General features: G+C 52.5%; 4 protein-coding genes across 4 annotated transcripts; all 4 read left to right on the top strand.

Annotated features, from left to right (window-relative positions):
* Positions 1–6868: 6868 nt before the first annotated feature.
* LOC308037841 (feather beta keratin-like) lies at positions 6869–7189 on the top strand (the record flags this gene model as incomplete). Its single annotated transcript, XM_080339876.1, has 1 exon — positions 6869–7189. One exon carries the CDS (start codon positions 6869–6871, stop codon positions 7187–7189), a length of 321 nt encoding a protein of 106 aa, XP_080196002.1.
* A 22064-nt stretch (positions 7190–29253) lies between these two features.
* LOC308037607 (uncharacterized protein) lies at positions 29254–39044 on the top strand (the record flags this gene model as incomplete). Its single annotated transcript, XM_080339495.1, has 2 exons — positions 29254–29530; positions 38722–39044. The coding sequence occupies 2 exons, from the start codon at positions 29254–29256 to the stop codon at positions 39042–39044; spliced, it is 600 nt and encodes a 199-aa protein (XP_080195621.1).
* Positions 39045–45280: 6236 nt separating this feature from the next.
* Positions 45281–45595, top strand: LOC308037772 (feather keratin-like; the record flags this gene model as incomplete). The annotated part of the gene is made up of 1 exon (XM_080339769.1): positions 45281–45595. One exon carries the CDS (start codon positions 45281–45283, stop codon positions 45593–45595), a length of 315 nt encoding a protein of 104 aa, XP_080195895.1.
* A 23281-nt stretch (positions 45596–68876) lies between these two features.
* On the top strand, positions 68877–69191 carry LOC308037988 (feather keratin-like; the record flags this gene model as incomplete). The annotated part of the gene is made up of 1 exon (XM_080340143.1): positions 68877–69191. The coding sequence occupies one exon, from the start codon at positions 68877–68879 to the stop codon at positions 69189–69191; it is 315 nt and encodes a 104-aa protein (XP_080196269.1).
* Between the last annotated feature and the right edge of the window lie 2206 nt (positions 69192–71397).

Here is a 71397-nt window from a genome sequence, read left to right as displayed (position 1 = left end):
CTCATTGTTCTCTGCAGCTTCCTGAGGAGGGGACGTGGAGAGGGAGGTGCTGAGCTCTTCTCCATCAGATCCAGTGACAGGACACATGGGAATGGTTCAAAGCTGCACGACTGCAGGTTTAAACTTGACATTACAGAACATTTATTTACAGGTGGGTGGTCAAACATAGCAAAAGACTTCCTAGAGAGGTAGTCAATACCCCAAGCTTGTCAGTGTTGTAGAGGCATTTGGACACTGCTCTTAACACCACACTTTAACTTTTACTGAGCCCTGATGTGCTCAGGCAGTGGGACTAGATGGTCACTGCTGGTCCCTTCCAATTGGACTGTTCTAGTCCCATTTTTTCTGCTTCCCCAACCCTTTCCCATGCAAACATCCCCTCAAGGTTCTCAGCTTCACAGCCTCGCGCACCACAGACGCCTCCCATTGCCCCTGCACTACGCCCAGTCCCACTCTGGCCCCACAAACACTGCACACAGAAATGGTCTCACCCCTCGGCGCTTTTGATCTATCCGCACGGGGGGAGTATTGTGAGCTCTTCTGTGTCGCACAATTTGAAAGGAATGTCAAGGTACTTGAAAGCACCCACAGGAGGGCAACAAAGCTGGAGAAAGATCTGGAAGACATGTCCTAAAGGAGCAACTAAAGACAGTCTGTTTGTGTAGTTTGGACAAAAGGAGGCTGAGGGGTGACTTTATTGTTCTCTGCAGCTTCCTGAGGAGGGAACATAGAGAGGGAAGTGCTGAGCTCTTCTCCATCAGATCCAGCTACAGGATACATGGGAATGGATCAAAGCTGCAACACTGGAGGTTTAAGCTAGACATCAAAAAACATTTATTTACAGGGAGGGTGGTCAAACACTGGAACAGGCTTCCTAGAGAGGTGGTCAATATCCTAACCCTGTCAGTGTTTCAGAGGCATTTGGACACTGTTCTTAACACCTCGCTTTAACTTTTACTGAGCCCTGAATTGCTCAGGCAGTGGGACTAGATGATCACTGAAGGTCCCTTCCAACTGCAGTCTCATCTGTTCTGCTTCCCCAACCCTTTCCCACGCAAACATCCCCTCAACGTTCTCAGGTGCACAGCCCCGCGCACCACACACGCCTCCCATTGCCCCTGCACTACGCCCAGTCCCACTCTGGCCCCACAAACACTGCACACAGAAATGGCCTCACCCCTCGGCGCTCACCCCACATTCACCCCCCAAAGCTGTCACTCACCAGCCTCCCCTGCCTGCCGGTCCCGCTCCCCTGGGCCTCTCACCGGCCTCACCAGCTCTCCCAGAGCTCACCAGCCTCAGCCCCCAGTCGCAGCCTCCCCTCCCCACACCAGCCACTGCCTCAGCACTCACTGACCAGCCAGTCAGGGCACAGGTAACAACCTGACCATCAGTGGGCAGCTTACAGTCACTATAGAAGCACCTGGAATGTTCCAGAAGGTGCCTTTCAGGACCCCAAAATCAAGACTTCTGGTACAATAAATAAGATAATCCTCAACAAGTGGCACTAAAACAATGGCTGGAGGGTGAACAAGGGATTGAAAGACTAGAAATGCTGCCGAAAACCAAACCAAAGGCCTCGGACAAGTGTAGTTGGGGGGACTTAGAATGGTAAGATGGAGGGAAAATGTCCTCATTAAATAATATCCCAAAAAAACTACAATCAATAAATACATCAAAAGACTCTGCACTTCTTGCCTGTGCTGCAGGTGTCAGGGCACCCATGTGGGGTCCCTGTCATGGCCCCCCTTGCGGTGCTCCCCAGCACAACCACCTGGCAGTGCCCATGACACGATCTCGACTCACGGTCAGGTTCCAGGGACAAAAACACAGAGTCCTGTACTCTCCGTCCCCTTGCTGCCGGGACCCTGGGCAACACAGGCTGGGTGTGCTGGTCAAGACCCCCTTGCTGTGGGATCCTCAGCAGATACAAGCGTGGGTCCTTGCTGCACTGTCCACCTGGACGCATGCTCCCCATTCCACCTACGCAGGAGTCGCCAGACCACGGTCTCACCTTGCTGTGGGGTCCACAAATGATCCCTTGTGGGGGATCCCCAGGCCACCATCCCCTCTTCTCTGCAGGCCCCACAGTGACCCATGCAGGGGGTCTCTGCACCACCAGTCTCCCTGCTGCAGGGTCCATGGAGCACCAGTGCAGGGGACACCAAGCAACCGTCCCTGTGCTCTGAGGTCACACAGAAAGCCCCTTTGTGAGGTCACCATCCTCCTCAGTGTGGGGTCCCTGAGGCACAGCCTGGGGCACTGAGGACCAGGACCACAAACTGGCCTGTGACCCTGCTCTGCTGGCAAGATGGGGCTCTGGGCTGGGTTAACCTTGGCTGGATGGCAGGTGCCCACCAAGCTGCTCTATCACTCCCCCTCCTCAGCTGCATGAGGGGAGAACATCTGAGGAAAGGCTCCTGAGTCTTTGTAAGGACAGGGAGATCTCCAGAGGCTGCAGTGGGACAATCTGCTCCAGCGTGGGGTTCACAACGGGCTGCAGGGGAATCTCTGCTCCAGCACCAGGAGCACATCCTGCAGCTCCTTCTTCACTGAACTTGCTGTCTGTAGAGATTTTTCTATCACATACATCCATCCCTCTCTCTCTTCCAGTTACAATTTTGCAGTCGTTTTCCCCCTTCTTAAAGATGTTCACACATTTGTGCTACCACCATTGCTGCTTGGCTCAGGTTTCACCAGCAACTAGCCTGATTGGAGCTGGCTGGTGCCACTGAATAGAATCAAATACTTGTTTAAGATACAAAAGACCTTTAAGATCATCAAATCCAAGTGTTAACCAAGCAATACAAAGGTCACCACTAAACCATGTCCCCAAGCACCACATCTTCATATCTTTTAAAAACCTCCAGGGATGATGACTCCACCACTACCCTGGGCAGTCCATTCTAGTGTTCGACAACATTTTCGGTGAATAAATTTCACTAATATACAATGTAAATCTCCCCTGGTGCAACCTAAGGTCATTTTCTTTTGTCCTGATGCTTCTTTCTTGGGTAAATGACAGACACCTACCTCACTACAACCTCCTTTCAGGTAGTTGTAGAGAGCGAGAAAGTCTCCCCTCTGCCTCCCTTTCTCCAGGCTACGCTTACTGAGAGTCCACTCGATCCCCTCATCAGACCATGGAGACAGATATTGAACAGAACTGGCCCCAGCACTGAGCCCTGGGGAACACCACTTGTGAGCAGCCACCAACTGCATTTAACTCCAGTCACCACAGCTATTTGGGCCCAGTCATCCAACCAGTTTTCTTGCCAGTGAAGGATACACCTGTCCAAGCCATCAGCAGCCACTTTCTCCAGTTGAGTCACTGTCAAAGGCTTTAATAAAGTCTAGGTAGACAACATCCACAGCCATTCCCTCATCCACTAAGTGTGTCACCTGGTCAGAGAAGGAGATCAGGCTGGTCAAGCAGGACCTGCCTTTCATCACCCCATCCTGACTGGGCCTGATCGCCCGGTTGTCCTGTACGTGCTGCATGATGTCACTCAACATAACCTGCTCCATGAACTGAAAAACTGAGGCGAAGAAAGCAGTTTCCTCATCCTTTGCCATGTGATTGCCCGCTGTGGCAGAACGCTAACCCCCCTCTCTCCCTCCCTCCCTCAGTATGGAAGGAGTAGGCACATCTCCCTCTCTCTGCTACTTGAGGCTAACAGCTTCTTTTGTTTGGCCCCAGAGACCCCCTGGCCAGGGCCATTAAGAGAAGGGAGCGCCGAGGCGCCAAGGAGCCGCTGGGCACCTGCGGCCAGTGTGAGGGATGTTTGGAGGCTTCAGGGGCACCCACAGCCAGTGTGGGGGTGCAGAGAAGCTTCTAGAATGCCTACAGTCAGATCTGATCATCCAATATAAAAACTGGATTCTCGTCAAGACTCCGCCCATTCACGGGTCTCTCGGAGCACGAGCAAGATGCTGCCGCCGAGAGCCCCTCCGGGATGGAGACTCCGCTTGCCTTGCAGCCACGGGTGTGAGTAAAACTTCTCCTCGCAGGATTGCAAGTATATTTATACCTTCTGTGCACATATGCACGTGTAACTTTCCGTGCACATTTGCATGCGTACTTTAAATTATTTCCTCGCATAATCGCGAGTGTATTTTCCTCCCGTGCTTCCATGTAAGCATGTGTAATAGTCCGTGCACATTTACACATGTAAGTACATTAACTCTCGCAGGATTGCGAGTGTATTATAAACTTACCCTCGCGGAATCGCGAGCGTACACTTCCCGTACTCACTACGAGTACGTATATCTCTTTAAAATAATCCCGCACAGTGTTTAGGCAAGTCTGTACTTCTCCGGGACTCAGGGGCGACTCTGGCATTGTTTTGAGTGAAGCCACGTGCATGCACACTGTGGACCGCCTGTTGTATTGGTTGCTGCCCCTAAATAATTTTCCTCAACTGATATCCGAAACTTTATTTAAGTCACTTTTGGACTGCTAAAACCCTGTTTCTCACCAGTTTAATAAAAGTTGTTTTGGACTCTGTTGTGCCATAAATTAACCTCGGGGTGCTTCTGTGACAAAAGGTCACCACTAAACCATGTCCCAAAGCACCACATCTACACATCTTTTAAGAACCTCCAGGGATGATGACTCCACCACTACCCTGGGCAGTCCATTCCAGAGCTTCACAACACTTTTGGTGAATAGATTTCCCTAATATCCAATGTAAATCTCCCCTGGTGCAGCTTGAGGCCATTTTCTCTTGTCCTGACGCTTCTTCCTTGGGAAAGACACTGACACCTACCTCACTAAAACCTCCTTTCAAGTAGTTGTAGAGAGCGATAAAGTCTCCCCTCTGCCTCCCTTTCTCCAGGCTACACTTACTGAGGGTCCACTCGATCCCCTCATCAGACCATGGAGACAGATATTAAACAGAACTGGCCCCAGCACTGAGCCCTGGGGAACACCACTTGTGAGCAGCCACCAACTGCATTTAACTCCAGTCACCACAGCTATTTCGGCCCAGTCATCCAGCCAGGTTTTTTGCCAGTGAAGGATACACCTGTCCAAGCCATGAGCAGCCACTTTCTCCAGTTGAATCACTGTCAAAGGCTTTAATACGTTCTAAGTAAACAACATGCACAGCCATTCCCTCATCCACTAGAGTGGGTCACATTGTCAGAGAAGGAGATCAGGCTGGTCAAGCAGGACCTGCCTTTTATCTCCCCACCCTGACTGGGCCTGATCGCCTGGTTGTCCTGTACGTGCTGCATGATGTCACCTAACATGATCTGCTCCATGACCTTCCCTGTCACCAAGGTCACACTGACAGCTCTGCAGATCCTCGGATCCTCCTTCTGTCCCTTCTTCTTACATAAGCAGCACATTTGCCAACCTCCAGCCAAGTGGGACCTCCCTGCTGAGCCAGGACTGCAGATAAATGATGCAAAGTGGCTTGGTGAGCGCCTCCACCAGCTCCCTCAGTACCCTTGGCTGGATCATATCAGGCCCCATAGGTCATTGACTGTCTAACTGGTGTAAGAGGTTTCAAACCATTTCCCTTTGGATTCTGGGGGTTTGTTCTGCTCTCTGTCTTCTACATCAGAGGCTTCGTATCATGAGAATTATTGGTCTTATTAGAAAAACTGAGATGAAAAAAGCATTAAAGCATTTTCTTCATATTTTGCCATGTGACTGCCCCCACAACCAGTAAAGGATGGAGATTCTCTTTATCCCTCCTTTTTTCGAAATGTATCTCTAGAATAATTTTATTGTATTTTAGAACAATAACCAGATTATGTAGTAATTATGCTGTCGCAATTCTAATTTTCCCCCTACATGACCACATGACATCCCTGTAGTCCTCCTGAGTTACCTGCCCCTTCCTGTAAAAGTCATATTCTGTCATTATTATCCAGAGATCCAGCTAAAGTTCTCTGTTTAGCCAGGAATGTCCTCTTCCCCACAGCTTCATATTTTTGCACATACAGACTCTCTATGAACATCACAGAATCCTCGTCAGCCTTATCTCAGAAACCACCCCTGTAGCTCTCTTGCTCCAAAACATTCTGAATGTATAACAAATCCACACAGCTACAAGCTTAAAAGCAAGAGGGGCACCAAGACATGCAGAGATCAAACCCAATCAGGAACCCAGGCCTAAAGAGAGATGTTAGCAAAGAGAAGAGAGCCCAAAGACCATCTTAGAGGCAGCTCCTCATGCCTGGCACAGCTCCAGAGCCAGACCAGTCTGCCGGTGCTGCAAGGAAATGGGGCCCCCTCTTCACAACACACCCTCAAACCACACGAGTGCTGTGGGATGACCTCCCTGACGACACCCCATCTCATACGCTTTGGCCCTGTCCTCTGTCTGCCCTGACACACACCATCAACGACAAGTCCTTGGGCTCTAAAGCTCATACTTAAAAGGTACAGACAGGGCCAGGTGGACACGTCGTCAAGACAAGAACAAGAAATTGGAGCATTGCGGGAAGGAAAACACACCCTCCTCATTCCTGGCCAGGCTGTGGCATCAGACAGCTGCTGGCTGCAAAATGCCGCCATGCGCAAAGCCTGTCCCGCCCCTCGGGGACCGGCATAAAAGCCGGCCCAGCGCCTCTCTCCCTCACACACTCTCCTGACGCCTTCTCCTCCCTCCGCGCTCCACAAGGTGAGCCTCAACCCCCTTCCCCTCCTTCTCCTGCCCCGCCTGGCCCCTCTCTTCCAGCACGCTCTGCCCCCAGCCTCAGCAGCCCTCACGCCTCCCCACCGCCACGCTCCCCACAGCCCCACACCAGCCTCCCCACTCCCTCGCCCTCCTGCACCACCGCTCCTCGCACCCTCAGCCCCCTGCGCTTGCTCAACAGCCTCTCGTCCCTTCCAGGGCCCCTCCACACCACACACATGGCCTGCTATGACGCCTGCCGCCCCTGCGGACCCACCCCGCTGGCCAACAGCTGCAACGAGCCCTGTTCCCTGCAGTGCCAGGACTCCCGCGTCCTCATCCAGCCTCCCGCCGTGCTGGTCACCCTGCCAGGACCCATCCTCACCTCCCACCCCCAGAGCACCGCCGTCGGATCCTCCGCATCGGCTGCCGCGGGCAACGAACTCGGTGCCCAGGGAGTTGCCATCAACTCCGGCGCTTTTGGCTACGGCTTCAGGGGCCTGGGCGGCTTCGGAGGCCTGGGCTGCTTCGGTGGCAGAAGGGGTGGATACATCTGCTAAGGGCTCTCGCCACCTCCCCGTGATGCCAACCACACACACTCTGGAAGCCACGGAATGGACTGAGGATACGCACCTCTAGGCCTTTCCTGGCACAGGGACCTGCTGTCCATGGCTCCTCGTCTCCAGGCACCAAACACGGAAGCAGGGAAGTCGCCAGCCTGCGCTGCCTGCGTACCTCCATGAAGGTCCTTCTCCTCTTCTCCCACATCTTTCTTTGCACCTCAGACCTGTGCTGTTTCACTTGGCACTCCTGCCTTTTCACTCTTTTCCCTCAATAAAATTCTCCTTCATCCCAGCTTGAGATGCAGCCTATTGCCTTTTTCTACCATGGCTCATCTAACTTCACTTGAGAAAAACCAGGACTCAGTAGCTCATCAGGGTGAGTGTAAAAGAATAACACGACCTCTCCCAGGAAATATGCCACCACCAACACCAGCGCCCAGTCGCTTCCAGGATGTGACACAAACCAACCCTGGCTCAAACAGAGCCTTCCGCATGAGAACGCTTCCCTGCGCTCATCTTGGACAAGATCTCTCCCATGTGAGCACACACATGAATAACTCTCTTCCCCAGCATGACTCTCCAGCCCTCCCAGCAAACACACTTCATTCACTCCCCTCTGAAATTTCCACATTGATAACATCCTCCATGTGCCCTTTGCCTCCTGGCTAAAACATCCCAGCTCTCTCATTGTCTTGTCAGGTGGAACATGTTCCAGACCCTTTAGCATCTTGGTGAACCTGCACTTCTCCTACACTAATACATCCATGTCCTTCTTCCACTGGGGAGCTCAGACCCGCACACAGGACCCCACATGGGACGTCACCAGTGCTGAGGAGACAGGAACGGTCACCTCCCTCAACCTCCTGCCAACTTTTTTGCCAATGCTGCCATGGAGACTTGGTAGCCTCTTTTGCCTCAGGGGTTGATTGGCAACTCCAAGTCCTATTGTTCTCCACCAGGACTGCAATGTACTTCTCTGCCAAGATACTTTCTATTCAACTGACTCACAGTCATTCCTGCTACTGCCACTGAGTCGTCTCCAGAAACAGGACTTGGCTTTTCCCCCTGCCCAGCTTCATGACATTCCTCTATGTCCAGTGAAAGGAAATCAGGAAGCTTTTTCAGGAATCCGGAGATCAAATCACCTTTCCCCGTGGACTTATGCACATCCAGATACACAACCCCCACTTTTGGAGGGCAGACGTAAGTCCAACTGACTCACCAGCACCACCAGCCCAGTCCTGCACTGGCCCAACCTGCCTCTTGCCTGCCAGGCGCTCCAGCACCATCAACACACACGCACAGAGACCCTTCCTGCCCCACCTCATCTTCCTCACCAACAAACACTGCTCATGCGGTGAACAACCCTCACCACACTCACCTCCACTGAATTCAGCCAGGTCTTGGGAGGCCAGAGATGCTCTCACTCACTGCAAGCCAGCCAACGTTATTCCAGTTTGTAAAAAGGGCGTGAGTGAAGAGCCAGGAATCTGCAGACCTGTTAGTTTGACCACAGTACCTGGAAAATTAGGGAGAAGATCCAACTGAGCACTGCTGGAAGGCATTTAAGGACAATGTAATCATCAGGTACAGCCAACAGGGGTTCACCAAGGGAAAGTCCTGTGTAACTGATTTCCTTCTTTCTAGGATAAGGTCACCTGCCTCGTGGATGAAGGGAAGCTGGTGGACGTAGCTTTTCTGGATTTTAGGAAAGCTTTTGATCTATCCGCATGGGGGGAGTATTGTGAGCTCTTCTGGGTCGTGCAATTTAAGAAGAATGTCATGGTACTTGAAAGCACCCACAGGAGGGCAACAAAGCTGGAGAAAGATCTGGAAGGCATGTCCCAAAGGAGCAACTAAAGACAGTGGGTTTGTCTAGTCTGGAGAGAAGGAGGCTGAGAGGCGACCTCATTGTTCTCTGCAGCTTCCTGAGGAGGGAACATGGAGAGGGAGGTGCTGAGCTCTTCTCGATCAGATCCAGTGACAGGACACATGGGAATGAATCAAAGCTGCAGCACTGCAGCTTTAAACTTGACATTACGGAACATTTATTTACAGGTGGGTGGTCAAACACTGCAACAGGCTTCCTAGAGAGGTGATTGATATCCCAACCCTGTCAGTGTTGCAGAGGCATGTGGACACTGCTCTTAACACCACGCTTCAACTTTTACTGAGCCCTGATGTGCTCAGGCAGTGGGACTAGATGGTCGCTGCTGGTCCCTTCCAACTGGACTGCTCTAGTCCCGTTTATTCTGCTTCCCAAACCCTTTCCCATGCAAACATCCCCTCGAGGTTCTCAGGTGCACAGCCCCGCGCACCACACACGCCTCCCATTGCCCCTGCACTACGCCCAGTCCCACTCTGGCCCCACAAACACTGCACACAGAAATGGCCTCACCCCTCGGCGCTCACCCCACATTCACCCCCCAAAGCCGTCACTCACCAGCCTCCCCTGCCTGCCGGTCCCGCTCCCCTGGGCCTCTCACCGGCCTCACCAGCTCTCCCAGAGCTCACCAGCCTCAGCCCCCAGTCGCAGCCTCCCCTCCCCACACCAGCCACTGCCTCAGCACTCACTGACCAGCCAGTCAGGGCGCAGGTAACAACCTGACCCTCAGCAGACAGCTTACAATCACTATAGAAGCACCTGGAAGGTTTCACAAGGTGCCTTTCAGGACCTCAAAATCAACATTTCTTTTACAATAGATAATCCTAGGCAAATGGCCCCAAAACAACTGCTAAAGGATGAATGACAGAATGAAGGAGTAGAAATACTGCCAAAACCAAACCAAAGGCCTAAAACTAGGGTAGTTCAGGGGACTTGGAAGGGTAAGATGGAGGGAAATTGTACTGGTTAAATAACAGCCCAAAAAAGATGCGATCAGTAAATACATCAACACACCCTGCACTGCTCTACAGGTGTCAGGGCACCCATATGGAGTCCCTGTCATGGGCCCCCTTGCTGTGGTCCCCAGCCCAACCACCTGGCAGTGCCCATGACACCATCTTCACTCATGGTCAGGTTCTAGGGACAAAAACACAGAGTCCTGTATCCTGCGTTCCCTTGCTGCCAGGACCCTGGGCAACACATGCTGGGTGCCCAGGTCACCACCCCCTTGCTGTGGGGTCCTCAGCTGACCCAAGTGTGCGTCCTTGTTGCACTGTCCCCCTGCACACATGGTCCCCATTCCACGTACGCAGGAGTCCTCAGACCACGGTCCCACCTTGCTGCGGGGTCCACAAATGATCCCTTGGGGGGGATCTCCAGGCCACCATCCCCTCTTCTCTGCAGGCCCCACAGTGACCTATGCAGGGGGTCTCTGGACCACCAGCCTCCCTGCTGCAGAGTCCATGGAGCACCAGTGCAGGGGACACCAAGCAACCGTCCCTGTGCTCTGAGGTCACACAGAAAGCCCCTTTGTGAGGTCATCGTCCTCCTCAGTGTGGGGTCCCTGAGGCACAGCCTGGGGCCCTGAGGACCAGGAGCAGGAACAAGCCTGTGACCCTGCTCTGCTGGGTTGATCTTGGCTGGATGGCAGGTGCTCACAAAGCTGCAGTGGGACAATCTGCTCCAGCGTGGGGTTCACAACGGGCTGCAGGCGAATCTCTGCTCCAGCACCAGGAGCACATCCTGCACCTCCTTCTTCACTGAACTTAATTTCTGTAGGGTGTTTTCTCTTTACATACATCCATCCCTCTCTCTCTTCCAGTTACAATTTTGCAGTAGTTTTCCCCCTTCTTAAAGTTGTTCACACATTTGTGCTACCATCATTGCTGACTGGCTCCGGTTTCACCAGCAACCAGTCTGGTTGGAGTTGGCTGGTGCCATTGAATAGAATCAAATGCTTGCTTCAGGTACAAAAGACCTTTAAGATCATCAAATCCAAGTGTTAACCAAGCAATACCAAGGTCACCACTAAACCATGTCCCCAAGCATCACATCCACACATCTTTTAAACACCTCCAGGGATAATGACTCCACTACTACCCTGGGCAGTCCATTCCAGTGTTTCACAACATTTTTGGTGAATAAATTTCCCTAATATCCAATGTAAATCTCCCCTGGTGCAGCTTGAGCACATTCTCTCCTGTCCTGATGCTTCTTCCTTGGGAAAGACACTGACACCTACCTCACTAAAACCGCCTTTCAGGTAGTTGTAGAGAGTGAGATGGTGTCCCCTCTGCCTCCCTTTCTCCAGGCTACGCCTACTGAGGGTCCACTCGATCCCCACATCAGACCATGGAGACAGATACTGAACAGAACTGGCCCCAGCACTGAGCCCTGGGGAACATCACTTGTGAGCAGCCACCAACTGCATTTAACTCCAGTCACCACAGCTATTTGGGCCCAGTCATCCAGCCAGGTTTTTTGCCAGTGAAGAATACACCTGTCCAAGCCATGAGCAGCCACTTTCTCCAGTGGAATCACTGTCAAAGGCTTTAATAAAGTCCAGGTGGACAACATATACAGCCATTCCCTCATCCACCAAGTGGGTTACCTGGTCAGAGAAGGAGATCAGGTTGGCCAAGCAGGACCTGCCTTTCATCACCCCATCCTGACTGGGCCTGATCACCTGGACATCCCATACGTGCTGCATAATGTCACTCAACATGATCTGCTCCATGACCTTCCCTGTCACCAAGGTCACACTGACAGGTCTGCAGATCCACGGATTCTCCTTCTGTCCCTTCTTCTTACATAAGCAGCACATTTGCCAACCTCCAGCCAAGTGGGACCTCCCTGCCGAGCCAGGACTGCAGATAAATGATGCAAAGTGGCTTGGTGAGCGCCTCCGCCAGCTCCCTCAGTACCCTTGGCTGGATCCCATCAGGCCCCATAGGTTTGTGAGTGTTTAATTGGTGTAGGAGGTTTCCAACCATTTCCTCGTGGATTCTGGGGGTTTGTTCTGCTCCCTGTCTTCTACATCAGAGGCTTCGTATCAAGAGAATTATTGGTCTTATTAGAAAAACTGAGATGAAAAAAGCATTAAAGCATTTTCTTCATATTTTACCATGTGACTGCCCCCACAACCAGTAAAGGATGGAGATTCTCTTTATCCCTCCTTTTTTCGAAACTTATCTCTAGAATAATTTTATTTTATAACAATAACCAGATTATGTAGTAATTATGCTGTCGTAATTCTGATTTTCCCCCTGCATGACCACATGACATCCCTGTACTCCTCCTGAGTTACCTGCCCCTTCCTGTAAAAGTCATATTCTGTCATTATTATCCAGAGATCCAGCTAAAGTTCTCTGTTTAGCCTGGAATGTCCTCTTCCCCACAGCTTCATATTTTTGCACATACAGACTCCCTCTGAACATTACAGAATCCTCAACAGCCTTATCTCAGAAACCACCCCTGTAGCTCCCTTGCTCCAAAACATTCTCAACGTATAACAAATCCACACAGCTACAAGATTAAAAGCAAGAGGGGCACCAAGACATGCACAGATCAAACCCAATCAGAAATCCAGGCCTAAAGACAGCCTTAGAGAGATGTTAGCAAAGAAGAGACAGACCAAACACCATGTAAAAGGCAGCTTCTCATGCCTGGCACAGGTCCAGAGCCCAGACCAGGCTGCAAGGGCTGTGAGGAAATGAGGCGCCCTCCACACAATGCAACCGCAAACCACACGAGTGCCATGGGATGACCTCACTGACAACACCCCACCCCTCCTGCGCTTTGGCCGCATTCTCTGCCCGCCCTGACACGCGCCAGCAACGCCAAGTCCTTGGCCTCTAATGCTCACACTTCAAAGGTACCACCAGGGCCAAGTGGACACGTCCTCAAGACAAGCACAAAAAACTGGAGCATTACAGGAAGGAAAACACACCCTCCTCATTCCTGCTGGCCCTCGCCACCACCCCTAATGGACACCAACTACCGCATTGAAGCTACGGCATGGATTGTGGACTCACCTCTGGACCCTTCTTGGCATGTGGACCTGCTCTCCATGGCTCTTCCTCTAAAGGAGCCAGGAAGATCTTGGTGCTCTGGCAAGACCTCCGTCACAGAAGCAACCTCAGCTGACGCTCACCCTACGTGCAGCTTATACTTGTCACCTTCTCCTTGGTGCTCCTGCCTTTTCACTATTCTTTTTTGTCAATAAAGTTCTCTTGCATCCCAGCCTGAGATGTCTCACTTTACTTTCTTCTCTCAAGGCTTTTCCAACCTCACCCAGCACAAAGACAGGGCTCAAGAAGCAAACTGGATAGGGGGGAAAAGGGCATCAAGACCTGTCCCAGGAATTATGTCACCACCTATTTCACCAAGAACACAGACCGGAATCTGTGGGTCTCCCACAACATGATACAAGCCCATCACTGCACCAAAGAAAGACTTTGACACGAGAACACTCTCCTCAACATGCCTCTGGTGAGACCTCCCTATGACAACACACACTTGACCATCCTTCTTCCCCAGCATCACTCTCGGTCTCTACCAGAAGCCGAATCATAGAATCATTTAGCATTTAGACTTTCCTTATGGCTTCACAGGTCCTGCCAAGTCTGTGGTCCAACACAGGCTTCCTACAGGGTCACATTTCCTGTGGGTGCACCCACCTGCTCCAGCACCAGGTCCTTTACAGGCTCCACGTGGTTATCTCCTCCACTGTGGACATCTCCTGGGCTCTGGATCTCCATCAGCTGCAGGGGGACAACCTGCTTCAGCCCAGTTCTTCACCACAGCCTGCAGGGCAATCTCTGCTCCAGAACCTGGAGCACCTCCTGCTCCTCCTTCTTCGCTGATCTTGGTGTCTCTAGAGATTTCTCTCCCACATTTATTCCCTCCTCTCTTACGGTTACTGTTCTCAAGTAGTTTTTTTGCCCTCATAAACATGTTTTCACAGCGGTGCTACCACCATTGCTGGCTGGCTCAGCTTTAGCCAGCAGTGGCTCTGCCTTGGAGCTGGCTGCCCAGTCTTGCAGAATCATAGAATTGGTTGGGTTACTAAAGAACTTTCAGATCATCAAGTCCTGCTGTTAACCTAACAATAATCTACCACTATTAACCTAACACAAGTCTACCACTAACCCCTGTCCTCAAGAACCACATCTACACATCTTCTGCACACCTCCAGAGATGGTGACTCCACCACTGCCCTGGGCAGCCTGTTCCAATGCCCCAAAACCCTTCGGGAAAAGCCATTTTTCCTAATAGCCACACTAAACCTCCTCTGGGGCGACTTCAAGCCACTTTCTCCAGCTCTGTCAATTGAGAGAAGAGATCAATACCCTCTGCTCTACAACCTCCTTTCAGGCAGTTGCAGACAGCGAGAAGGTCTCCCCTCAGCCTCCTGTTCTCCAGATTGAACCCTCCAAGTCCCTCAGCTGCTCCCCATCCCAACTGTGCTCCAGACTTTTCACAAGATTTCTTCCCCTTTTCTCAATTCACTGCAGAACCTCAAGCTCTTTTTTGTCATTAGGGCCCAAAAATGAACCCCAGATTCTGCGTGCAGCCTCACCAGCACCAAATACAGGGGGATGCTCACTGCCCTGCTCCTGCTGGTCACAACTGTGATGAAACAGGCCAGAATGCTGTTGGCCTTCCTGACCACCTGGGCACACGCTGGCTCATGTTCTGCCAGCTGGTCACCAGTAGCCCAGGTCCTTTTCCAACAGGCAGCTTTACAAACTGTCTTCCACCAAGCCTCTGGTGTTCCATGGGGTGGTGGTGATGCAAGTGCAGAATCCAACACTTGGCCTTGTTGAACCTCAGACAACTGGCAGCTTATCATCGATCCAGCCAGCCCAGATCCTTCTCTAGAGCATTCTTACTGTCCAGCACATCAGCATTCCTGCCCAACTTGATGCCATCTGCAAACTTACTAAGGGTGCACTCCATGCCCTTGTGCAGATCACGGAGAAAGATATTACACAGAACTGGCCCCAGTACAGAGCCCCAGGGAACCCCTCTTGTGAGCGGCCACCAACTGCATTTAACTCCAGTCATCACAACTCTTTGAACACAGCCATCCAGACGGTGCTTTAGCCAGTGAAGATTACGCCTGTCCAAGCCATGAGCAGACACTTTCTCCAGGAGAAATTACGTCAAAGACTTTACCAAAATCTTACTACACAGCATACACAGCCATTCCCTCATCCAATAAAGTGGGTAACCTTGTTCTTACCAGGAGATCAGGTTGGTCAAGCAGGACCTGCCTTTCATAAATCCATGCTGACTAGGTCTGATGACCTGCTGGTCCTGTACCTGCCATGTGATGGCACTCAGGATAATCTGTTCCACGACCTTACAAAGCAACAAGGTCCAACTGACACATCTGTAATTCCCCATATCCTCTTTTGGGTCCTTCTTCTAGATGGGTGTCACATTTGCTGACTTCCAGTCAATGGGGACCTCCCCAGACAGTCAGGTCTGATGATACATGCTGCAAAGTGGCTTGGGGAGCATCTCAGCCAGCTCTCTCACAACTCCTGGGGAGAACCCATCGGGCCTCCTAGACCTGTGTGTGTCCAAGTGGTGCAGCAGATCACCAACCATTTCCCCTTGGATTCCTGGGGCTTTGTTCTATGCCCCATCCCTGTCTTCCAGCGCAGGGAGCTGGGTGCACAGAGAACAACTGGTTTTATGCTTAGAGACTGAGACAAAGAAGGCATTAAGGCCTTTCCCTCATCCATTGTAAATGTGTTGCTCCCTGAATCCACTACAAGTTGGAGATTCTCCTTCGCTCTCCTTCTGTTGCAAAAAATATACCGAAAAAGTTTGTATTGTCTTTAATAGCAGGAGCTGGATTAGGTTCTAGTTGGGCTTTGGCCCTTCTAAATTCCCCCGTGCATAACCTCAAAATATCCTGGTGTTCCTCCTCAGTATCTTGCCTTTTCTGGCAGACGTCAAAAACTCTCTTTTTTCTCATGAGTTCAAGCCAAACCTCTCAGTTAACGCCAGGCCAGTCTGCTTCCCTGCCAGCTTGTCTTTTGGCATACGGGGACTGTCCCTCACACGTGGTGGAATCTTCTGGTACTTTCTCACAGAATAAAACCATGACGCCCATATGCTAAAAACACTGTGCTGCATAAAATTAATACACACAGCTATAAGCTTACAAGAAATAGGGCACCAACAGACCCACAGAGCACAATCAAGACCAAAGGCCAGGCCTAATGAGAGGCTTAATGAGATGGCAGCATGCAGGTGCGGGATCAAACACCACAGAAGGGGCAGACCCTCATGCCCAGCACAGCTCCAAAGCCCAGACCAGTCTGCCAGCTCTGCAAGGAAATGAGGCACCGTCCACACAATGCAACTACAAACCACACGAGTGCCATGGGATGACCTCACTGATGAGCCTTCCAAATGAGAACGCTTCCCTGCGCACATCTTGGGAAAAATCTCTCCCATGCCAGCACACACATGAATAACTCTCTTCCCCAGCATGACTCTCCAGCCCTCCCAGCAAACACACTTCATTCCCTCCATTATGAAGTTTCCACAATGATAACATCCCCCATGTGCTCTTTGCCTCCTAGCTAAAACATTCCAGCTCTCCCAGCCTCTCCTCAGGTAGAAGATGTTCCAGATCCTTTAGCATCTTCATGAAACTGCACTAATACATCCATGTCCTTCTTCCACTGGGGAACTCAGTCCTGCACACAGGACTCCACATGGGACATCACCAGTGCTGAGGAGAGAAGAACAGCCACCTTCCTTTATCTCCTGTCAAGACTTTTCTTAATGCTGCATTGGACACTGGTGGCTCCTTTTGCGTGAAGGGTTCATTGCCACCTCAGGATCCATTTGTTCTCAACCAGAACCACAAGGTCCTTCTATGCCAAGCTGTTTTCTATTCAACTGTCCCCCCATCATTCCTTTTGCCAGCTCTGAGTCCTCCCCAGAACAGCACTTGGCCTCTCCCCTTGCTCAGTTCCATGAGATTTTGCTGTGTCCAAGGAAATCAGGAAGCTCCATCGGCAATCGTCTGTTCAAACCACCTTTCCCCATGGACTTATGCACACCCAGATACACAACCCCCCCTTTTGGAGGGCAGACTTAAGTCCACCTGACTCACCGGCACCCCCAGGCCAGTCCAGCGCTGGCCCAACCTGCCTCTTGCCTGCCAGGCGCTTCAGCACCATCAACACACACGCACAGAGACCCTTCCTGCCCCACGTCATCTTCCTCACCAACAAACACTGCTCATGTGGTGAACAACCCTCATCACACTCACCTCCACTGAATTCAGCCAGGTCTGGGGAGGCCAGAGATGTTCTCACTCACTGCAAGCCAGTCAACGTTATTCCAGTTTGTAATGGAAGCACCACCGCTCCTCGTACGCTCAGCCCCCTGCACTTGCTCAATAGCCTCTCGTCCCTTCCAGGGCCCCTCCACACCACACACATGGCCTGCTACGACGCCTGCCGCCCCTGCGGACCCACCCCGCTGGCCAACAGCTGCAACGAGCCCTGTTCCCTGCAGTGCCAGGACTCCCGCGTCCTCATCCAGCCTCCCGCCGTGCTGGTCACCCTGCCAGGACCCATCCTCACCTCCCACCCCCAGAGCACCGCCGTCGGATCCTCCGCATCGGCTGCCGTGGGCAACGAACTCGGTGCCCAGGGAGTTGCCATCAACTCCGGCGCTTTTGGATACGGCTTCAGGGGCCTGGGCGGCTTCGGAGGCCTGGGCTGCTTCGGTGGCAGAAGGGCTGGATACATCTGCTAAGGGCCCTCGCCACCACCCGTGATGCCAACCACACACACCCTGGAAGCCACGCCACACATTGAGGACAGGCACCTCTAGACCCTTCCTGCCACATGGACCTGATGTCCATAGCGGCTCCTCGTCTCCAGGCACCAAACACGGAAGCAGGGAAGTTGCCAGCCTGGGCTGCCTGCGTACCTCCATGAAGGTCCTTCTCCTCTTCTCCCACATCTTTCTTTGCACCTCAGACTTGTGCTGTTCCACTTGGCACTCCTGTCTTTTCACTCTTCTCCTTCAATAAAATTCTCCTTCATCCCAGCTTGAGATGCAGCCTATTGTCTTCTTTTCCAACGGCTCGTCCAACTTCACTTGAGAAAAACCAGGACTAAATAGCCCATCATGGTGGGAGGAAAAGAATAACACGACCTCTTCCAAAAAATATGCCACCACCAACACCAGCGCCCAGTGTTTTCCAGATTGTGACACAAACCAACCCTGGCTCAAACAGAGCCTTCCGCATGAGAACGCTTCCCTGAGCACATCATGAACAAGATCTCTCCCATGCCAGCACACACATGAATAACTCCCTTCCCCAGCATGACTCTCCAGCCCTCCCAGCAAATAAACTTCATTCCCTCCTCTCTGAAATTTCCACATTGATAACATCCCCCATGTGCTCTTTGCCTCTTGGCTAAAACATCCCAGCTCTCTCAGCCTCTCCTCCGGTGGAAGATGTTCACAGTATCACAGTATGTTTGGGATTGGAAGGGACCTCAAAAGATCATCAAGTCCAATCCCCCTGCTGGAGCAGGAACGCCCAGGTGAGGTCGCACAGGAACATGTCCAGGCGGATTTTGAATGTCTCCAGAGAAGGAGACTCCACAACCCCCCTGGGCAGCCTGTTCCAGGCTCTGTCACCCTTACTGAGAAGAAGTTTTTTCTCAAATTTAAGTGGAACCTCTTGTGTTCCAGCTTGATCCCATTACCCCTTGTCCTATCATTGTTTGCCACCCAGAAGAGCCTGGCTCCATCCTCATGGCACTCACCCTTTATATATTTATAAACATTAATAAGGTCACCCCTCAGTCTCCTCTTCTCCAAACTATAGAGCCCCAGCTCCCTCAGCCTTTCCTCATAAGGGAGGTGCTCCACTCCCTTAATCATCTTTGTTGCCCTACGCTGGACCCTCTCCAGCAGTTCCCTGTCCTGCTGGAACTGAGGGGCCCAGAACTGGACACAATATTCCAGATGGGGTCTCACCAGGGCAGAGTAGAGGGGAAGGAGGACCTCTCTTGATCTAACCACCCCCCTTCTAATACACCCCAGGAGGCCATTAGCCTTCCTGGCCACAAGGGCACAGTGCTGGCTCATGGTCATCCTGTTGTCCACCAGGACCCCCAGGTCCCTTTCCCCTACACTGCTCTCTAATATGTAATTTCCCAACCTAAACAAGAACCTGGGGTTGTTCCTGCCCAGATGCAGGACTCTACACTTTCCCTTGTTAAATTTCATTAGGTTATCCCCCGCCCAACTCTCCAGCCTGTCCAGGTCTCTGATGGCAGCACAGCCTCTGGTGTGTCAGCCACCCCTCCCAGCTTAGTGTCATCAGCAAACTTGCCGATAGTGCACTCTATTCCCTCGTCTAAATCGTTAATGAATATACTGAATAATACCGGCCCCAGTACTGACCCCTGAGGCACTGCACTAGATACTGGCCTCCAATTAGACTCCGCACCATTGACTACCACTCTCTGGCTTCTCTCCTTAAGCCAGTTTGTAACCCACCTCACTACTCTATTGTCTAGACCACACCTCCTCAACTTAGCTGTGAGGATGCTGTGGGAGACTGTGTCAAAGGCTTTACTGAAGTCAAGGTAGACCACATCCACCGCTCTGCCATCATCCATCCACCTTGTTACATTCTCATAAAAGGCTATGAGGTTGGTCAAGCATGACTTACCCTTGGTAAAGCCATGCTGACTGCCCCTAATAACCCTCTTATCCTTGATATGCCTTGAGATGGCACCAAGGATAAGCTGTTCCATTACTTTCCCAGGGACAGAGGTGAGGCTGACCGGTCTATAATTACCCAGGTCCTCCTTCTTGCCCTTTTTGAAGACTGGAGTGACATTTGCTTTCCTCCAATCCTCGGGCACCTCTCCTGTTTCCCAAGACTTGGCAAAGATGATGGAGAGCGGTCCAGCAATGACCTCAGCCAGCTCCCTCAGCACCCACGGATGCATCCCATCGAGACCCATGGATTTATGGATGTCCAGACTATTTAATTGCTCCCTAACCCAGTCCTCATTGACTAAAGCAAACTCCTCTATTGACCTGGATTCACCCGGGGTCTCAGGGGCACAGGGCTCCCCAGGACAGCCTCCAGCAGAGTAGACAGAGACAAAGAAGGCATTCAGTAATTCTGCCTTCTCTGTATCTTCTGCCACCAGGGCACCCTGAACCTTGTGGTCGGCTGAACCCCGCTGGCTCCGGTTCTTGCTGGGCTGGCTCCGATCATGACTGAATGTTCCAGACCCTTTAGCATCTTCATGAAACTGCACTAATACATCCATGTCCTTCTTCCACTGGGGAACTCAGTCCTGCACACAGGACTCCACATTGGACCTCACCAGTGCTGAGGAGGGAAGAACAGCCACCTTCCTTAACCTCCTGTCAAGACTTTCCTTAATGCTGCATTGGACACTGGTGGCTCCTTTTGTGTCAAGGGTTCATTGCCACCTTAGGGCCCATTTCTTGTCCACCAGAACCACAAGACCCTTCTCTGCCAAGCTGTTTTCTGTTCAACTCTCCCCCAGTCATTCCTGCTGCCAGCTCTGAGTCCTCCCCAGAATAGGACTTGGCCTCTCCCCTTGTTCAGCTCCATGAGACTCCCCTGTGGACAGGGAAACCAGGAAGCTCCATCATCAAACGTGTGTTTAAACCACGTTTTCCCACGGATTTATACACGTCCATATACACAACCCCCCCTTTCTAGGGGGCAGATGTGAGCCCACCCAACTCTCCGGCTCCAACAGCCCAGCCCTGCACTGGCCCAACCTGCCTCTTGCCTGCCAGGCGCTCCAGCACCATCAACACACATGCACAGAGACCCTTCCTGCCCCACCTCATCTTCCTCACCAACAAACACTGCTCATGCGGTGAACAACCCTCACCACATTCACGACACATCTTGGGAGGCCAGAGATGTTCTCACTCACTGCAAGCCAGCCAGCGTTATTCCAGTTTGTAAAAAGGGCGTGAGTGAAGAGCCAGGAATCTGCAGACCTGTTAGTCTGACCACAGTACCTGGAAAATTATGGAGAAGGTGCAAGTGAGTGCTCCTGAAAGGCATTTAAGGGCAATGTAATCATCAGGTACAGTCAAGGTTGGCTCGCTAAAGGAAAGTGCTGTGTGACTGATTTCCTTTCCTTATACAATAAGGTCACCTGCCTCGTGCATGAAGGGAAGCTGGTGGACGTAGTTTTTCTGGATTTTAGTAAAACTTTTGATCCTGTCCCAAATACGGGAGTATTGTGAACTGTTCCATGCTTTAACTTCTACTGAGCCCTGATCCGATCAGGCTTTTGGACTCAATAATCACTGTAGGTCCCTTCCAACTGGACTGGTCTAGTCCCGTCTTTTCTGCTTCCCCAACCCTTTCCCATGCAAACATCCCCTCGAGGTTCTCAGGTGCACAGCCCCGCGCACCACACACGCCTCCCATTGCCCCTGCACTACGCCCAGTCCCACTCTGGCCCCACAAACACTGCACACAGAAATGGCCTCACCCCTCAGCGCTCACCCCACATTCACCCCCCAAAGCCGTCACTCACCAGCCTCCCCTGCCTGCCGGTCCCGCTCCCCTGGGCCCCTCACCGGCCTCACCAGCTCTCCCAGAGCTCACCAGCCTCAGCCCCCAGTCGCAGCCTCCCCTCCCCACACCAGGCACTGCCTCAGCACTCACTGACCAGCCAATCAGAGCGCAGGTAACAGAGTGACCATCGGGCAGCAGGTAACAACCTGCCAATCAGGAGGGTGGTTACAGCTGCTACAGAAGCACCTGGAAGGTTCCAGAATGCACCTTTCAGAACCCCAAAATCAACACTTCTGGTATAATAAATAAGATAATCCTCCCCAAATGGCCCCAAAACAACTGCAGGAGGGTGAACGAGGGAATGAATGAGTACAAAGGATGTCAAAAACCAAACCAAGGCCTCAAACAAGAGTAGTTGAGGGGACCTGGAACGGTGAACACGGGAATGAATGAGTAGAAATGCTTCCAAAAAACAAACCAAATGCCTCGGACAAGAGTAGTTGGGGATATTTGGAAGGGTAAGATGCAGGGAAATTGTCCTGATTAAATAACACTCCCAAGAAACTCTAATCGGTAAATACATCAACAGACCCTGCACTTCTTGCCTGTGCTGTAGGTGTCAGGGCACCCATGTAGAGTCCCTGTCATGGCCCCCCTTGCTGTGGTCCCCAGCCCAACCACCTGGCAGTGCCCATGACCCCATCTTCACTCACGGTCAGGTTTGGGACAAAACCACGGAGTCCTGTATCCTGTGTCCCCTTGCTGCAAGGACCCCAGGGCAACACATGCTGGGTGTGCAGGTCACCAACCCCTTGCTGTGGGATCCTCAGCTGACCCAAGTGTGCGTCCTTGTTGAACTGTCCACCTGGCTGCATGGTTCCCGTTTCACCTACACAGGAGTCCCCAGACCACGGTCTCACCTTGCTGTGGGGTCCACAAATGATCCCTTGGTGAGGGAGATCCCCAGAAAACAATCCCCTCTTCACTGCAGAGCCCCACAGAGACCGAGGCCGAGGGTCTATGGACCACCAGCCTCCCTGCTGCAGAGTCCATGGAGCACCAGTGCAAGGGACACCAAGCAACCGTCCCTGTGCTCTGAGGTCACACAGAAAGCCCCTTTGTGACGTCACCGTCCTCCTCAGTGTGGGGTCCCTGAGGCACAGCCTGGGGCCCTGAGGACCAGGACCACAAACAAGCCTGTGACCCTGCTCTGCTGGCAAGATGGGGCTCTGGGCTGGGTTGGCCTTGGCTGGATGGCAGGTGCCCACCAAGCTGCTCTATCACTCCCCCTCCTCAACTGCATGAGGGGAGAACATCTGAGGAAAGGCTCCTGAGTCTCTGTAAGGACAGGGAGATCTCCAGAGGCTGCAGTGGGACAATCTGCTCCAGCGTGGGGTTCACAACGGGCTGCAGGAGAATCTCTGCTCCAGCACCAGGAGCACATCCTGCACCTCCTTCTTCACTGAAATTGCTGTCTGTAGAGATCTTGCTCTCACATATATACCAACTCCTCTTCCAGTTACAATTCTGCAGTTATTATTCCCCTTCTTAAAGATGTTCACACATCTGTGCTACCACCATTGCTGGTTGGCACAGGTTTCACCAGCAACCAGTCTGGTTGGAGCTGGCTGGTGCCATTGAATAGAATCAAATACTTGTTTCAGGTACAAAGACCTTAAAGATCATCAAATCCAAGTGTTAACCAAGCAATACCAAGGTCACCACTAAACCATGTCCCCAAGCACAACATCTACACAGCTTTTAAACACCTCCAGGGATAATGACTCCACCACTACCCTGGGCAGTATAAGTGCTTGACAATAATTTTGGTGAATAAATTTCACTAATATCCAATGTAAATCTCCCCTGGTGCAGCTTAAGGACATTTTCTATTGTCCTGTTCCTTGTTCCTTATTCCTTGGGAAAGACACTGACACCTACCTCACTAAAACCGCCTTTCAGGTAGTTGTAGAGAGTGATAAAGTCTCCCCTCTGCCTCCCTTTCTCCAGGCTATACTTACTGAGGGTCCACTCGATCCTCTCATCAGACCATGGAGACAGATATTAAACAGAACTGGCCCCAGGACTGAGTCCTGGGGAACACCACTTGTGAGCAGCCACCAACTGCATTTAACTCCAGTCACCACAGCTATTTGGGCACAGTCACCTAGCCAGATTTTTTGCCAGTGAAGGATACACCTGTCCAAGCCATGAGCAGCCACTTTCTCCAGTTGTATCACTGTCAAAGGCTTTAATAAGGTCTAGGTAGACAACATGCACAGCCATTCCCTCATCCACTAAGTGGGTCACCTTGGCAGAGAAGGAGATCAGGCTGGTCAAGCAGGACCTGCATTTCATCACCCCATCTTGACTGGGCCTGATCGCCTGGTTGTCCTTTACATCCTGTGTGCTGTCACCTAACATGATCTGCTCCGTGACCTTCCCCGGCACAAAGGTCAGACTGACAGGTCTGCAGATCCTCGGATCCTCTTTCTGTCCCTTCTTCTTACATAAGCAGCACATTTGCCAACCTCCAGCCAAGTGGGATCGCCCTGCTGAGCCAGGACTGCAGATAAATGATGCAAAGTGGCTTGGTGAGCGCCTCCGCCAGCTCCCTCAGTACCCTTGGCTGGATCCCATCAGGCCCCATAGGTTTGTGAGTGTCCAACTGGTGTAGGAGGTTTCCAACCATTTCCTCGTGGATTCTGGGGGTTTCTTCTGCTCTCTGTCTTCTACATCAGAAGCTTCGTATCAAGAGAATTATAGGTCTTATTAGAAAAACTGAGATGAAAAAAGCATTAAAGCATTTTCTTCATATTTTACCATGTGACTGCCCCCACAACCAGTAAAGGATGGAGATTCTCTTTATCCCTCCTTTTTTCGAAATGTATCTCTAGAATAATTTTATTGTATTTTAGAACAATAACCAGATTATGTAGTAATTATGCTGTCGCAATTCTAATTTTCCTCCTGCATGACCACATGACATCCCTGTAGTCCTCCTGACATACCTGCCCCTTCCTGTAAAAGTCATATTCTGTCATTATTATCCAGAGATCCAGCTAAAGTTCTCTGTTTAGCCAGGAATGTCCTCTTCCCCACAGCTTCATATTTTTGCACATACAGACTCTCTATGAACATCACAGAATCCTCGTCAGCCTTATCTCAGAAACCACCCCTGTAGCTCCCTTGCTCCAAAACATTCTGAATGTATAACAAACAACACAGCTGCAAGCTTAAAAGCAAGAGGGGCACCAAGACATGCACTGATCAAACCCAACTGGAAAGTCAGGCTTAAAGAGAGGCTTAGAGAGATGTTACTGAAGAGGGGACAGACCAAAGACCAGCTTAGAGGCAGCTCCTAATGCCTGGCACAGCTCCAGAGCCCAGACCAGGCTGCAAGGGCTGTGAGGAAATGAGGCGTCCTCCACACAATGCAACCACAAACCACACGAGTGCTGTGGGATGACCTCACTCACGACACTCCACCTCACCTTTGCTTTGGACACGTTCTCTGCCCGCCCTGACACGTGGCAGCAACGCCAAGTCCTTGGCCTCTAAAGCTCACACTTCAAAGGTGCCACCAGGGCCAAGTGAACACATCCTCAAGACAAGAACAAGAAACTGGAGCATTGCGGAAAGGAAAACACACCCTCCTCATTCCTGGCCAGGCTGTGGCATCAGACAGCTGCTGGCTGCAAAATGCCGCCATGCGCAAAGCCTGTCCCGCCCCTCGGGGACCGGCATAAAAGCCGGCCCAGCGCCTCTCTCCCTCACACACTCTCCTGACGCCTTCTCCTCCCTCCGCGCTCAACAAGGTGAGCCTCAACCCCCTTCCCCTCCTTCTCCTGCCCCGCCTGGCCCCTCTCTTCCAGCACGCTCTGCCCCCAGCCTCAGCAGCCCTCACGCCTCCCCACCGCCACGCTCCCCACAGCCCCACACCAGCCTCCCCACTCCCTCGCCCTCCTGCACCACTGCTCCTCGCACCCTCAGCCCCCTGCGCTTGCTCAACAGCCTCTTGTCCCTTCCAGGGCCCCTCCACACCACACACATGGCCTGCTACGACGCCTGCCGCCCCTGCGGACCCACCCCGCTGGCCAACAGCTGCAACGAGCCCTGTTCCCTGCAGTGCCAGGACTCCCGTGTCCTCATCCAGCCTTCCACCGTGGTGGTCACCCTGCCAGGACCCATCCTCACCTCCCACCCCCAGAGCACCGCCGTCGGATCCTCCGCATCGGCTGCCGTGGGCAACGAACTCGGTGCCCAGGGAGTTGCCGTCAACTCCGGTGCTTTTGGCTACGGCTTCGGCTATGGCTTTGGAGGCCTGGGCTGCTTTGGCGGCAGAAGGGCTGGATACATCTCCTAAGGGCCCTCGCCACCACCCCTGACGGACACCACCTACCGCACTGAAGCTACGGCATGGATTGTGGACTCACCTCTGGACCCTTCTTGGCACGTGGACCTGCTCTCCATGGCTCTTCCTCTAAAGGAGCCAGGAAGATCTTGGTGCTCTGGCAAGATCTCTGTCACAGAAGCAACTTCAGCTGACGCTCACCCTACGTGCAGCTTATACTTGTCACCGCCTACTTGTTGTTCCTGCCTTTTCACTCTTGTCTTTCCTCAATAAAGATCTCTTGCATCCCAGCCTGAGATATCTCGCTTTACTTTCTTCTCTCAAGGCTCTTCCAGCCTCACCCAGCACAAAGCCAGGGCTCAAGAAGCAAACTGGATAGGGGGGAAAAGGGCCACAAGACTTCTCCCAGGAAATATGTCACCACCTATACCACCAAGAACACAGACCAGAATCTGAGGGTCTTCCACAACATCATACAAGCCCATCACTGCATCAAAGAAAGATTTTGACATGAGAACACTCTCCTCAACATGCCTCTGGTGACACCTCCCTATGACAACACACACTTGACCATCTTCCTTCCCCAGCATGATTCTCCGGCTCCACCAGGAGTAGAATGACAGAATCATTTGGTATTTAGACTTTCCTCATGGGTTCACGGGTCCCACCAATTCTGTGGTCCAACACAGGCTTCCTACAGGGTCACACCTCCTGTGCGTGCACCCACCTGCTCCAGCGTCAGGTCCTCTACGGGCTCCAGGTGGTCATCTCCTCCACTGTGGACAACCCTTGTCTGGGAAGAAAATTTTCCTAATATCCAATCTAAACGTTCCCTGGCACAACTTAAGGCCATTTCCTCTTGTCCTGTCACTTGGTCGTTTGGAAAAGAGACTGAATCCCTTCCTCACTACAACCTCCTTTCAGGCAGTTGCAGACACACTTTTCTCCAGGCTATACACCCTAAAACCCAAAGTGGGTCCTCCATCACTGCTGTGCTCCAACTTGTCACAAGTTTCCTTCTCCTTCTTTGAAATGGCTTAGGCACTTGAAGGTCTTTCTTTCCCTCAGGGGCTCAAAACTGAACACACCATTCAAGGGGTGGCCTCGCCAGTGCCAAGAATAGGGCATGGTCACCGTCCTGCTCCTGCTGGCCACACCAGCTGGCACTGGTGTGACACAAGCCAAGACGCCGGTGGCCGTCACGGCCACACACGCTGGCTCATATGCAGCCACTGTCGACCCACACCCCCAGGTCCTTGACCACCGGGCAGCTTTCCAGCCACTCTTCAACAGCTCTTGACAGTTACTGGAGTCTTCATGGCGTTGTGGTGACCCAAGTGCAGGACCCGACACTTGGCTTTGTTGAACCTCATGCAATTGGTCTCAGCCTATTGATCCAGCCTTTCCAGGGCCATCTGTAGAGCCTTCATAGCTCCAAGTGGCTCAACGCTCCTGCCTGTACTTGGTGTCATCTGCAGATGTACTGAGGGTGCACTCGATCCTCTCGTCCAGATCAAGAAGAAAGATTACTAAACAGAACTGGCCCCAGTATTGAGCCAGGGGGAAAAGCAATTGTGAGTGGCCACCAAATGGATTTCACTCCAGTACCACAACTCTTTGGGCTCTGCCATCCAGTCAGTTTTTCAGCCATCAATGACTACGGTAGCCCAAGACATCAACACCCACTTTCTCTGGGAGAAACAGGGTCAGCTTGTTGTCTACACACCAACACTGTCTATGTACCATGAGTAAACTTCCAGAAACTCTGCTCAGCTTCCAACTAAAACCTTAAAAAATAAACTCTGCATACCCAGCTCATACGCAAGACACACACCAAGACCTGCAGAGATCGTAAGGAGCGTGGAAGGAAAGGATTAGTCAGATGCAAGCAAGCCACACAGGGATCCTATTCCATGGAAGAGACAATTCCTCAAGGCCAGCACAGCTCCAAAGCCCAGAGCAGATTGCCAGCGCTGCAAGCAAATGAGGCCCCCTCCACACAATGCAACCGCAAACCACACGAGTGCCATGGCATGACCTCACTGATGACACTCCACCTCTCCTGCGCTTTGGCTGCATCCTCTGCCCGCCCTGACACGCGCCATCAATGCCATGGCATGGTCATGTTTTCAAGCAGTATGCAGATGAAGTTCTCATTGAGCTTTGGCCCTTCTAGTGTTCTCCCTGCAGAAACTCACAACACCCATGTAGTCCTTCTAAGTTGCCTGCCCTGCCTTACAGAGGTCATAAACTCTCTTTTCCTGAGTTCCAGCCAGTCTTCTACCCTACTAGGTCATCTTTCTGCAGCTCAGGACTCTGTTTCACACATAGGGAAACTTCTGCAAGCTTCTGACAGAGAACAACCAAGCAGCTCCCTTGCAACCCAAACCGTGCCACGTAAGCCCAGTACACCCAGCTACAAGCTTGCAGCAAGAGGTGCAACAAGACACCCATAAAGGAAACTCAGTGGGATAGGCCAGGCCTAAAGAAAGGCTTAGTGAGATGGTAGCAAGAAAGGGAGTGAAAGGACATTGGAAGTGGTAGCCCTCATGACTACAAAAGCCCAAAAGCCAGGACCAGCCTGTCAAGGCTGTGAGGAACTGGGGCCCTCTCTTCACAAGGCAACCGCAAACCACACGAGTGCTGTGGGATGATCTCACTGACGACACCCCACCTCTGCTACGCCCTGGCCGCGTTCTCTGCCCGCCCTGACACGCGTCAGCAACGCCAAGTCCTTGTCCTCTAATTCATGGACTTCAAAGCTGCCGCCAGGGGCAAGTGGACACGTCCTCAAGACAAGAACAAGAAATTGGAGCATTTCGGGAAGGAAAACACACCCTCCTCATTCCTGGCCAGGCTGTGGCTTCAGACAGCTGCTGGCTGCAAAATGCCGCCATGCGCAAAGCCTGTCCCGCCCCTCGGGGACCGGCATAAAAGCCGGCCCAGCGCCTCTCTCCCTCACACACTCTCCTGACGCCTTCTCCTCCCTCCGCGCTCAACAAGGTGAGCCTCAACCCCCTTCCCCTCCTTCTCCTGCCCCGCCTGGCCCTTCTCTTCCAACACGCTCTGCCCCCAGCCTCAGCAGCCCTCACGCCTCCCCACCGCCACGCTCCCCACAGCCCCACACCAGCCTCCCCATTCCCTCGCCCTCCTGCAGCACCGCTCCTCGCACCCTCAGCCCCCTGCGCTTGCTCAACAGCCTCTCGTCCCTTCCAGGGCCCCTCCACACCACACACATGGCCTGCTACGACGCCTGCCGCCCCTGCGGACCCACCCCGCTGGCCAACAGCTGCAACGAGCCCTGTTCCCTGCAGTGCCAGGACTCCCGCGTCCTCATCCAGCCTCCCGCCGTGCTGGTCACCCTGCCAGGACCCATCCTCACCTCCCACCCCCAGAGCACCGCCGTCGGATCCTCCGCATCGGCTGCCGTGGGCAACGAACTCGGTGCCCAGGGAGTTGCCATCAACTCTGGCAGCTTCGGTTACGGCTTCGGGGGCCTGGGCGGCTTCGGAGGCCGGGGCTGCTTTGGTGGCAGAAGGGGTGGATACATCTGCTAATGGCCCACAACACCAACCCTGACATACGCCACCCACCGCTTTGAAGCTACCGCATGGATCGTAGGACTCAGCACTGGACCTTTCTTGGCATGTGGACCTGCAGTCCATGGCTCCTCCTCTAAAGGAGCCAGGAAGATCTTCGTGCTCTGGCAACATCTATGTCACAGAAGCAACCGCAGGTGATGGTCGCCCTACGTGCAGCTTTATATTTGCCGCCTTGTTCTTGGTGCTCCTGCTTTTTCACTCTTCTTTTTGGTCAATAAAGATCTCTTGCATCCCAGCCTGAGATGTCTCACTTGACTTTCTTCTCTCAAGGCTCTTCCAACCTCACCCAGCACAAAGCCAGGGCTCAAGAAGCAAACTGGACAGGGGGGAAAAGGGTAACAAGACCTGTCCCAGGAAATATGTCACCACCTATACCACCAAGAACACAGACCAGAATCTGGGGGTCTTCCACAACATGATACAAGCCCGTCACAGGATCAAAGAAAGACTTTGACACAAGAACACTCTCCTCAACATGCCTCTGGTGAGATCTCCCTAGGACAACACACACTTGACCATCTTCCTTCCCCAGCATCACTCTCCGGCTCTGCCAGGAGCAGAATCACAGAATCATTTACTATTTATATTTTCCTCATGGCTCCCTAAATAAAGTTCTCCTTCATCCCAGCTTGAGATGCAGCCTATTGTCTTTTTCTCCCACGGCTCGTTCAACTTCACTTGAGAAAAAACAGGACTCAATAGTCCATCATGGTGGGTGGAAAAGAATAACACGACCTCTCCCAGGAAATATGCCACCACCAACACCAGCACCCAGTGGCTTCCAGGATGTGACACAAGCCCATCCCTGGCTCAAACAGAGCCTTCCACATGAGAACGCTTCCCTGCACTCATCTTGGACAAGATCTCTCCCATGTCAGCACACACATGAATAACTCTCTTCCCCAGCATGACCCTCCAGCCCACCCAGCAAACACACTTCATTCCCTCCCCTCTGAAATTTCGACGCATTGATAACATCCCCCACGTGCTCTTTGCCTCCCAGCCAAAACATGTCAGCTCTCTCATTGTCTTTTCAGGTGGAACATGTTCCAGACCCTTTAGCATCTTTGTGAACTTGCACTTCTCCTGCACTAATACATCCATGTCCTTCTTCCACTGGGGAACTCAGTCCTGCACGCAGGACTCTACATGGGACCTCACCAGTGCTGAGGAGAGAAGAACAGCCACCTTCCTTTACCTCCTGTCAAGACTTTCCTTAATGCTGCATTGGACACTGGTGGCTCCTTTTGTGTCAAGGGTTCATTGCCACCTTAGGGCCCATTTCTTCTCCACCAAAACCACAAGACCCTTCTATGCCAAGCTGTTTTCTGTTCAACTGTCCCCCCGTCATTCCTTTTGCCAGCTCTGAGTCCTGCCCAGAACAGCACTTGGCCTCTCCCCCTGCTCAGTTCCATGACATTCCACTGTGTCCAAGGAAATCAGGTAAATCCATCGGCAATCGTCTGTTCAAACCACCTTTCCCCATGGACTTATGCACACCCAGATACACAACCACCTTTTGGAGGGCAGACGTAAGTCCAACTGACTCACCAGCACCACCAGCCCAGCCCTGCACTGGCCCAACCTGCCTCTTGCCTGCCAGGCGCTCCAGCACCATCAACACACACGCACAGAGACCCTTCCTGCCCCACCTCATCTTCCTCACCAACAAACACTGCTCATGCGGTGAACAACCCTCACCACACTCACCTCCACTGAATTCAGCCAGGTCTGGGGAGGCCAGAGATGTTCTCACTCACTGCAAGCCAGCCAACGTTATTCCAGTTTGTAAAAAGGGTGTGAGTGAAGAGCCAGGAATCTGCAGACCTGTTAGTCTGACCACAGTACCTGGAAAATTATGGAGAAGATCCAACTGAGCACTGCTGGAAGGCATTTAAGGACAATGTAATCATCAGGTACAGTCAACAGGGGTTCATTAAGGGAAAGTCGTGTTTCACTGACTTCCTGTCCTTCTACGATACGGTCACCTGCCTAGTGGATGAAGGGAAGCTGGTGGACACAGCTTTACTGGATTATAGCAAAGCTTTTGATCTATCCGCATGGGGGGAGTCTTGTGACCTGATATGGGGGGCGCAACTTAAGAAGAACGTCAAAGTACTTGAAAGCACCCACAGGAGGGCAAGAGAGTTGGAGAAAGATCTGGAATACGTGTCCTACACGACCACCTGAGGACACTGGACTCGTCTCATTTGGATAGAAAGACGCTGAGGGGTGACCTCATTGTTCTCTGCAGCTTCCTGAGGAGGGGACGTGGAGAGGGAGGTGCTGAGCTCTTCTCCATCAGATCCAGTGACAGGACACATGGGAATGGTTCAAAGCTGCACGACTGCAGGTTTAAACTTGACATTACAGAACATTTATTTACAGGTGGGTGGTCAAACATAGCAAAAGACTTCCTAGAGAGGTAGTCAATACCCCAAGCTTGTCAGTGTTGTAGAGGCATTTGGACACTGCTCTTAACACCACACTTTAACTTTTACTGAGCCCTGATGTGCTCAGGCAGTGGGACTAGATGGTCACTGCTGGTCCCTTCCAATTGGACTGTTCTAGTCCCATTTTTTCTGCTTCCCCAACCCTTTCCCATGCAAACATCCCCTCAAGGTTCTCAGTTTCACAGCCCCGCGCACCACAGACGCCTCCCATTGCCCCTGCACTACGCCCAGTCCCACTCTGGCCCCACAAACACTGTACACAGAAATGGTCTCACCCCTCGGCGCTTTTGATCTATCCGCATGGGGGGAGTATTGTGAGCTCTTCTGTGTCGCACAATTTGAAAGGAATGTCAAGGTACTTGAAAGCACCCACAGGAGGGCAACAAAGCTAGAGAAAGATCTGGAAGACATGTCCTAAAGGAGCAACTAAAGACAGTCTGTTTGTGTAGTTTGGACAAAAGGAGGCTGAGGGGTGACTTTATTGTTCTCTGCAGCTTCCTGAGGAGGGAACATAGAGAGGGAGGTGCTGAGCTCTTCTCCATCAGATCCAGCTACAGGATACATGGGAATGGATCAAAGCTGCAACACTGGAGGTTTAAGCTAGACATCAAAAAACATTTATTTACAGGGAGGGTGGTCAAACACTGCAACAGGCTTCCTAGAGAGGTGGTCAATATCCTAACCCTGTCAGTGTTTCAGAGGCATTTGGACACTGTTCTTAACACCTCGCTTTAACTTTTACTGAGCCCTGAATTGCTCTGGCAGTGGGACTAGATGATCACTGAAGGTCCCTTCCAACTGCAGTCTCATCTGTTCTGCTTCACCAACCCTTTCCCACGCAAACATCCCCTCAACGTTCTCAGGTGCACAGCCCCGCGCACCACACACGCCTCCCATTGCCCCTGCACTACGCCCAGTCCCACTGTGGCCCCACAAACACTGCACACAGAAATGGCCTCACCCCTCGGCGCTCACCCCACATTCACCCCCCAAAGCCGTCACTCACCAGCCTCCCCTGCCTGCCGGTCCCGCTCCCCTGGGCCTCTCACCGGCCTCACCAGCTCTCCCAGAGCTCACCAGCCTCAGCCCCCAGTCGCAGCCTCCCCTCCCCACACCAGCCACTGCCTCAGCACTCACTGACCAGCCAATCAGGGCGCAGGTAACAACCTGACCATCAGTGGGCAGCTTACAGTCACTATAGAAGCACCTGGAATGTTCCAGAAGGTGCCTTTCAGGACCCCAAAATCAAGACTTCTGGTACAATAAATAAGATAATCCTCAACAAGTGGCACCAAAACATTGGCTGGAGGGTGAACAAGGGATTTAAAGACTAGAAATGCTGCCGAAAACCAAACCAAAGGCCTCGGACAAGTGTAGTTGGGGGGACTTAGAATGGTAAGATGGAGGGAAAATGTCCTCATTAAATAATGCCCCAAAAAAACTGCAATCAATAAATACATCAAAAGACTCTGCACTTCTTGCCTGTGCTACAGGTGTCAGGGCACCCATATGGAGTCCCTGTCATGGCCCCGCTTGCTGTGGTCCCCAGCCCAACCACCTGGCAGTGCCCATGACACCATCTTCACTCACGGTCAGGTTCCAGGGACAAAAACACCGAGTCCTGTACTCTCCGTCCCCTTGCTGCCGGGACCCTGGGCAACACATGCTGGGTGTGCTGGTCACCACCCCCTTGCTGTGGGATCCTCAGCAGATACAAGCGTGGGTCCTTGCTGCACTGTCCACCTGGACGCATGCTCCCCATTCCACCTACGCAGGAGTCCCCAGACCACGGTCTCACCTTGCTGTGGGGTCCACAAATGATCCCTTGTGGGGGATCCCCAGGCCACCATCCCCTCTTCTCTGCAGGCCCCACAGTGACCAGTGCAGGGGGTCTCTGCACCACCAGCCTCCCTGCTGCAGGGTCCATGGAGCACCAGTGCAGGGGACACCAAGCAACCGTCCCTGTGCTCTGAGGTCACACAGAAAGCCCCTTTGTGAGGTCACCGTCCTCCTCAGTGTGGGGTCCCTGAGGCACAGCCTGGGGCACTGAGGACCAGGACCACAAACTGGCCTGTGACCCTGCTCTGCTGGCAAGATGGGGCTCTGGGCTGGCTTGACCTTGGCTGGATGGCAGGTGCCCACCAAGCTGCTCTATCACTCCCCCTCCTCAGCTGCATGAGGGGAGAACATCTGAGGAAAGGCTCCTGAGTCTTTGTAAGGACAGGGAGATCTCCAGAGGCTGCAGTGGGACAATCTGCTCCAGCGTGGGGTTCACAACGGGCTGCAGGGGAATCTCTGCTCTAGCACCAGGAGCACATCCTGCACCTCCTTCTTCACTGACCTTGCTGTCTGTAGAGATTTTTCTATCACATACATCCATCCCTCTCTCTCTTCCAGTTACAATTTTGCAGTCGTTTTCCCCCTTCTTAAAGATGTTCACACATTTGTGCTACCATCATTGCTGCTTGGCTCAGGTTTCACCAGCAACTAGCCTGATTGGAGCTGGCTGGTGCCACTGAATAGAATCAAATACTTGTTTAAGATACAAAAGACCTTTAAGATCATCAAATCCAAGTGTTAACCAAGCAATACAAAGGTCACCACTAAACCATGTCCCCAAGCACCACATCTTCATATCTTTTAAAAACCTCCAGGGATGATGACTCCACCACTACCCTGGGCAGTCCATTCTAGTGTTCGACAACATTTTCGGTGAATAAATTTCACTAATATACAATGTAAATCTCCCCTGGTGGAACCTAAGGTCATTTTCTTTTGTCCTGATGCTTCTTTCTTGGGTAAATGACAGACACCTACCTCACTACAACCTCCTTTCAGGTAGTTGTAGAGAGCGAGAAAGTCTCCCCTCTGCCTCCCTTTCTCCAGGCTACGCTTACTGAGAGTCCACTCGATCCCCTCATCAGACCATGGAGACAGATATTGAACAGAACTGGCCCCAGCACTGAGCTCTGGGGAACACCACTTGTGAGCAGCCACCAACTGCATTTAACTCCAGTCACCACAACTATTTGGGCCCAGTCATCCAACCAGTTTTCTTGCCAGTGAAGGATACACCTGTCCAAGCCATGAGCAGCCACTTTCTCCAGTTGAGTCACTGTCAAAGGCTTTAATAAAGTCCAGGTGGACAACATCCACAGCCATTCCCTCATCCACTAAGTGTGTCACCTGGTCAGAGAAGGAGATCAGGCTGGTCAAGCAGGACCTGCCTTTCATCACCCCATCCTGACTGGGCCTGATCGCCCGGTTGTCCTGTACGTGCTGCATGATGTCACTCAACATAACCTGCTCCATGAACTGAAAAACTGAGGCGAAGAAAGCAGTTTCCTCATCCTTTGCCATGTGATTGCCCGCTGTGGCAGAACGCTAACCCCCCTCTCTCCCTCCCTCCCTCAGTATGGAAGGAGTAGGCACATCTCCCTCTCTCTGCTACTTGAGGCTAACAGCTTCTTTTGTTTGGCCCCAGAGACCCCCTGGCCAGGGCCATTAAGAGAAGGGAGCGCCGAGGCGCCAAGGAGCCCCTGGGCGCCTGCGGCCAGTGTGAGGGATGTTTGGAGGCTTCAGGGGCACCCACAGCCAGTGTGGGGGTGCAGAGAAGCTTCTAGAATGCCTACAGTCAGATCTGATCATCCAATATAAAAACTGGATTCTCGTCAAGACTCCGCCCATTCACGGGTCTCTCGGAGCACGAGCAAGATGCTGCCGCCGAGAGCCCCTCCGGGATGGAGACTCCGCTTGCCTTGCAGTCACGGGTGTGAGTAAAACTTCTCCTCGCAGGATTGCAAGTATATTTATACCTTCTGTGCACATATGTACGTGTAACTTTCCGTGCACATTTGCATGCGTACTTTAAATTATTTCCTCGCATAATCGCGAGTGTATTTTCCTCCCGTGCTTCCACGTAAGCATGTGTAATAGTCCATGCACATTTACACATGTAAGTACATTAACTCTCGCAGGATTGCGAGTGTATTATAAACTTACCCTCGCGGAATCGCGAGCGTACACTTCCCGTACTCACTACGAGTACGTATATCTCTTTAAAATAATCCCGCACAGTGTTTAGGCAAGTCTGTACTTCTCCGGGACTCAGGGGCGACTCTGGCATTGTTTTGAGTGAAGCCACGTGCATGCACACTGTGGACCGCCTGTTGTATTGGTTGCTGCCCCTAAATAATTTTCCTCAACTGATATCCGAAACTTTATTTAAGTCACTTTTGGACTGCTAAAACCCTGTTTCTCACCAGTTTAATAAAAGTTGTTTTGGACTCTGTTGTGCCATAAATTAACCTCGGGGTGCTTCTGTGACAAAAGGTCACCACTAAACCATGTCCCAAAGCACCACATCTACACATCTTTTAAACACCTCCAGGGATGATGACTCCACCACTACCCTGGGCAGTCCATTCCAGAGCTTCACAACACTTTTGGTGAATAGATTTCCCTAATATCCAATGTAAATCTCCGCTGGTGCAGCTTGAGGCCATTTTCTCTTGTCCTGACGCTTCTTCCTTGGGAAAGACACTGACACCTACCTCACTAAAACCTCCTTTCAAGTAGTTGTAGAGAGCGATAACGTCTCCCCTCTGCCTCCCTTTCTCCAGGTTACGCTTACCTAGAGTCCACTCGATCCCCTCATCAGACCATGGAGACAGATATTAAACAGAACTGGCCCCAGCACTGAGCCCTGGGGAACACCACTTGTGAGCAGCCACCAACTGCATTTAACTCCAGTCACCACAGCTATTTGGGCACAGTCATCCAGCCAGGTTTTTTGCCAGTGAAGAATACACCTGTCCAAGCCATGAGCAGCCACTTTCTCCAGTTGAATCACTGTCAAAGGCTTTAATACGTTCTAAGTAAACAACATGCACAGCCACTCCCTCATCCACTAAGTGGGTCACATTGTCAGAGAAGGAGATCAGGCTGGTCAAGCAGGACCTGCCTTTTATCTCCCCACCCTGACTGGGCCTGATCGCCTGGTTGTCCTGTACGTGCTGCATGATGTCACCTAACATGATCTGCTCCATGACCTTCCCTGTCACCAAGGTCACACTGACAGCTCTGCAGATCCACAGATCCTCCTTCTGTCCCTTCTTCTTACATAAGCAGCACATTTGCCAACCTCCAGCCAAGTGGGACCTCCCTGCTGAGCCAGGACTGCAGATAAATGATGCAAAGTGGTTTGGTGAGCGCCTCCACCAGCTCCCTCAGTACCCTTGGCTGGATCACATCAGGCCCCATAGGTCATTGACTGTCTAACTGGTGTAGGAGGTTTCAAACCATTTCCCTTTGGATTCTGGGGGTTTGTTCTGCTCTCTGTCTTCTACATCAGAGGCTTCGTATCAAGAGAATTATTGGTCTTATTAGAAAAACTGAGATGAAAAAAGCATTAAAGCATTTTCTTCATATTTGGCCATGTGACTGCCCCCACAACCAGTAAAGGATGGAGATTCTCTTTATCCCTCCTTTTTTCGAAACTTATCTCTAGAATAATTTTATTGTATTTTATAACAATAACCAGATTATGTAGTAATTATGCTGTCGCAATTCTAATTTTCCCCCTACATGACCACATGACATCCCTGTAGTCCTCCTGAGTTACCTGCCCCTTCCTGTAAAAGTCATATTCTGTCATTATTATCCAGAGATCCAGCTAAAGTTCTCTGTTTAGCCAGGAATGTCCTCTTCCCCACAGCTTCATATTTTTGCACATACAGACTCTCTATGAACATCACAGAATCCTCGTCAGCCTTATCTCAGAAACCACCCCTGTAGCTCTCTTGCTCCAAAACATTCTGAATGTATAACAAATCCACACAGCTGCAAGCTTAAAAGCAAGAGGGGCACCAAGACATGCAGAGATCAAACCCAATCAGGAATCCAGGCCTAAAGAGAGTTGTTAGCAAAGAGGAGAGAGCCCAAAGACCATCTTAGAGGCAGCTCCTCATGCCTGGCACAGCTCCAGAGCCAGATCAGTCTGCCAGTGCTGCAAGGAAATGGGGCCCCCTCTTCACAACACACCCTCAAACCACACGAGTGCTGTGGGATGACCTCCCTGACGACACCCCATCTCATACGCTTTGGCCCTGTCCTCTGTCTGCCCTGACACACACCATCAACGCCAAGTCCTTGGGCTCTAAAGTTCATACTTAAAAGGTACAGACAGGGCCAGGTGGACACGTCGTCAAGACAAGAACAAGAAATTGGAGCATTGCGGGAAGGAAAACACACCCTCCTCATTCCTGGCCAGGCTGTGGCATCAGACAGCTGCTGGCTGCAAAATGCCGCCATGCGCAAAGCCTGTCCCGCCCCTCGGGGACCGGCATAAAAGCCGGCCCAGCGCCTCTCTCCCTCACACACTCTCCTGACGCCTTCTCCTCCCTCCGCGCTCAACAAGGTGAGCCTCAACCCCCTTCCCCTCCTTCTCCTGCCCCACCTGGCCCCTCTCTTCCAGCACGCTCTGCCCCCAGCCTCAGCAGCCCTCACGCCTCCCCACCGCCACGCTCCCCACAGCCCCACACCAGCCTCCCCACTCCCTCGCCCTCCTGCAGCACCGCTCCTCGCACCCTGAGCCCCCTGCGCTTGCTCAACAGCCTCTCGTCCCTTCCAGGGCCCCTCCACACCACACACATGGCCTGCTACGACGCCTGCCGCCCCTGCGGACCCACCCCGCTGGCCAACAGCTGCAACGAGCCCTGTTCCCTGCAGTGCCAGGACTCCCGCGTCGTCATCCAGCCTCCCGCCGTGCTGGTCACCCTGCCAGGACCCATCCTCACCTCCCACCCCCAGAGCACCGCCGTCGGATCCTCCGCATCGGCTGCCGCGGGCAACGAACTCGGTGCCCAGGGAGTTGCCATCAACTCCGGCGCTTTTGGCTACGGCTTCAGGGGCCTGGGCGGCTTCGGAGGCCTGGGCTGCTTTGGTGGCAGAAGGGGTGGATACATCTGCTAAGGGCTCTCGCCACCTCCCCGTGATGCCAAACACACACACTCTGGAAGCCACGGAATGGACTGAGGATACGCACCTCTAGGCCTTTCCTGGCACAGGGACCTGCTGTCCATGGCTCCTCGTCTCCAGGCACCAAACACGGAAGCAGGGAAGTCGCCAGTCTGCGCTGCCTGCGTACCTCCATGAAGGTCCTTCTCCTCTTCTCCCACATCTTTCTTTGCACCTCAGACCTGTGCTGTTTCACTTGGCACTCCTGCCTTTTCACTCTTTTCCCTCAATAAAATTCTCCTTCATCCCAGCTTGAGATGCAGCCTATTGCCTTTTTCTACCATGGCTCATCTAACTTCACTTGAGAAAAACCAGGACTCAGTAGCTCATCAGGGTGAGTGTAAAAGAATAACACGACCTCTCCCAGGAAATATGCCACCACCAACACCAGCGCCCAGTCGCTTCCAGGATGTGACACAAACCAACCCTGGCTCAAACAGAGCCTTCCGCATGAGAACGCTTCCCTGCGCTCATCTTGGACAAGATCTCTCCCATGTGAGCACACACATGAATAACTCTCTTCCCCAGCATGACTCTCCAGCCCTCCCAGCAAACACACTTTATTCACTCCCCTCTGAAATTTCCACATTGATAACATCCCCCATGTGCCCTTTGCCTCCTGGCTAAAACATCCCAGCTCTCTCATTGTCTTGTCAGGTGGAACATGTTCCAGACCCTTTAGCATCTTGGTGAACCTGCACTTCTCCTACACTAATACATCCATGTCCTTCTTCCACTGGGGAGCTCAGACCCGCACACAGGACCCCACATGGGACGTCACCAGTGCTGAGGAGACAGGAACGGTCACCTCCCTCAACCTCCTGCCAACTTTTTTGCCAATGCTGCCATGGAGACTTGGTAGCCTCTTTTGCCTCAGGGGTTGATTGGCAACTCCAAGTCCTATTGTTCTCCACCAGGACTGCAATGTACTTCTCTGCCAAGATACTTTCTAATCAACTGACTCACCGTCATTCCTGCTACTGTCACTGAGTCGTCTCCAGAAACAGGACTTGGCTTTTCCCCCTGCCCAGCTTCATGACATTCCTCTATGTCCAGTGAAAGGAAATCAGGAAGCTTTTTCAGGAATCCGGAGATCAAATCACCTTTCCCCGTGGACTTATGCACATCCAGATACACAACCCCCACTTTTGGAGGGCAGACGTAAGTCCAACTGACTCACCAGCACCACCAGCCCAGTCCTGCACTGGCCCAACCTGCCTCTTGCCTGCCAGGCGCTCCAGCACCGTCAACACACACCCACAGAGATCCTTCCTGCCCCACCTCATCTTCCTCACCAACAAACACTGCTCATGCGGTGAACAACCCTCACCACACTCACCTCCACTGAATTCAGCCAGGTCTGGGGAGGCCAGAGATGCTCTCACTCACTGCAAGCCAGCCAACGTTATTCCAGTTTGTAAAAAGGGCGTGAGTGAAGAGCCAGGAATCTGCAGACCTGTTAGTCTGACCACAGTACCTGGAAAATTAGGGAGAAGATCCAACTGAGCACTGCTGAAAGGCATTTAAGGACAATGTAATCATCAGGTACAGCCAACAGGGGTTCACCAAGGGAAAGTCCTGTGTAACTGATTTCCTTCTTTCTAGGATAAGGTCACCTGCCTCGTGGATGAAGGGAAGCTGGTGGACGTAGCTTTTCTGGATTTTAGGAAAGCTTTTGATCTATCCGCATGGGGGGAGTATTGTGAGCTCTTCTGGGTCGTGCAATTTAAGAAGAATGTCATGGTACTTGAAAGCACCCACAGGAGGGCAACAAAGCTGGAGAAAGATCTGGAAGGCATGTCCCAAAGGAGCAACTAAAGACAGTGGGTTTGTCTAGTCTGGAGAGAAGGAGGCTGAGAGGCGACCTCATTGTTCTCTGCAGCTTCCTGAGGAGAGAACATGGAGAGGGAGGTGCTGAGCTCTTCTCGATCAGATCCAGTGACAGGACACATGGGAATGAATCAAAGCTGCAGCACTGCAGCTTTAAACTTGACATTACGGAACATTTATTTACAGGTGGGTGGTCAAACACTGCAACAGGCTTCCTAGAGAGGTGATTGATATCCCAACCCTGTCAGTGTTGCAGAGGCATGTGGACACTGCTCTTAACACCACGCTTCAACTTTTACTGAGCCCTGATGTGCTCAGGCAGTGGGACTAGATGGTCGCTGCTGGTCCCTTCCAACTGGACTGCTCTAGTCCCGTTTGTTCTGCTTCCCCAACCCTTTCCCATGCAAACATCCCCTCGAGGTTCTCAGCTTCACAGCCCCGCGCACCACACACGCCTCCCATTGCCCCTGCACTACGCCCAGTCCCACTCTGGCCCCACAAACACTGCACACAGAAATGGCCTCACCCCTCGGCGCTCACCCCACATTCACCCCCCAAAGCCGTCACTCACCAGCCTCCCCTGCCTGCCGGTCCCGCTCCCCTGGGCCTCTCACCGGCCTCACCAGCTCTCCCAGAGCTCACCAGCCTCAGCCCCCAGTCGCAGCCTCCCCTCCCCACACCAGCCACTGCCTCAGCACTCACTGACCAGCCAGTCAGGGCGCAGGTAACAACGTGACCCTCAGCAGACAGCTTACAGTCACTATAGAAGCACCTGGAAGGTTCCACAAGGTGCCTTTCAGGACCTCAAAATCAACATTTCTTTTACAATAGATAATCCTAGGCAAATGGCCCCAAAACAACTGCTAAAGGATGAATGACAGAATGAAGGAGTAGAAATACTGCCAAAACCAAACCAAAGGCCTAAAACTAGGGTAGTTCAGGGGACTTGGAAGGGTAAGATGGAGGGAAATTGTCCTGGTTAAATAACAGCCCAAAAAAGATGCAATCAGTAAATACATCAACACACCCTGCACTGCTCTACAGGTGTCAGGGCACCCATATGGAGTCCCTGTCATGGGCCCCCTTGCTGTGGTCCCCAGCCCAACCACCTGGCAGTGCCCATGACACCATCTTCACTCATGGTCAGGTTCTAGGGACAAAAACACAGAGTCCTGTATCCTGCGTTCCCTTGCTGCCGGGACCCTGGGCAACACATGCTGCGTGCCCAGGTCACCACCCCCTTGCTGTGGGGTCCTCAGCTGACCCAAGTGTGCGTCCTTGTTGCACTGTCCCCCTGCACACATGGTCCCCATTCCACGTACGCAGGAGTCCTCAGACCACGGTCCCACCTTGCTGCGGGGTCCACAAATGATCACTTGGGGGCGATCTCCAGGCCACCATCCCCTCTTCTCTGCAGGCCCCACAGTGACCTATGCAGGGGGTCTCTGGACCACCAGCCTCCCTGCTGCAGGGTCCATGGAGCACCAGTGCAGGGGACACCAAGCAACCGTCCCTGTGCTCTGAGGTCACACAGAAAGCCCCTTTGTGACGTCACCGTCCTCCTCAGTGTGGGGTCCCTGAGGCACAGCCTGGGGCCCTGAGGACCAGGAGCAGGAACAAGCCTGTGACCCTGCTCTGCTGGGTTGATCTTGGCTGGATGGCAGGTGCTCACAAAGCTGCAGTGGGACAATCTGCTCCAGCGTGGGGTTCACAACGGGCTGCAGGGGAATCTCTGCTCCAGCACCAGGAGCACATCCTGCACCTCCTTCTTCACTGAACTTAATTTCTGTAGGGTGTTTTCTCTTTACATACATCCATCCCTCTCTCTCTTCCAGTTACAATTTTGCAGTAGTTTTCCCCCTTCTTAAAGTTGTTCACACATTTGTGCTACCACCACTGCTGACGGGCTCAGGTTTCACCATCAACCAGTCTGGTTGGAGCTGGCTGGTGCCATTGAATAGAATCAAATGCTTGCTTCAGGTACAAAAGACCTTTAAGATCATCAAATCCAAGTGTTAACCAAGCAATACCAAGGTCACCACTAAACCATGTCCCCAAGCACCACATCTACACATCTTTTAAACACCTCCAGGGATAATGACTCCACTACTACCCTGGGCAGACCATTCCAGTGTCTCACAACATTTTCGGTGAGTAAATTTCCCTAATATCCAATGTAAATCTCCCCTGGTGCAGCTTGAGCACATTCTCTCCTGTCCTGATGCTTCTTCCTTGGGAAAGACACTGACACCTACCTCACTAAAACGTCCTTTCAGGTAGTTGTAGAGAGTGAGATGGTTTCCCCTCTGCCTCCCTTTCTCCAGGCTACGCCTACTGAGGGTCCACTCGATCCCCTCATCAGACCATGGAGACAGATACTGAACAGAACTGGCCCCAGCACTGAGCCCTGGGGAACACCACTTGTGAGCAGCCACCAACTGCATTTAACTCCAGTCACCACAGCTATTTGGGCCCAGTCATCCAGCCAGGTTTTTTGCCGGTGAAGAATACACCTGTCCAAGCCATGAGCAGCCACTTTCTCCAGTGGAATCACTGTCAAAGGCTTTAATAAAGTCCAGGTGGACAACATCTACAGCTATTCCCTCATCCACTAAGTGGGTTAACTGGTCAGAGAAGGAGATCAGGTTGGCCAAGCAGGACCTGCCTTTCATCACCCCATCCTGACTGGGCCTGATCACCTGGTCATCCCATACGTGCTCCATAATGTCACTCAACATGATCTGCTCCATGACCTTCCCTGGCACCAAGGTCAGACTCACAGGCCTGTAGATCCGCGGATCCTCCTTCTGTCCCTTCTTCTTACATAAGCAGCACATTTGCCAACCTCCAGCCAAGTGGGACCTCCCTGCTGAGCCAGGACTGCAGATAAATGATGCAAAGTGGCTTGGGGAGCGCCTCCGCCAGCTCCCTCAGTACCCTTGGCTGGATCCCATCAGGCCCCATAGATTTGTGAGTGTCCAACTGGTGTAGGAGGTTTCCAACCATTTCCCCTTGGATTCTGGGGGCTTCGTTCTGCTCCCTGTCTTCTACATCAGAAGCTTGGTACCCAGAGAATAATTGGTCTTATTAGAAAGACTGAGGTGAAGAAAGCATTAACGCATTTTCCTCATCCTTTGCCCTGCGACTGCCCCCACATCCAGTAAAAGATGGACATTCTCATTAGCCCTCCTTTTGTGGATAATGTATGTCTAGATTCATTTTATTGTATTTTGCTACAGTACTTGGATCATGTTGTAGTAGCGCTTCCACAATTCTCATTTTCCCCCTGTACAACCTCATGACATCTCTGTAGTCCTCCTGATTTACCTGCCCCTTCCTGTAAAAGTCATAACCTCTCATTGTTATCCGAGATCCAGCTAACGTTCTCTGTTTAGTCCAGATGGTCTTATTCCCCACAGCTTCATATTTTCACACATGCAGACTCTCTTTCGAACGTGACAGAATGTTCTGGAACCTTATCTCAGAATCCACCCCTGCAGCTCCCTTCCTCCAAAACTTTGTGAAGTATAATGAATCCACCCATCGACAAGCTTAAAAGAAGGACGGGCACCAAGGCATGCACAAAGTAAACCCAATCAGGAAGCCAGGCCTAAAGACAGGCTTAGAGACATATTAGCAAAGAGAAACCGAACACCATATAGGAGGCAGGTCCTCAAGCTTGGCACAGCTCCAAAGCCCAGTCCAGTCTGACGGAGCTACAAGGAAATCCGGCCCCGTGCTCGCAATGCACCTGCAAACCACATGGATGCCATGGGATGAGCTCACTGACAACACCCCACCTCTGCTACACTTTGGCTGTGTCCTCTGCCCACCTAACACGCGCCATCAACGCCAACTCTTTGGCCTCTCATGCTCACAATTCAAAGCTGCCGCCAGGGCCAAGTGGACACGTTCTCAAGACAAGCACAAGAAACTGGAGCATTGCGGGAAGGAAAACACACCCTCCTCATTCCGGGCCAGGCTGTGGCATCAGACAGCTGCTGGCCGCAAAATGCCGCCATGCGCAAAGCCTGTCCCGCCCCTCGGGGACCGGCATAAAAGCCGGCCCAGCGCCTCTCTCCCTCACACGCTCTCCTGACGCCTTCTCCTCCCTCCGCGCTCAACAAGGTGAGCCTCAACCCCCTTGCCCTCCTTCTCCTGCCCCGCCTGGCCCCTCTCTTCCAGCACGCTCTGCCCCCAGCCTCAGCAGCCCTCACGCCTCCCCACCGCCACGCTCCCCACAGCCCCACACCAGCCTCCCCACTCCCTCGTCCTCCTGCAGCACCGCTCCTCGCACCCTCAGCCCCCTGCGCTTGCTCAACAGCCTCTCGTCCCTTCCAGGGCCCCTCCACACCACACACATGGCCTGCTACGACGCCTGCCGCCCCTGCGGACCCACCCCGCTGGCCAACAGCTGCAACGAGCCCTGTTCCCTGCAGTGCCAGGACTCCCGCGTCGTCATCCAGCCTCCCGCCGTGCTGGTCACCCTGCCAGGACCCATCCTCACCTCCCACCCCCAGAGCACCGCCGTCGGATCCTCCGCATCGGCTGCCGTGGGCAACGAACTCGGTGCCCAGGGAGTTGCCATCAACTCCGGCGCCTTTGGCTACGGCAACGGCTATGGCTTTGGAGGCCTGGGCTGCTTTGGCGGCAGAAGGGCTGGATACATCTGCTAAGGGCCCTTGCCAACTCCCCTGACGCCAACTACAAACACCCTGGAAGCAACGGCATGGATTGAAGACACACACCTCTGGGCCCTTGTAGGCACAGGGACCTGCTGTCCATGGCTCCTCCTCTCCGGGCACCAAGCACAGAAGCAAGGAAGGGGCCAGCCTGGGCTGCCTTCATCCCTCACTGAAGGACCTTCTCCTCTTCTCCCATCTCTGTACCTCAGACTTGCTCTTTTCCACTTGGTACTCCTACCTTTGCACTCTTTTTGGTCCCAAATAAAGTTCTCTTGCACTCCAGCCTGAGATGCGTCCTCTTGCTTTCTTCTGCCATGGTTCATCCAATCTGACAGAGCAACAAAACAGGGCTCAAGGGGCCATTAAGCTGGTGAGTGGAAAGTGGCCACAAGACTTCACTTAGCAAGTAAGTCTTCAGGAACATCACCCACGTGCATTTGGTGGCCTTCCAGGCTGTCACACAAGCCCTTCACTTACTCCAGAAAAAGGCTTGCAAAGTGTCATGCCCTTCTACCCTGGCCTCTCGCCCAAGCTCCCCGTGGCAGCAGCTACTTCTCCAAATCACTTCCTCAACACCACTCGCTGCCCATCACAGCAAACAGAATCATCGAGTGCACAAGGAACCTCTGAAGACCATCTCCTTCAAACCAACCTGCTCAAGCATGGTCAGCACGATGAGGCTGTCCATGCGACGTCCAATGAGGTGCTGAGTATCTCCAAGGATGGAGGCTTCACTATCTGACTATGCAACTAGTTGTACTGCTTGACCACCCTCTCACTGAAAAATCATTGCCTTCTCCTCCAAGGAAACAGCACAGCTTCTCTGCTTTCTCCATTCTTCCATGGCCTGGCTGTGGGCACCAATGACAAGAGTCACATTCACTTGTCCTTGTTCCCTTTGACTTCTACCTATGCTGCCTTGTCTCCTGTCTTAAAAACCTCATCTACACGTCTTTTAATTACCTCCAGGGATGGTGACTTCACCACTTCCCTGAGCACCCTCTTCCAATGCCCGACAACCCTTCCTGGGAGACATTTTTCTTAATATCCAATCTACACCTCCAATGGCACTACTTGAAGCCACTTCTTCACCTCTTAGATTTTGCTACTTGAGAGAAGAGTACAACATCCTCCTCTCTACACTCTCCCTTCAGGCAATTGCAGAGAGAAAGATGATCTCCCTTCAGCCTCCTGTTCTCCTGGCAAAACACCCCCAGATCCCTCAGCTTCTCCCCATCCCACTTGTGCTCCAGATCCTTCAACAGATTTGTTGCCCTTCTCGGAACCCCCTCCAGCTCCTCAAAGGTCTTTCTTGTCATGATGGGCTCAAAAGTGAACGCCAGATTCTAGGTGCAGCCTCACCAGCACCAAATACAGGCGGATGGTCACTGCCCTGCTTTTGCTGGCCACACTAGTGATGACACAGGCCAGAATGCTGGCCACACGCTGGCTCATGTTCTGCCAGCTGGTCACCAGTAGCCCAGGTCCTTTTCCAACAGGCAGCTTTACAAACTGTCTTCCACCAAGCCTCTGGTGTTCCTTGGGGTGCTGGTGATGCAAGTGCAGAACCCAACACTTGGCCTTGTTGAACCTCAGACAATTGCCATCTTATCATCGACCCAGCTTGCCCAGATCCTTCTCTAGAACATTCTTACTGTCCAGCAAATCAACCTTCCTGCCCAACTTGATGTCATCTACAAACGTACTGAGGGTGCACTCCATCCCCTTGTCCAGATCATGGACAAAGATATTAAACAGAACTGGCCCCTGTACTGAGCCCTGGGCTCATCAAGACACCCACAGAGCACATCCAGCATGAAAGGCCAGGCCTAAAGACAGGCATAGCAAGGTGACAGGAAGGGAGGGAGTGACTACAGTACAACCAGGAGCCCTCATGCCTGAGAACATTGCAAAGCCACGACCAGGCTGCCATGGCAGCTAGGAAATGGGGCCCCCTCTTCACAATGCATCCACAAACCACAGCCAGGCAGTTTTCCAGCCACTCTTCCACAAGCCTGTAGTGTTCACGGGGTTGTGGTGACCCAAGTGCAGGGCCCAGAACTTGGTGTTGTTGAATCTCATGCAATTGGTCTCGACGCATTCATCCAGCCTGTCCAGGGGCCTCTGTAGAGCCTTCCTACCCTCCAGCAGATCAACACTCCCACCTCACTTAGTGGAGTCTGCAAAAAAGGGCACACCCGATAGATCCCCTCATCCAGGTCATGAAGAAAGATATTCAACAGAAATGGCCAAGTAGGTAGCCCTGGTGAACACCCCTTGTGATCAGCTGCTGACTGGATTTAACTCCAGTCTCCACAACTCTTCAGGCTCAGCAAGCCAGCCAGTGGTTTACCCTGAGGAGAGGATGATCGTGCAAGCCATGAGTAGACACTTTCTTTGGAGGAAATAGTGTCAAAGGCCTTCACAGTATCACAGTATGTTCTGGATTGGAAGGGACCTCAAAAGATCATCTAGTCCAATCCCCCTGCTGGAGCAGGAACGCCTAAGTGAGGTTGCACAGGAACTTGTCCAGGTGGGTCTTGAATGTCTCCAGAGAAGGAGACTCCACAACCTCCCTGGGCAGCCTGTTCCAGTGCTCTGTCACCCTTACTGAGAAGTTGTTTTTTCTCAAATTTAAGTGGAACCTCTTGTGTTCCAGCTTGATCCCATTACCCCTTGTCCTATCATTGTTTGCCACCCAGAAGAGCCTGGCTCCATCCTCATGGCACTCACCCTTTATATATTTATAAACATTACTAAGGTCACCCCTCAGTCTCCTCCAAACTAAAGAGACCAAGCTCCCTCAGCCTTTCCTCATAAGGGAGGTGCTCCACTCCCTTAATCATCTTGGTTGCCCTACGCTGGACCCTCTCCAGCAGTTCCTTGTCCTTCTTGAACTGAGGGGCCCAGAACTGGACACAATATTCCAGATGGGGTCTCACCAGGGCAGAGTAGAGGGGAAGGAGGACCTCTCTTGATCTACTAACCACCCCCCTTCTAATACATCCCAGGATGCCATTGGCCTTCCTGGCCACAAGGGCACAGTGCTGGCTCATGGTCATCCTGTTGTCCACCAGGATCCCCAGGTCCCTTTCCCCTACACTGCTCTCTAATATGTAATTTCCCAACCGATACTGGAACCTGGGGTTGTTCCTGCCCAGATGCAGGACTCTACACTTTTCCTTGTTAAATTTCATTAGGTTATTCCCCGCCCAACTCTCCAGCCTGTCTAGGTCTCGCTGGATGGCAGCACAGCCTTCTGGCGTGTCAGCCACTCCTCCCAGCTTAGTGTCATCAGCAAACTTGCTGATAGTACACTCTATTCCCTCGTCTAAGTCGTTAATGAATATATTGAATAATACTGGCCCCAGTACTGACCCCTGAGGTACTCCACTAGATACTGGCCTCCAACTAGACTCCGCACCATTGACTACCACTCTCTGGCTTCTCTCCTTAAGCCAGTTTGTAACCCACCTCACTACTCTATTGTCTAGACCACACCTCTGCAACTTAGCAACTAGGATGCTGTGGGAGACTGTGTCAAAGGCTTTACTGAAGTCAAGGTAGATCACATCCACGGCTCTGCCATCATCCATCCACCTTGTAACATTCTCATAAAAGGCTATGAGGTTGGTCAAGCATGACTTACCCTTGGTAAAGCCATGCTGACTGCCCCTAATAACCTTCTTATCCTTGATATGCCTTGAGATAGCACCAAGGATAAGTTGTTCCATTACTTTCCCAGGGACAGAGGTGAGGCTGACCGGTCTATAGTTACCCGGGTCCTCCTTCTTGCCCTTTTTGAAGATTGGAGTGACATTTGCTTTCCTCCAATCCTCAGGCACCTCTCCCGTTTCCCAAGACTTGGCAAAGATGATGGAGAGCGGTCCAGCAATGACCTCAGCCAGCTCCCTCAGCACCCGCGGATGCATCCCATCTGGACTCATGGATTTATGGATGTCCAGTCTATTTAATTGCTCCTTAACCCAGTCCTCATCAACTAAAGCAAGCTCCTCCATTGACCTGGCTTCATCTGGGGTCTCAGGGGTACAGGGCTCCCCAGGACAGCCTCCGGCAGAGTAGACAGAGACAAAGAATCATTCAGTAATTCTGCCTTCTCTGTATCTTCCGCCACCAGGGCACCCACCCCATTCCTCAGTGGGCCTACATTGCCTCTGGTATTAGTTTTATCCGCTATGTATTTGAAAAAGTTCTTTTTGCTGTCCTTGACCCCTCTCGCCAGCTGTAATTCTAAGGAGGCCTTGGCTATCCTAGCTGCCTTCCTACATCCTCTAACAGCAGCCTTATATTCTTCCCAAGTGGCCAGCCCCTGCTTCCATGACCTGTAAACTCTCCTCTTCTGCTTGAGCATACCCAATAGATTCCTATTCAACCACGCAGGCCTCCTGGCTCCCTTCCTTGACTTCCTACGTGTGGGGATGCTCTGATCCTGAGCGCGGAAGAAGCAATCTCTGAATGCAATCCAGCTCTCTTGGGCCCCTTTTCCTTCAAGCAGTCTTGCCCATGGGATTTCCCCCAGCAATTGCTTGAAAAGGCCAAAGTTAGCCCTGCTAAAGTCCAGGGTTGCAATTCTACTTGCTATTCTGTTCCTGCCACACAAGATGCTGAACTCCACCATCTCGTGGTCACTGTAACCCAGGCAGCCCTCAACCTTTACTGCTTCGACCAGACCCTCCTTGTTAGTGAGAAGTGGTTGCTGGTGAAACCTGAGCCAACCAGCAATGGTGGTAGCACAGATGTGTGAACATCTTTAAGAAGGGGGAAAACGACTGCAAAATTGTAACTGGAAGAGAGAGAGGGATGGATGTATGTGACAGAAAAATCTCTACAGACAGCAAGTTCAGTGAAGAAGGAGGTGCAGGATGTGCTCCTGGTGCTGGAGCAGAGATTCCCCTGCAGCCCGTTGTGAACCCCACGCTGGAGCAGATTGTCCCACTGCAGCCTCTGGAGATCTCCCTGTCCTTACAAAGACTCAGGAGCCTTTCCTCAGATGTTCTCCCCTCATGCAGTTGAGGAGGGGGAGTGATAGAGCAGCTTGGTGGGCACCTGCCATCCAGCCAAGGCCAACCCAGCCCAGAGCCCCATCTTGCCAGCAGAGCAGGGTCACAGGCTTCTTCCTGCTCCTGGTCCTCAGTGCCCCAGGCTGTGCCTCATGGACCCCACACTGAGGAGGACGGTGACCTCACAAAGGGGCTTTCTGTGTGACCTCAGAGCACAGGGACGGTTGCTTGGTGTCCCCTGCACTGGTGCTCCATGGACTCTGCAGCAGGGAGGCTGGTGGTGCAGAGCCCCCCTGCATTGGTGACTTTGGGGCCCTGCTATGAAGACGGGGTGCTCTGCCCGGGGCTCCACCCTGTAACAAGGTGAGACAGTGGCCGGTTACTCCCTTGTACATGGAGTAGGGACTGTTGATCCAGGCTCACAGTGCAACAAGGACCCACACCTGAGTCAGCTGAGGACCCAACAGCAAACGGGTTGTGACCTGGGCACCTTGTCTGGTTTGTGCGGGTTCCTCTCAGGAAGGGGACATGGGGACACGGGACCCTACATGGCTGGACCTGACAACGCGCAGGCCAGGCAAAAAGTGCAGTGTCTGTTGATACATATTTATTTAGTGAATTTATTTTCAGCAGCGTTGGTATTTAATCAGTGCATTTTCAGACCATCTTGCCCCTATTAATCCCCCGGCTATTGTCTTTGGAGGCCTTTGGTTTAGTTTTTAGCAGCATTTCTACTCTTTCATTCCCTTGTTCACCCACCAGCCCTCCCAGCAATTGTTTTGTGTTTGTCTGCTGAAGATTATCTATTTATTATAATGGCGCTGTTGATTTTCCAGTCCTGACAGGCACCTTCTGGAACCTTCCAGGAGCTTCTAGAGCAGCTGGTGCCTGTCAGCTGCCCCCCATGGTCAAATTGTTATCTGCCCCCTGATTGGCAGGTTGTTACCTGCTGCCTGAAGGTCAGGTTGTTACCTGCGCCCTGATTGGCTGGTCAGTGAGTGCTGAGGCAGTGCCTGGTGTGGGGAGGGGAGGCTGCGACTGGGGGCTGAGGCTGGTGAGCTCTGGGAGAGCTGGTGAGGCTGGTGAGAGGCCCAGGGGAGCGGACCGGCAGGCAGGGGAGGCTGGTGAGTGACGGCTTTGGGGGGTGAATGTGGGTTGAGCGCCGAGGGGTGAGGCCATTTCTGTGTGCAGTATTTGTGGGGCCAGAGTGGGACTGGGCGTAGTGCAGGGGCAATGGGAGGCGTGTGTGGTGCGCGGGGCTGTGAAGTTGAGACCCTTGAGGGGATGTTTGCATGGGAAAGGGTTGAGGAAGCAGAACAGATGAGACTGCAGTTGGAAGGGACCTTCAGTGATCATCTAGTCCCACTGCCTGAGCAATTCAGGGCTGAGTACAAGTTAAATCATGTTTTTAAGGGCATTGTCCAAATGCCTCAGAAACACTGACAAGCTCGGGGTATCAACCACCTCTCTAGGAAGCCTGTTCCAGTGTTTGACCACCCACCCTGTGACCCTTGTGACACATCCTGAAAGCTCCAGAGATTCCAGTCTGTTCTGGGGGTCATCATGCTGATTACCTGTATCAAAGAGAGGTATTGTGGTGCATATGCACCCACATGAAGGCTTATTGAGCCCTACCTTTGTTTTTAGTGAGCTTTGAATAATCTTAAGAAAAAAAAGGAAGAGGAGGCATCTCAGGCTTGGATGCCAAAGAATTTATTGAGGAAAGACAAGAGTGAAAAGGCAGGAGCACCAAGTAGGCAGTGACAAGCATAAGCTGCACGTAGGGTGAGCGTCAGCTGAGGTTGCTTCTGTGACATAGATTTGCCAGAGCACCAAGATCTTCCTGGCTCCTTTAGAGGTTGAGCAATGGACAGCAGGTCCACGTGCCAAGAAGGGTCTAGAGGTGAGTCCACAATCCATGCCGTAGCTTCAATGCGGTAGGTGGTGTCCGTCAGGGGTGGTGGATAGGGCCCTTACCAGATGTATTGATGGTGCACGTCAGAGCAGACAGACGACATGTCCAAAGCGTAGCAGAGGTAGGGTGTTTTCAGTGAGGTCGTCCCAAGGCACTCTGTAATTTGCAGGTGTGTTACTAAGAGGGGGCACCACTTCCTCCCATTTCTGGCAGGCTGGTCTGAGTTTGTATCTGTGCCGGGTGTTATCGGCTGCACCTTCTATGGTTTTTGCTTGGTTTCTGCATTGCTGTCTTCTTGCTAAGCTTGTATTTAGGCCTGGCTTTTCCTCTTGAGTGTTGTCTGTGGGTGTTTTTGTTCTTTCTCGCATGTAAGCTTTTAGCTGGATATACTTGTTTTACATGGAAAGTCTTTGGTAGCAAAGGAGGTACAGTGGTTGCTTCTCTGAGAAGTTTCCAGAAGCTTCTAGCTTGTTCAGTAGTGCCAGTGCCACCTGGTTTCCGTAGGGACTTTTTGCTGGCCATTTCAGAGCTAATCGCCCATGGTGGTGTTATCCCTATGAGAATTTATTTAAGAAGGGGAAGAAAGACTGACCCTCTAACTTGAAGAAAGAAATGAGAATCTATGAGTCTAGAGACTGCAAGGTCAGAGAAGAAAGAGGGGCAGGAGGTGCCCCAGGCACCAGAGCAGAGATTCCCCTGCCTCCTGTGATAAATATCTTTGCTCATCAGTGGTTGATCCCCTGCAGGCTGTGGAGGACCTGATGCTGGAAAAGTTAGGTGTGTCTTTTTTGTCTGTGACAGTAATTGCTGAATGATCTTCTTGTCCTTGACTCAGGAGCCCTTTCTCATACTTTCTATTTGCATCCAATTGAGGAGAGGGAGTGATAGAGCAGCTTGGTGGGCGCCTGCCATCCAGGCAAAGTCAAGCCAGCCCAGAGCCCCATCTTGCCAGCAGAGCAGGGTCACAGGCTTGTTCCTGCTCCTGGTCCTCAGGGCCCCAGGCTGTGCCTCAGAGACCCCACACTGAGGAGGACGGTGACCTCACAAAGGGGCTTTCTGTGTGACTTCAGAGCACAGGGACGGTTGCTTGGTGTCCCTTGGACTGGTGCTCCATGGACCCCGCAGCAGGGAGGCTGGTGGTGCAGAGACGCCCTGCATGTATTACTGTGGCGCTCTGCAGTGAAGAGTGGATGGTGTCCTGGGGATCTCCCTCGCCAAGGGATCAGTTGAAGACCCCACAGCAAGGTGAGACCATGCTCTTGTATGGTGTGCTTAGAAGGTGCATTGTACAGAAGGGGCCCCAAGTATTCACAGCCCTGAAAGGCTGGTCTGGTCTTTGGAGCTGTGCCAGGCATGACAGCTGCTGCCTCTATCACGTTCACTGACTGCCCGCCTTGCTGCCATCTTACTAAGCCCGTCTTTAGGCCTGGCCTTTCCCCTGTACTGTGCCTCGTGTGTGTCTTGTTACCCTCTTGTTTGTAAAGTTGTAGCTGGGTGTATTGGGTTTTGATGGCAAGTTTTTGGTATGATAAGAGCTTCAGGTTTGTCTTCTGTGAGAAAGCATGGACTGAAGTGGGACCAAGGGTTGCACTTGATGCTCTCCGAGGTCTTCTCGAACGCAGTTGACTCTGCGATTCTGTGATTGCCCATGTGTGATGGGAGAGTCCCCACTTGCTGAAAGACAAACCGTTGGGGAAGAAGACTGGCCTGGCCTTAGCAAGGAGGTTTGGCTGGTTTGTCCAAGCCATTGTTTGGTTGTGGAACAGGAAATGGCCTTAAGTTGTGCCAAGGGAGGTTTAGATTGAATATTAGGAAAATTTTCTTCCCAGACAAGGGATGTCCACAGTGGAGGAGATGACCACCTGGAGCCCGTAGAGGACCTGACGCTGGAGCAGGTGGGTGCACACACAGGAGGTGTGACCCTGTAGGAAGCCTGTGTTGGACCACAGAATTGGTGGGACCCGTGAACCCATGAGGAAAGTCTAAATCCGAAATGATTCTGTAATTCTGCTTCTGGAAGAGCTGGAGAGTCATGGTGGGGAAGGAAGATGGTCAAGTGTGTGTTGTCATAGGGAGATCTCACCAGAGGCATGTTGAGGAGAGTGTTCCTGTGTCGAAGTCTTTCTTTGATCCAGTGATGGGCTTGTGTCATGTTGTGGAAGACCCCCAGATTCTGATGTGTGTTCTTGGTGGTATAGGTGGTGACATATTTCCTGGGAGAAGTCTTGTGGCCCTTTTCCCCCCTATCCAGTTTGCTTCCTGAGCCCTGGCTTTGTGCTGGGTGAGGTTGGAAGAGTCTTGAGAGACGGAAGTAGAGTGAGACGTCTCAGGCTGGGATGCAAGAGAACTTTATTGAAAAAAAAGAAGAAGGAGAAGGCAGGAGCACCAAGTAGGAGGTAACCAGAATAAGCTGCAGGTAGGGTGAGCGTCAGCTGAGGTTGCTTCTGTGACATAGATCTTGCCAGAGCACCAAGATCTTTCTGGCTCCTTTAGAGGAAGAGCCATGGAGAGCAGGTCCACATGCCAAGAAGGGTCCAGAGGTGAGTCCACAACCCATGCCATAGCTTCACTGAGGTAGGTGGTGTCCATCAGGTGTGGTTGCAAAGACCCTTAGCAGATGTAGCGGCCCCTTCTACCGCCAAAGCAGCCCAGGCCTCCGAAACCGTAGCCATAGCCGAAGGCGCCGGAGTTGACGGCGACTCCCTGGGCACCGAGTTCGTTGCCCACGGCAGCCGATGAGGAGGATCCGACGGCGGTGCTCTGGGGGTGGGAGGTGAGGATGGGTCCTGGCAGGGTGGCCACCACGGTGGAAGGCTGGATGAGGACACGGGAGTCCTGGCACTGCAGGGAACAGGGCTCGTTGCAGCTGTTGGCCAGCGGGGTGGGTCCCCAGGATCCGCAGGCGTTGTAGCAGGCCATGTGTGTGGTGTGGAGGGGCCCTGGAAGGGACGAGAGGCTGTTGAGCAAGCGCAGGGGCTGCTGGTGCGAGGAGCGGTGCTGCAGGAGGGTGAGGGAGTGGGGAGGCTGGTGTGGGGCTGTGGGGAGCGTGGCGGTGGGGAGGCGTGAGGGCTGCTGAGGCTGGGGGCAGAGCGTGCTGGAAGAGAGGGGCCAGGCGGGGCAGGAGAAGGAGGGGAAGGGGGTTGAGGCTCACCTTGTTGAGCGCGGAGGGAGGAGAAGGCGTCAGGAGAGTGTGTGAGGGAGAGAGGCGCTGGGCCGGCTTTTATGCCGGTCCCCGAGGGGCGGGACAGGCTTTGCGCATGGCGGCATTTTGCAGCCAGCAGCTGTCTGATGCCACAGCCTGGCCAGGAATGAGCAGGGTGTGTTTTCCTTTCCACGATGCTCCAGTTTCTTGTTTTTGTCTTGAGGACGTTTCCACTTGGCCCTGGTGTCAGCTTTGAAGTGTGAGCGTTAGAGGTCAAAGACTTGGCATTCATGGCGCACGTCAGGGCGGGCAGAGGACGCGGCCGAAGCTCAGGAGAGTTGGGTTGTCGTCAGTGAGGTCATCTCATGGCACTCGTGTGGTTTGCGGTTGCCTTGTGTGGATGGCGCCTCATTTCCTCTCAGCCCTGGTAGGCTGGTCTGGGCTTTTGGAGCTGTGCCAGGCATGAGGAACTGCCTCTTACGTGGTCTTTGGTCTCTTCCCTCTTTGCTAACATCTCTCTAAGCCTGTCTTTAGGCCTGGTTCCCGATTCATCTGTCCATGTTGTGGTGCCCTTTTTGCTTTTAAGTTTGTTGCTGGGTGGATTTGTTACACATCACAAGGTTTTGGAGGAAGGGAGATACTCTGCGTCAGTGCCCCCACATCCAGTGAAGGATGGAGATTCTCATTAACAATCATTTTGTTGATAATGTATGTCTGGAAAAAAATTCTTGTATTTTACAACAGTACCCAGATTATGTTGTAGTTGCACATTCCCAATTCTAATTTTCCCCCTGCATGACCACATGACGTCCCTGTAGTCCTCCTGAGATACCTGCCCCTTCCTGTAAAAGTCATAAACTCTCTTTGTTTTCCCCGAGATCCAGCTAAAGTTCTCTGTTTAACCTGGATGGTTTTCTTCCCCACAGCTTCATATTTATGCACATAGGGACTGTCTATGAACATTACAGAACCTTTGAGAACCTTATCTCAGAAACCATTCCTGCAGCTTTCTTGCTCCAAGTCTTGTGTCGTATAGCAAATCCACACAGCTAGAAGTTTAAAAGCAAGAGGGGCACCAAGAGAAGAAGAGATCAAACCCCATCAGGGAAGCCAGGCCTAAAGATAGGCTTAGAGAGATGTTAGCAAAGAAGGGAGAGACCAAAGAACACAGAAGAGGCAGCTCCTCATGCCTGTCACAGCTCCAGAGCCAGATGAGCCTGCAAGGGCTGTGAGGAAATGAGGCGCCCTCCACACAATGCAACCGCAAACCACACGAGTGCCATGGGATGACCTCACTGACGACACCCCACCTCTCCTGCGGTTTGGCCGCATCCTCTGCCTGCACTGACACGCGCCACCAACGCCAAGTCGTTGGCCTCTAATGCTCGCACTTCAAAGCTGCCACCAGGGCCAAGTGGACACGTCCTCAAGACAAAAACAAGAAATTGGAGCATCGTGGAAAGGAAAACACACCCTCCTCATTCCTGGCCAGGCTGTGGCATCAGACAGCTGCTGGCCGCAAAATGCCGCCATGCGCAAAGCCTGTCCCGCCCCTCGGGGACCGGCATAAAAGCCGGCCCAGCGCCTCTCTCCCTCACACACTCTCCTGACGCCTTCTCCTCCCTCCGCGCTCAACAAGGTGAGCCTCAAGCCCCTTCCCCTCCTTCTCCTGCCCCGCCTGGCCCCTCTCTTCCAGCATGCTCTGGCCCCAGCCTCAGCAGCCCTCACGCCTCCCCACCGCCACGCTCCCCACAGCCCCACACCAGCCTCCCCACTCCCTCGCCCTCCTGCAGCACCGCTCCTCCCACCCTCAGCCTCCTGCGCTTGCTCAACAGCCTCTCGTCCCTTCCAGGGCCCCTCCACACCACACACATGGCCTGCTACGACGCCTGTCGCCCCTGCGGACCCACCCCGCTGGCCAACAGCTGCAACGAGCCCTGTTCCCTGCAGTGCCAGGACTCCCGCGTCGTCATCCAGCCTCCCGCCGTGCTGGTCACCCTGCCAGGACCCATCCTCACCTCCCACCCCCAGAGCACCGCTGTCGGATCCTCCGCATCAGCTGCCGTGGGCAATGAGCTTGGCGCCCAGGGAGTTGCCATCAACTCTGGTGCCTTTGGCTATGGCTTTGGAGGCCTGGGTGGCTTTGGAGGCCTGGGCTGCTTTGGAGGCAGAAGGGGCGGCTACATCTGCTAAGGGCTCTCGCCACCACCCGTGATGCCAACCACATACACCCTGCAAGCCACGGCACGGATTGAAGACACGCACCTCTTGGCCCTTGCAGGCACATGGAGCTGCTGTCCATGGTTCCTCTTCTCAAGGCAGCAAGCATGGAAGCAGTGAAGGGGCCAGCCTGAGTTGCCTGCAAATGTGGCCCATGGACCTTCCCTTCTTCTCCCACATCCTTCTTGGCAACTCATAGAAGGTGCTCTTGCTTTTTCACACTTTTCCCTCAATAAAGTTAAATGCATCCCAGACAGAGACACCTCCTCTTCCTTTGTTCTACAGTGGTTCTTCCAACCTCCCCCAATAAAAAACAGGATTTAATAGGGTATCAGGATGAGTGGAAAAGGGAAACAAGATCTCTAGGAAAGATGACACCACCAACACCAGTGCCTGGAGGATTGTGGAATGTAACACAAGCCCATCACTTTCTCAAAGGCTTCAACATGACTGCACTCCCCCGCGCACACATCAGACAAGATCTCCCTGTGCCCACGCACGTGACTCACTCTCTTCCCCAGCAGGACTTTCCAGCTCTTCCAGCACACAGCAAAACAGAATCATATAGTTTGGCAGGAACGGCAGGAGAGCATGTGGTTCAACCCACCTGCTAAGGCAGGGCCACCTAGCGCACATTGTCCATAACCACAGCAATTGGGGTTTCAGTGTCTCTGACGATGGAGACTCGACCACCTCTTTTTCAAGTCTTTGATCCCCCTCACACTGAAAAAGCCTTGACTTCTTTGCCCATGGAATTCCACGTGTTTGCCCTTGAGACCAGGGACTCCTGTCTAGCAAGTGCGCACTGCTAAGAAGAACCACGGTCCCTGGACTTCATTCCCTCCCATCCAAGACTTACACGCACTGACAGTATTCCCCATGTCCCTCTTTGTCACCTGGATAAAAAGTCCCAGCTCTCTCAGCCTCTCCTAAGATAGAAGATGTTCCAGCACCTTAGAATCTTCATGGCCCTGCACTGGTCATGCTCCACTAATTCCATGCCTTTTTCTACTGGGGAGCCTGAATCTGCACAAAAACCCTACATGGGACATCACCAGAGCTGAGGACAGAGGAAGGGTCACGTCCATCAACCTCCTGGCCATACTTTTCCCAATGTCGCCCTGGACGCTGGTGGCCACTGTTGCGTCAAGGGTTCATTGCCACCTCAGGGTCCATTTCTTCTCCACCAGGACCACAAGGTTCTTCTCTGCCAAGATGCTTTCTATCCAATTGGCCCCCAGCCATTCCTGTTAGTAGAGCTGAGTCCTGGGTGGCTTCGGAGGTGGAAGGGGTGGATACATCTGCTAAGGGCCCTTGCCCCAGCCCCTGACAGATGCCACCCACTGTTTTGAAGCTACAGCATGGATTGTGGACTCACCTCTGGACTCTTCTTGGCTTACACCTGCTGTCCATGGCTCCTCCTCTAAAGGAGCCAGGAAGATCTTGGTGCTCTAGCAACATCTATGTCACAGAAGCAACCTCAGCTGACAGTCACCCTACGTGCAGCTTATACCTGTGACCTTCTACTTGGTGCTCCTGTTATTTCTCTCTTTTTTTTGTTTTTTATCAATAAAATTGTCTTTCATCCCAGCGTGCGACATCTCACTTTACTTTCTTCTCTCAAGGCTCTTCCAGCCTCACCCAGCACAAAGCCAGGGCTCAGGAAGCAAACTGGACAGGGGGAAAAAAAGCCACAAGAAGAAAATTTTCCTAATATACAGTTTAAACCTCCCCTGGCACAACTTGAGGCCATGTCCTCTTATCCTGTCACTTGGTACTTGGGAAAAGAGACTGAATCCCTTCCTCACTACAACCTCGTTTCAGGCAGTTGCAGGCAGACAGAAGGTCTCCCCTCACTTTTCTCCCAGGCTATACGACCTCAGGTCCCAAAATGGGTCCTCCATCTGTGCTCCCAACTTTTTAAACGATCCATTCCCCTTCTCTGAAATTGCTTAGGCACCTGGAGATCTTTCTTTTTGTCAAGGGCCCAAAACAGAACACACCATTCAAGGTGTGGCCTCACCAGTGCCAAGGACGGAATGGTCACTGCCCTGCTCCCGCTGGCCACACCAGTGCTGACACAAGCCAGGACACTGGTGGCCGTCACGGCCACACACTCTGGCTCATATCCAGCCACTGTCGACCCACACCCTCAGGTCCCTTACCACCGGGCAGCTTTCCAGCCACTCTTCCACAAGCCTGTAACGGTCTTGAGGGTGTGGTGACCCAAGTGCATGACCCAACACTTGGCCTTGTTGAACCTCATGCAACTGGTCTCAGCCCATTGATCCAGGCTGTCCAGGGCCATTTGTAGAGCCTTCATAGTCCCAAGTGGGTCAACGCTCCTGCCTAACTTGATGTCATCTGCACATGTACTGAGGGTGCACTCAATTCCCTCAACCAGATCAAGAAGAAAGATATTAAACACAACTGTCCCATGGAGTGAGCCCTGGGGAACAGCCCTTGTGAGTCCCCACCAACTGGATTTTACTCCAGTCCCCATAAACCTTTGGGTCCAGCCATCCAGCTAATTTTTCAGCCATCAAAGACTAAGGCTGTCCAAGCCAGAAGCATCCACTTTCTCTGCGAGAAACAGTATCAAAGGCGTTACTGAAGTCTTGGTAGATAAAATTCACAGCAATTCCCTCACCCACCAAGCAGGTCTTCTTGTCGTAGAAGAGATCGGGTTAGTCAGGCAGGACCTGCCTTTCATAACCATACACAGACTGGGCCTGATCACCTGCTACGTTGTCCTGTACGTGCGGCATGATGACACTCAGCATGATCTGCTCCATGACCGTCCCTGGCAGCAAGCTCAGACTGAAAGGGCTCTAGTTTCTCACATACTCCTTCCAGCCCTTCCTGCCGAAGAGCCTCACATTTGCCATCCTCCAGTCAACTGAGACCCCCCGGTGAGCCAGGACTGCAGAGAAACGGTGCCAAGTGGCTTGGTGAGCATGTCCGTCAGGTCCCTCAATACCCTTGGCTGGATACCATCTGGTCCCATGTCCAACTGGTGTAGCATTTCACCAACCATTTCCCCTTGGATTCTGGTGCTTCATTCTGCTCCTCATCCCTGTCTTCCAGCCCAGGGGGCTGAGCAGCCAGAGAACTGTGGAATGTCTTCCAGACACTCACCTTGAGTTACTGGAATGTCCTTGACCAAAATGGAATGAGGAACCAGAATGTTTTTGTATAAGAAAAAACATTTACAACGTGTTAGCCAAATTGCCAGAGTGCCTGCAAGATGAAGTAAACCAATCACATGATAATTTTAAGCGCGTGAACATCTAGCATTAGCCAGTCAACACAGAAAGTTAAACGCGTGTACAACAACGACTAGGTATATGTGTAAGTGCCTTGCCTAAATAAAGAGTCTTTTGGCTCACCTGCATCACAAGTCTTTGTCATCAATCCTGCAGAGAACAATAGGTTTTGCAATTAAAGACTGAGGCAATGAGGACACTAAGCATTTTCCTCATCTTTTGTCTCTGTGTTTTCTTCCTGTGGCAAATAAATGAGGGAAATTCTCCTTAGCCCTCTGTTGCTGATCATGTATGTACAGAAACATTTTTAATGTGTTTTACAAAAGTGGCAGATCAACACCTAGATGGGCTTTGGGAATTCTAATGTGCTGCATGCATAACCTCTCAAGATCCTTGCAAAGCTCCTGAGTACCCTGCACCTTCTTCCAAAATTCCTACCTTTCTCTTGTTTGTATCCTGAGTTCCAACCAAACCTCTCCCTTCAGCCAGGCTGGTCTTCTTCCCTGCCAGATCGTCTGCTACACACAGACACTGTCTATTTAACACGAGGAACCTTCTGGAACCTCGTCACAGCTTCCAACTGTGTAGCTCCTTCACTGCTAAAACCCTGACATATGAACCCTGCACACCCAGCTCATGTGGAAAACACACACCAAGACACCCACAGAGCTCAACAGGCGTGGAAGGAAAGGCTTAGTGAGATGGAAGCAAAGAAGGCTGGGATGAAACACCATCCAGAGGCAATTTTTCAAGCCTGGATCAGCTCCAAAGCCCAGACCGGCCTGCAAGGTCTGTGAGGAAAGGGGTCCCTCTTCACAAAGCAGCTGTAAACCACATGGGTGCCATGGGATGACCTCACTGACGACACCCAATCCCTCCTACGCTTTGGCCACGTCCTCTGTCCACTCTGACATACGCAATCAACATCAAGTTTATGGCCTCTAATTCATGTACTTCAAAGCTGATGCCAGGGCCAAGTGCACATGTCCTCAAAACAAGCACAAGAAACTGGAGCATTGCGGGAAGGAAAACACACCCTCCTCATTCCTGGCCAGGCTGTGGCATCAGACAGCTGCTGGCCGCAAAATGCCGCCATGTGCAAAGCCTGTCCCGCCCCTCGGGGACCGGCATAAAAGCCGGCCCAGCGCCTCTCTCCCTCACACGCTCTCCTGACGCCTTCTTCTCCCTCCGCGCTCAACAAGGTGAGCCTCAACCCCCTTCCCCTCTTTCTCCTGCCCCGCCTGGCCCCTCTCTTCCAGCACGCTCTGCCCCCAGCCTCAGCAGCCCTCACGCCTCCCCACCGCCACGCTCCCCACAGCCCCACACCAGCCTCCCCACTCCTTCACCCTCCTGCAGCACCGCTCCTCGCACCCTCAGCCCCCTGCGCTTGATCAACAGCCTCTCGTCCCTTCCAGGGCCCCTCCACACCACACACATGGCCTGCTACGACGCCTGCCGCCCCTGCGGACCCACCCCGCTGGCCAACAGCTGCAACGAGCCCTGTTCCCTGCAGTGCCAGGACTCCCGCGTTGTCATCCAGCCTCCCGCCGTGCTGGTCACCCTGCCAGGACCCATCCTCACCTCCCACCCCCAGAGCACCGCCGTCGGATCCTCCGCATCGGCTGCCGTGGGCAACGAACTCGGTGCCCAGGGAGTTGCCATCAACTCCGGCAGCTTCAGTTATGGCTTCGGGGGCCTGGGCAGCTTCGGAGGCCGGGGCTGCTTTGGCGGCAGAAGGGGTGGATACATCTGCTAAGGGCCCACAACACCAACCCTGACATACGCCACCCACCGCTTTGAAGCTATGGCATGGATCGTAGGACTCACCACTGGACCTTTCTTGGCATGTGGACCTGCAGTCCATGGCTCCTCCTCTAAAGGAGCCAGGAAGATCTTGGTGCTCTGGCAACATCTATGTCACAGAAGCAACCGCAGGTGATGGTTGCCCTACGTGCAGCTTTATATTTGCCGCCTTGTTCTTGGTGCTCCTGCTTTTTCACTCTTCTTTTTGGTCAATAAAGATCTCTTGCATCCCAGCCTGAGACGTCTCACTTTACTTTCTTCTCTCAAGGCTCTTCCAACCCCACCCAGCACAAAGCCAGGGCTCAAGAAGCAAACTGGACAGGGGGGAAAAGGGTAACAAGCCCTGTCCCAGGAAATATGTCACCACCTATACCACCAAGAACACAGACCAGAATCTGGGGTCTTCCACAACATGATACAAGCCTGTCACTGGATCAAAGAAAGACTTTGACACGAGAACACTCTCCTCAACATGCCTCTGGTGAGACCTCCCTAGGACAACACACACTTGACCATCTTCCTTCCCCAGCATCACTCTCCGGCTCCACCAGGAGCACAATCACAGAATAATTTAGTATTTAGACTTTCCTCACGGGTTCACGGGTCCTGCCAATTCTGTGGTCCAACACAGGCTTCCTACAGGGTCACATCTCCTGTGTGTGCACCCACCTGCTCCAGCATCAGGTCCTCTACGGGCTCCAGCTGGTCATCTCCTCCACTGAGGAACCTTCTGGAACCTCATCACAGCTTCCAACTGTGTAGCTCCTTTCGTGCTAAAACCTTGACACATGAACCCTGCACGCCCAGCTCATGAGGAAAACACACACCAAAACACACACCTGGAGATGTTTTTTTTTGTCAAGGTCCCAAAACTGCACCCATGATTCAGGTGTGGCCTCACCATTGCCAAGAACAGGGGATGGTCACTGTCCTGCTCCTGCTGGACACACTAGAGCTGACACAAGCCAGGACGCTGCTGGCCTACTTGGCCACACACACTGGCTCATATTCAGCCACTGTCGACCGACACCCTCAGGTCATTGACCACCGGGCAGCTTTCCAGCCACTCTTACACAAGCTTGGAGCCTTCATGGGGTTGTGGTGAATCAAGTGCAGGACCTGACACCTGGCCTTGTGGAACCTCATGCAACTGGTCTCAGCCCATTGATCCAGGCTGTCCAGGGCCATCTCTAGAGCCTTCATAGTCCCAAGTGGGTCAACGCTCCTGCCTAAGTTGATGTCATCTGCACATGTACTGAGGGTGCACTCAATTCCCAAAACAGATCAAGAAGAATCACAGAATCACAGAATCGACTGGATTGGAAAAGACCTCAGAGATCATCGAGTCCAACCCTTGGTCCAACTCCAGTCTGTTTACTAGATCATGGCACTAAGCACCATGTCCAACCTCACTTTAAAAACCTCCAGGGACGGCGAGTCCAGCACCTCCCTGGGCAGCCATTCCAATGCCTGACCACTCTCTCTGTAAAGAATTGCTTTCTAATCTCCAGCCTCAATTTCCCCTGGCAGAGTTGAAGCCCATGGCCCCTTGTCCTATTGCTGAGTGCCTGGGAGAAGAGACCAATCCCCACCTGGCTATAACTTCCCTTCAGGTAGTTATAGAGAGTGATGAGGTCACCTCTAAGCCTCCTCTTCTCCAGACTAAACAAGCCCAGCTCCCTCAGCCTCTCCCCATAGGTCTTATGTTCAAGTCCCTTCCCCAGTCTTGTTGTTCTTCTCTGGACCCGCTCCAGCACTTCAATCTCTTTCCTGAACTGAGGGGCCCAGAACTGAACACAATACTCCAGGGGTGGCCTCCCCAATGCAGAGCACAGAGGAAGGATCACTTCCCTTGTCCTGCTGACCACGCTATTTTTGATACAGGACAGGATACCATTGGCCTTCTTGGCCACCTGGGCACACTGTTGGCTCATGTTGAGCTTCCTGTCAATTAGTCCCCCCAGGTCCCTTTCTGTTTGACTGCTCTCCAGCCACTCTGTGCCCAGTCTGGAGCGCTGCAGGGGCTTGTTGTGACCAAAGTGCAGCAGCCGGCACTTGGCCTTATTGAACTTCATCCCATTGGAATCAGCCCATTTTTTCAGCCTATCCAGATCCCTCTGCAGAGCCCTCCTGCCTTCCAGCAGGTTGACACTCCCTCCCACCTTGGTGTCATCAGCAAATTTGCTGATGATGGTCTCAATCCCCTCATCTAAATCGTCAATAAAGATGTTAAACAGGACTGGACCCAACACTGACCGCTGGGGAACACCACTAGTGACTGGCCGCCAGCTGGATGCAGCCCCATTCACCAGCACTCTCTGGGCCCGGCCCTCCAGCCAGTTCTTGACCCAGCGTAGAGTGCACTTGTCCAAGCCATGGGCTACCAGCTTTTGCAGGAGTATATTATGGGAGACAGTGTCAAAGGCTTTTCTGAAGACCAGATAGACCACATCCACAGCTTTCCCCTCATCCACCAGGTGAGTCACCTGATCACAAAAGGAGATCAGGTTGGTCAGACAGGACCTGCCCCTCCTAAACCCATGCTGGCTGGGTCTGATCCCTTGTCTATTCTGAAGGTGCTGTGTGATTCCATTCAGGATGATCTGCTCCATAACCCTGCCAGGCACCAAGGTCAGGCTGACAGGCCTGTAGTTGCCAGGGTCAGCTTTGCAGCCCTTTTTGTGGACTGGGGTAACACTGGCCAATTTCCAATCATATGGGACCTCCCCAGTGAGCCAGGACTGTTCGAAGATGATGGAGAGTGGCTTGGCAAGTTCTTCTGCTAACTCCCTCATCACCCTAGGATGAATCCCATCTGGTCCCATAGACTTGTGAGGATCCAGATGGCTCAGTAAATCACCAACTATTTCCTCCTGGAATACAAGGGGGCTGTTTGGCTTCCTATCTCTGTCGACCACCTCCAGAGGCCATTTGTCCTCGGAGCCACCTGTCCTTCTGGTGAAAACTGAGGCAAAGTAGGTATTAAGTACTTCAGCTTTCTCCTCATCTTTGTTAACTATATTTCCCTCAAAGTCCAACAGAGAATGGAGGTTTTCCTTACCCCTTCTTTTGTTATTAACATATTTAAAGAAGGACTTTTTATTATCCCTGACAGAATTGGCCAAATTAACCTCAAATTGCACTTTTGTTTCCCTGATTTTTTTTCTGCATGATCTAGCTATTTCCATAAATTCTTCGTAAGTAGCCAGCCCTTTTTTCCAGAGTCGGTAAAGTGTCTTTTTGTTTCTGATTTCATTCAGAATCTCCCTGTTTAGCCAAGCTGGTTGTCTTCCCCGCCGCCTAGCCTTTCGGCACACTGCTATAGCCTGTTCCTGTGCACTCAAAACCTCCTGCTTGAAGCATGTCCAACCCTCCTGGGCCCCCTTGTTTTTAAGCATTGTTTCCCAGGGTATGCTCTGAACTAGGCTTCTGAACAGGCAAAAATATGCCCTCCGAAAGTCCAGCATAGAGGTTTTCTTAATGGTTCTCCCTGCATCTCTCAGTATTGAAAATTCTATTATTTCATGGTCGCTATGCCCCAGGCGGCCTCCAATCACTACATCTCCAACCAGCACTTCTCTGTTTGTAAACAGTAGGTCAAGATAATATCAAGATAAGAAAGATATTAAACACAACTGTCCCATGGACTGAGCCCTGGGGAACAGCCCTTGTGAGTCCCCACCAACTGGATTTTACTCCAGTCCCCATAAACCTTTGGGTCCAGCCATCCAGCTAATTTTTCAGCCATCAAAGACTAAGGCTGTCCAAGCCAGAAGCATCCACTTTCTCTGCGAGAAACAGTGTCAAAGGCGTTACTAATGTCTTGGTAGATAAAACTCACAGCAACTCCCTCACCCACCAAGCGGGTCTTCTTGTCATATATGAGATCGGGTTAGTAAGGCAGGACCTGCCTTTCATAACCATACGCAGACTGGGCCTGATCACCTGCTACGTTGTCCTGTACATGTGGCATGATGACACTCAGCATGATCTGCTCCATGACCGTCCCGGGCAGCAAGCTCAGACTGAAAGGGCTCTAGTTTCTCACATACTCCTTCCAGCCCTTCTTGCAGAAGAGCCTCACATTTGCCATCCTCCAGTCAACTGAGACTTCCCTGGGGAGCCAGGACTGCAGAGAAATGGTGCCAAGTGTCTTGGTGAGCACATCCGCCAGGTCCCTCAATACCCTTGGCTGGATACCATCTGGTCCCATGTCCAACTGGTGTAGCATTTCACCAACCATTTCCCCTTGGATTCTGGTGCTTCATTCTGCTCCTCATCCCTGTCTTCCAGCTCAGGGGGCTGAGCAGCCAGAGAACTGTGGAATGTCTTCCAGACACTCACCTTGAGTTACTGGAATGTCCTTGACCAAAATGGAATGAGGAACCAGAATGTTTTTGTATAAGAAAAAACATTTACAACGTGTTAGCCAAATTGCCAGAGTGCCTGCAAGATGAAGTAAACCAATCACATGATAATTTTAAGCGCGTGAACAGCTAGCGTAAGCCAATCAACACAGAAAGTTAAACGCGTGTACAACGACGACTAGGTATATGTGTAAGTGCCTTGCCTAAATAAAGAGTCTTTTGGCTCACCTGCATCACAAGTCTTTGTCATCAATCCCTGCAGAGAACAACAGGTTTTGCAATTAAAGACTGAGGAAATGAGAACACTAAGCATTTTCCCCATCTTTTGTCTCTGTGTTTTCTTCCTGCGGCAAATAAATAGGGAAATTCTCCTTAGCCCTCTGTTGCTGATCATGTATGTACAGAAACATTTTTAATGTGTTTTACAAAAGTGGCAGATCAACATTTAGATGGGCTTTGGGTATTCTAATGTGCTGCCTGCATAACCTCTCAACATCCTTGCACAGCTCCTGAGTACCCTGCACCTTCTTCCAGAATTCCTACCTTTCTCTTGTTTGTATCCTGAGTTCCAACCAAACCTCTCCCTTCAGCCAGGCTGCTCTTCTTCCCTGCCAGCTCATCCTCTACACACAGACACTGTCTATTTAACATGAGGAACCTTCTGGAACCTCGTCATAGCTTCACACTCTGTAGCTCCTTCCCTGTTAAAACCCTGACACATGAACCCTGCACACCCAGCTCATGAGGAAAACACACACCAAGACACCCACAGAGCACAACAGACATGGAAGGAAAGGCTTAGTGAGATGGAAGCAAAGAAGGCTGGGATGAAACACCATCCAGAGGCAATTTTTCAAGCCTGGATCAGCTCCAAAGCCCAGACCGGCCTGCAAGGTCTGTGAGGAAAGGGGTCCCTCTTCACAAAGCAGCTGTAAACCACATGGGTGCCATGGGATGACCTCAATGACGACACCCCATCCCTCCTCCGCTTTGGCCGCGTCCTCTGTCCGCCGGACATGCGCAATCAACGTCAAGCTTATGGCCTCTAATTCACGGACTTCAAAGCTGCTGCCAAGGCCAAGTGGACACGTCCTCAAAACAAGAACAAGAAACTGGAGCATTGCGGGAAGGAAAACACACCCTCCTCATTCCTGGCCAGGCTGTGGCATCAGACAGCTGCTGGCTGCAAAATGCCGCCATGCGCAAAGCCTGTCCCGCCCCTCGGGGACCGGCATAAAAGCCGGCCCAGCGCCTCTCTCCCTCACACACTCTCCTGACGCCTTCTCCTCCCTCCGCGCTCAACAAGGTGAGCCTCAACCCCCTTGCCCTCCTTCTCCTGCCCCGCCTGGCCCCTCTCTTCCAGCACGCACTGCCCCCAGCCTCAGCAGCCCTCACGCCTCCCCACCGCCACGCTCCCCACAGCCCCACACCAGCCTCCCCACTCCCTCGCCCTCCTGCACCACCGCTCCTCGCACCCAAGACCCCTGCGCTTGCTCAACAGCCTCTCGTCCCTTCCAGGGCCCCTCCACACCACACACATGGCCTGCTACGACGCCTGCCGCCCCTGCGGACCCACCCCGCTGGCCAACAGCTGCAACGAGCCCTGTTCCCTGCAGTGCCAGGACTCCCGCGTCGTCATCCAGCCTCCCGCCGTGCTGGTCACCCTGCCAGGACCCATCCTCACCTCCCACCCCCAGAGCACCGCCGTCGGATCCTCCGCATCGGCTGTCGTGGGCAACGAACTCGGTGCCCAGGGAGTTGCCATCAACTCCGGCGCCTTTGGCTACGGCAACGGCTATGGCTTTGGAGGCCTGGGCTGCTTTGGCGGCAGAAGGGCTGGATACATCTGCTAAGGGCCCTTGCCAACTCCCCTGACGCCAACCACAAACACCCTGGAAGCAACGGCATGGATTGAAGACACACACCTCTGGGCCCTTGCAGGCACAGGGACCTGCTGTCCATGGCTCCTCCTCTCCGGGCACCAAGCACAGAAGCAAGGAAGGGGCCAGCCTGGGCCGCCTTCATCCCTCACTGAAGGACCTTCTCCTCTTCTCCCATCTCTGTACCTCAGACTTGCTCTTTTCCACTTGGTACTCCTACCTTTGCACTCTTTTTGGTCCCAAATAAAGTTCTCTTGCACTCCAGCCTGAGATGCGTCCTCTTGCTTTCTTCTGCCATGGTTCATCCAATCTGACAGAGCAACAAAACAGGGCTCAAGGGGCCATTAAGCTGGTGAGTGGAAAGTGGCCACAAGACTTCACTTAGCAAGTAAGTCTTCAGGAACATCACCCACGTGCATTTGGTGGCCTTCCAGGCTGTCACACAAGCCCTTCACTTACTCCAGAAAAAGGCTTGCAAAGTGTCATGCCCTTCTACCCTGGCCTCTCGCCCAAGCTCCCCGTGGCAGCAGCTACTTCTCCAAATCACTTCCTCAACACCACTCGCTGCCCATCACAGCAAACAGAATCATCGAGTGCACAAGGAACCTCTGAAGACCATCTCCTTCAAACCAACCTGCTCAAGCATGGTCAGCACGATGAGGCTGTCCATGCGACGTCCAATGAGGTGCTGAGTATCTCCAAGGATGGAGGCTTCACTATCTGACTATGCAACTAGTTGTACTGCTTGACCACCCTCTCACTGAAAAATCATTGCCTTCTCCTCCAAGGAAACAGCACAGCTTCTCTGCTTTCTCCATTCTTCCATGGCCTGGCTGTGGGCACCAATGACAAGAGTCACATTCACTTGTCCTTGTTCCCTTTGACTTCTACCTATGCTGCCTTGTCTCCTGTCTTAAAAACCTCATCTACACGTCTTTTAATTACCTCCAGGGATGGTGACTTCACCACTTCCCTGAGCACCCTCTTCCAATGCCCGACAACCCTTCCTGGGAGACATTTTTCTTAATATCCAATCTACACCTCCAATGGCACTACTTGAAGCCACTTCTTCACCTCTTAGATTTTGCTACTTGAGAGAAGAGTACAACATCCTCCTCTCTACACTCTCCCTTCAGGCAATTGCAGAGAGAAAGATGATCTCCCTTCAGCCTCCTGTTCTCCTGGCAAAACACCCCCAGATCCCTCAGCTTCTCCCCATCCCACTTGTGCTCCAGATCCTTCAACAGATTTGTTGCCCTTCTCGGAACCCCCTCCAGCTCCTCAAAGGTCTTTCTTGTCATGATGGGCTCAAAAGTGAACGCCAGATTCTAGGTGCAGCCTCACCAGCACCAAATACAGGGGGATGCTCACTGCCCTGCTTTTGCTGGCCACACTAGTGATGACACAGGCCAGAATGCTGGCCACACGCTGGCTCATGTTCTGCCAGCTGGTCACCAGTAGCCCAGGTCCTTTTCCAACAGGCAGCTTTACAAACTGTTTTCCACCAAGCCTCTGGTGTTCCTTGGGGTGCTGGTGATGCAAGTGCAGAACCCAACACTTGGCCTTGTTGAACCTCAGACAATTGCCATCTTATCATCGACCCAGCTTGCCCAGATCCTTCTCTAGAACATTCTTACTGTCCAGCAAATCAACCTTCCTGCCCAACTTGATGTCATCTACAAACGTACTGAGGGTGCACTCCATCCCCTTGTCCAGATCATGGACAAAGATATTAAACAGAACTGGCCCCTGTACTGAGCCCTGGGCTCATCAAGACACCCACAGAGCACACCCAGCATGAAAGGCCAGGCCTAAAGACAGGCATAGCAAGGTGACAGGAAGGGAGGGAGTGACTACAGTACAACCAGGAGCCCTCATGCCTGAGAACATTGCAAAGCCACGACCAGGCTGCCATGGCAGCTAGGAAATGGGGCCCCCTCTTCACAATGCATCCACAAACCACAGCCAGGCAGTTTTCCAGCCACTCTTCCACAAGCCTGTAGTGTTCACGGGATTGTGGTGACCCAAGTGCAGGGCCCAGAACTTGGTGTTGTTGAATCTCATGCAATTGGTCTCGACGCATTCATCCAGCCTGTCCAGGGGCCTCTGTAGAGCCTTCCTACCCTCCAGCAGATCAACACTCCCACCTCACTTAGTGGAGTCTGCAAAAGAGGGCACA

Source organism: Nesoenas mayeri (genome assembly GCF_963082525.1).
Source record: "Nesoenas mayeri genome assembly, chromosome: 2".
Classification (NCBI taxonomy): Eukaryota; Metazoa; Chordata; class Aves; order Columbiformes; family Columbidae; genus Nesoenas; species Nesoenas mayeri.
This window is presented reverse-complemented; position numbering and strand designations above follow the sequence as displayed.